General features: G+C 48.2%; 1 protein-coding gene across 3 annotated transcripts; it reads left to right on the top strand.

Moving 5' to 3' along the window:
- Positions 1-17,138: 17,138 nt before the first annotated feature.
- On the top strand, positions 17,139-55,540 carry SLC25A48 (solute carrier family 25 member 48; the record flags this gene model as incomplete). 3 transcript variants are annotated; one of them, XM_079702429.1, is made up of 7 exons in its annotated part: positions 17,139-17,184; positions 21,619-21,662; positions 25,103-25,174; positions 27,156-27,414; positions 42,457-42,714; positions 45,242-45,375; positions 55,418-55,540. In XM_079702429.1, 7 exons carry the CDS (start codon positions 17,139-17,141, stop codon positions 55,538-55,540), a joined length of 936 nt encoding a protein of 311 aa, XP_079558555.1. The 3 variants fall into 3 exon arrangements, with proteins under 3 accessions (XP_079558555.1, XP_079558554.1, XP_079558553.1); XM_079702428.1 differs by having other exon boundaries at positions 42,424-42,714; XM_079702427.1 differs by having other exon boundaries at positions 27,156-27,453; positions 42,424-42,714.
- Between the last annotated feature and the right edge of the window lie 16,184 nt (positions 55,541-71,724).

Genomic DNA, 71,724 nt, shown 5'->3' with positions numbered 1-71,724 from the left:
GCTATACAGGACCCAAATCTACACAACATAATATTCACAATGTCCAGGACATTTCACAATTACCCAGCATACAAAGAACCAGAAAAATGTGGCCAGTTCTCAAGGGAAAAGACAAGAGATGCCAGCTTCAAGGTAACCCATGTGTTGGAATTATCAAAGACTTCAAAGAAGCTTTTATAACCATGCTCCATCAGGTTAAAAAAATTCAGAATGAATAAAAGGGTAGAAGTTCTCAGCAGAGAAACAGAAACTACAAAAAAGAACCAGATGGAAATATTAGAACTGAAAAATACAAAATCTGAAATTAAAAAGTTCGCTGGATGATTTCAACAGCAGACTGGTGATGACCAGAGGAAAAACCTGTAAACTTGAAGAAATCAATAGAGATTACACAATCTGAGGAACAGAGAAAAAAGAAAATTAGAAAAAAAATGAGCAGAGCCCCAGGGATCTGTGGGAAAATATATATTTTAAAAATAACATATGTGTCACTGGAGTCCCAGAGGGAGAGGAGAAGTAAACTGGGAAAAAAATACTTGAAGAATATTTGCCCTAAAGCTTCCCAAATATGGTGAAAGACATAAATTGACATATTCAAGAGGCTCTACCAACTCCCAGAAGGGTAAGGATATGAAAAATAATCTATAGTGACAGCAGGTCATAGTTGCCTGGGGATGGACCTGGAGGGAGGGAGAGATTACAGAAGTGCCGGAGGAAATTTGGGGGGGTTGATAAAAATATTTGTTAACCTGTGGTGATGGCTTCTCAGGTGTGGACATAAGTGAAGACTTATCAAATTGTACACTTTGAATAGATGCAGTTTATAGTACTTTAATGATAATAAAGTTGTTAAAATTGGCAAAAGATTTGGATGCTTGCAAATGAAGATACATAAATTGACAACGTGCACGTGAAAAGATGCTAAGTGTCATTAGTAATTAATGCAAATTAAAACCATAATGACATACCACTATATACCCACTACAATGGCAAAAATTTTTAAATAATGGCAAGAATGTGAAGCAACTAGAATGTTCATACATTGCTGTTGAGAATGTAAAAATGGTACAACCATTTTGGAAACAGTGTGGCAGTGTCTTATTTAGTTAAACATGCACTTACCATGTGATCAAGCTATGCGCATCCAAGGTATTTCCCTAAGAGAAATGAAGACTATGCCCACATAAAGTCCTGTACCTATTCAGAGCATCTTTATAATGGACATGATGGAAACGCCTCTACCCAGATGAGTGGATAAACACACTGTTATGCCATACAATGGTGTACTGCTCATTGATAAAAAGGAGCGAACAGTGCCACAACAGGGATGAATCTTCAAATGTGGAATAAAAAGCTTCACACAAAAGAATGCATATTGTGTGATTCCAAAATGAATCAGTAGCATCAAAAAGCAAATCAGTGGTTGCTTGGGGTTGGGAAGCAGAGAGAGGATTACCTGAAAAGAAGTACTTCTGTATATTAATTCTGGGGTTGTTACATTAGTGTATAGATTGATTGGTATTGGTGAACCGTATACTTTTTAGTGTATGTAAATTAGACCTCGATAAAGTTGATGTTTTAAAAGATGACTGTATAACATGAATTGAAATTATGATAAAACTAAAGAGATCAAAACAATATGGTATTGGTACAAAGAGAGACAAAGAGAGGGACAGAACAATAAATTCGAGAAACTGACTTGTGTTTGAAATAGTTAAGAACTTAGAATGTGGGTTTACTTTGGTATTTCAAATCAGGTTGGGGGAGAAATAAATTATTCATAAATGATGTTGAGTCAACTGACTAACCATTCAAAATATAAAATAAAATTAGAGCCTTATCTATTAGAGCCACATGGATTCGAGGGTTAAGTCTATTAAAAGAGAAAAGCGGGCTTAAACGGCCCAGCAGTCCATGGGTCCCAGGGCAGAGAGATGGGGGAGCCCTGCCTGGGCCCCGGGGGGTCCGCTGGGTCACGCTTTGCCTGGAATCCTGCACTGCGGAAGCCTGAGGTCCTGGAGACGCCCAGGCCTTGTGGCTCCCCCATGGTGGGCTGGGGCTCTCCTGTCTTGAGCCCTCAGGCTAAAGACTAACTGAAGTCCTCTTCTCCAGGCTGTCCTAGTGCTGAGGCTCAACTCTCCAATCTGTAAAATGGCCTAACAGTGATGCACTTTCTGACTTGAAAGTCTGTAGCGAGGACTGCATGTGGGAATCACCCAGTGGGTAGGACGCTTGGGAGGTGACGACAAATGCCAGTCTCTTCCCTCTGAGCAGGAGTACCAGACCTGGGAGAGAAGCCGGGGCTGCTGGCTCCATGGGAGGAAGCAGGCATTCGGCGTAATCAGTCCTTCCACAGCCGTCTCACTTCGTGCTCACTAGTGACCAGGGAAGAACAACACAAGAGGGGCTGCTGAGATGGAGAGCAGAGACCCGGGTCTCGGCTGCATCCCTGAGGGGACTGAGGCCCCCAGGTAAGGAGACGTCCAGACGCCCTGGGCTGCAGAACAGGTCCTTGGGACTCCTCCTCACCTCCTGCCAGAGGCCCTGGGGGACTCCACGAGTCTTGGGGCACAAGTCCCTGAGCAAGCTCACTGGCCCCGTCGTGGAGAACTGATCTGATTCCAGAAGATGTCCACCTTCCCTTTGTCCCCCTGAGTCTCTGGGGGAGAGCTGGATTAAGCTGAATTAAGAGGCAGGTGATGATCCCAGGTGTTGGGCGCTTGGGCAGGAGTCTCCATGGTAACAGAGCCATCTGGCTTTCTTGCCTGGCACCAGGCCTTGTGACTTCACGATGGAATCTTCTCTGACAGGCAGAGGGGGATTTGCTAGGGGGAAGAGGAGGTCAGGAGGAAGGCACCTGCTGAGGAGGCTCTGTCTTTTCAGCCCGACTCTGAAGATGAGACTTGATCTTGTCATGACTCGGGGCTACTGCTGACTCTGGAACGGCCTCTGGAGGCGGTGTCCCAGGGACAGCGCAAGCAGCATTGTGCACGTGCCATTTTGCCGAGCCCCCCTGGGGAACTGGAGGCACACCTGGCCTCCTTCAATCCAGGCCTGGCTGGTGAAGTGGAGCCAGGACCCAGGCGGGAAAGGCTGAGGTTCAGGAGAGCTGCTGGCCCACGGCAGGGAGGTCCACGCTGGGCCAGCGCTACCACATGGCAGGAAGGGTAAGGCCTAGGTGAGCCCAGCCCACAGAGGGGGCTGCCGTCATGGTGATGGGCCTCTCCCCACAAGCTGCTGGCCAGGTGGGGCTGGGAGAGTGCTACCAGTCTTCATCCTTATGCCAGATCCCTTCATCCACGCAACCAGCCATCCAGCCAACCTGCGTGAACTAGTGTCCTAGGGCTGCCGAAACAAGTCACCACAAACTGGGTGGCTTCACACAACGCAGATTTATTCTCTCACAATTCTGATGTCCAGGAGCCAAAATCAAGGTGTGGGCAGGGTTCCTTCTTCGGGGCTCAGAGGGAGAATCTGCTCCTTGCCTCTCTCCTGGCTTCTGATGGTTGCTGGCAATCCTTGGCATTTCTTGGCTTGTGGCAGCGTCTCTTCAGTCTCTGCCTCCATTGTCATGTGACATTCTCCCTGTGTCTGTGTCCAAATTTCCCTCATCTTATAAGGACACCAGTCATTGGATTTAGGGTCCACTCTAATCCAGGATGACCTCATCTTAACTGGGTTCCATCTGCAAAGAGCCTATTTCCAAATAAGGTCTCATTCACAGGTACTAGGGGTTAGGACCTCATTTCTTGTGGGGGACACAGTTCAACCCACGATACCGTGTAAATCACAGTGAGAAGACCACAGGCTTCAGAGCAGGGCAGACTCGGGCTCAAACGCCGGCACTGCTACTAGTCTGTCCTGTCTCTTTGGCACAACAAAGCTGGAAAGGCAAGTCTCTCCTCACAGGCCTCTTTAGGATTCCTGGAGAGAGAGGACTGCACAGCGCAGGGCCCATGGGGTGTCTGGGGAGTGGCAGAAACTCAGCAAAGGTGGCTTGAGCAAGACACATGGAACTCAGAAGAGGGCCTGGTACCCACTCTCCAGGAAGTTGCAGTCAGCAGGACAGCAGGCATTTAGCAATGGTTAAGACTTACGATGGGGACCGTGTACTCAAGCTGCACGCAGGAGTGTGTGCCACCACATGGCCTTTGGTGAGGGAGGGGCGCTCAAGGCCCAGAGTCCCCATCAAGGATCAAGAAGGCCACGGCCAGACCACAATAGGTCCCTCCTATTGGGAGGGTCCTCCAATAGGGGCCCAGAGGCCACACATGGACCCCATGGACCCCACCATGTACCCATGGCCCTGACAGGCAAAGGTGGAGCATGGGCTGGCTTTTCACTGACAGGTGCTCTGGGTCCCTATGTTCCCTCAGGGCCTGGGAAGTAATTCCTCGTTCTCCACCCCACCCTCCCCCCAAGAAATGGCTTCTCCCTCCTGTCGATGTTGAGTCTGGCAAAGACTTTGTTCCTGGCCAAGCCCAGTTCAGTACTCTTTCTTTCTTCCTCTTTCCTTCCCTCCAACCTTCCTTTCATTTCTTCCAATGTTTGGTATCTACTGTATGCCAGGGCTCTTCTAGGCTCCAGGGATACGGAAGACAGATGGGTCTTGCCTTGGTGGACTTTATAAATTGTAGGATGAAAGGCATTAATCAAGTAATCATGCAGACGAATGTTTCACAGAAGAGGAATGGGTGCCTTGAATGAGAGGAATCAGGATGGTGGGAGTCAATGGTAGAGTGATGCAAACAGACCAGGGGAGTACAGGAAGAGACCTTAAGCCAAGAGCTGGAGAAGTTGTCAACTAGGAAGAAGGAGAGGGGAGAGATTCCAAGCAGGAGCATTAGCAAGTGCAAAGGCCCTGTGGCAAGAGGATGCTTGGCAAGTAAGAAGCACCTAGAGAAGGTCTATGTGGCTGGACTGGACAGAGTGAAGGCCATATGAGATGCACTAGAGTCAGCAGACTAGACTGATCATTTGTTGGAAAAACATAGGCTGAGTGCCTACAATGAGCCAGGAACACCAGACAAAGACCACCACACACACGGAGCAGGCAGACCACTGGCTAAGAAAAATGCTTCAGTGCAGAAGTGAAGGGCGAAGTGATCCGGAGTCACGTGGTGGGAGGCAGGGGCTGGGAAGGCTCCCCTGAGCTGAGAGTCTAAGAGAGTCTTTAGAGCACAGGCTCTAAAGCAGGACCTGCTTGGTGTGACTGAGGAAGGGCAAGAAAGCTGTTGTGTCCCGCGGGGACCTTGCAGGTGAGGCTTGTGGGTAAGCCGACCCTGGATGGGAGCCACCCTGGGTTGTAACGAGGACAGCCACATTTGGAAAACCCCTCTGGCCTCCAATGTAGGTAGAAGCTGGAGAGACTGGGGGAGTTGGGTGCAGTGACAGATGGAACTCCCTTCTCTTCCCAGACGTCCCAGAAGAGCTGCGAGGCTGAGCACAGAGTCTTGCCCTCTCAGAGCCTCCTGCAGGAGGACGACCCAGAGCCCCCGTCCCGGCAACTGCAGGCCACCGGTTCAAGGGACAGTGAGCCCTGCAGCAACCTTGACCTCCCCCATGGGCCCCTGGTGGCCTTGGAGTACCTGCCCTTCTTCCGCACCTACGGGCAGCTCCTGGCTGAGGAGGAGCTGGCCCCGTGGCCCGAGGTTTGCAGGGACTGAGGAGGAGACCAGAGTATCAGAGACGAGGACTCAGAACCGCCCAGTGGCTTCTTCCCTCACTACCGCTCCAAGGAGGAGAGTTTTCCCAGCCTGGCCCTTCCTGGCAGGTGGTGTGCAGGCTTCCGTGACCCACCCACCAGGAGGGAGCTGCAGGACGACAGTCAGCGGCAGGTGTTCTGTGAGTTAGGGAGGCCACAGAGGGTGCAGGCAGCAGCACTGGGGGCCCTGGCAGACCTCTGTCCCAGGCCCCCGCACCCCAGGAAGTGACCCTCCCACCCCGGCTGCTCCCACTCATCCGTCCTAGCTGGGAAACCTGCCCAGTGGAGAGCAGCTGCCCCAAAAGTGCCTCCACAAAGCAGAAGGGGCAGGGCTGGCTGGACACCTGAGAGGCGCAGAGACCAGAGACGAGTTTGTAAATAAATCATTCCACTACAAGGGCTGGCGTTGGTGCAGTAATTTGATGCTTTGAAGTAATACCTGTGGCTTCCATGTATTGAGCATTTACTGTGTACTAGGCATCTCACAGAGACCATCTCCATAATCCTTAGGGGCATACACTTGTGTCATCGCCATTCTACAGTTGAAAAAGCAGGCTCAGAGAGGTTAAGTAACATGCCCGAGCTCACACAGCTCACCAACAGAGGAGCTGGGATTCACACCCAGGTCTGTCTGACCGGGGTTGGGGGGGCCTGAGTGCTTGAGCACTTCCCCACATGCCCCTCCTCCGTGAGTCTTCACACGGCAAGGACAGAGCCAGCTGCTGCCTGCCAGGCTCCCTTGGACCCACGCCCAGCTCTCCTTTCCTCACTGCCCCTCTGCCTTTCCTTCCCCAGCTTCCTGCTCTTTGGAGCAGCAGGCAGGACACAGCGACACAGCACACATCTGCCGAGGCCCTGCCTTCTTGGACTCCGTGGACATGCTGTCTGGTGCCCCAACTCCAGGTTCCCCCCACGCACCACAGCAGAGGGCCCTGAGGCTGAAGCACATGGGATGAGGACACATGGGTGTGTCCGCCTACCCCACCCATTCCTGGGACTGAGCACACGGACGTCAGCTTCTGTTTGAAACTGTCCTTGAGTGCCCAGTCATACATGTCATGTCCCACATTCACAGCCAGTCTTTCCCGCGGTGCTGATTCCATGACCCACACACCCCTGATGGCTGATTCCTGTTCCTGCACCAGGGGAATGCCTGCACCTCCTCCCCACTCTTCCTGAGGATGAGGAGGTTGAGGAGGAGGGAAAATAAATCAGTCAGTCACACTTCAAGTACATGGAAGAATTTCTTCTAAAGACATCCACTTTTTGATATTTCCTGCGACTTCCCTTTGGGCTGGGGGACTTGGGGTTGGGAGTGTGATGGACGAAATCTAGGTGCCCTTGCTGGAAGACTCCATGGCTTTGCTCTTGGAGTGGGGGAATTGGCCTGGTCCCTTGTGTGTTCCTCAGGGCCGAGTCTGGGCTGGGTCTGTGCTGGCTGGCATCCTTGAGCCCTCACTGCCCTCAAACAGTTGCGAGGTGTCTGGGTGTGAGTTAGAAACCAGGGGGGCCACTCGTTCTTTGTGCTCTCTGAGCTGGGTCCCAGGTACGGCTCCCTCGGTCCGTGTGTGAGGCTTGTAGAGCACAGGTAGGGCTGGGAGCCCTGCAGCCAAGTGCCAGGGCTGAAGAGACCCTGGAGCTTTTCAAGACTGAGAGCTCTCTTGAGGGAGTGGTTTGCAGGAAGGGTCTGGAGCAGAGAGATCCCGGGTAAGGGGATGGGCTTATCTCCAGAGCAATTTGCTTCTCATCCATCCAGCTGGAACTGGCCGGGAGCTGCTCTGTGCTGACACAGACGTGAGCACACATGAGGACGCAGAGGCCGGAACAATGGTGAGAGTTAACTTTTGTTGAGGGTTTACTGTGCACCAACCACAGTGCTGAGCACTGCACATGACTTAACACACTGATTTTGACTTTGGTTAGGTACAGTTAGCAGCCCCATTTTACAGAGGAGGATGTCCAGGCACAGGGAGATTAAATGGCCAACCAAAGAATACAGAGCTGGAAAGCTTTAGAGCTCGGATCTAAACACTATCTAGCTCTGGAGTCCATGCTCTTAACTATTATGCTTGTATTAGATGTCTATTTCCATGTAATAAATTATCTCAAAACTTGGGGGCTTAACATAACAATAAACACAATTTCTCACAGCATTAAGGTTCAGGAATCTGGGAGCAGCTTGGCTGGGTGATTGTGTCTTGAGATCGCTCGTGAAGCTGCAGTTAAGGTGTTGGCCAGGGCTGCAGTCATCTGAAGGCTTGACTGGGCCTGGAGGATCTGCTTCCTCCCTCACACGGCTGGCAAATTGGTGCCGGTTCCTGGCAGGAGGCCTCAGCTCCTCACTTCGTGGGCCCCTCCACAAGGCTGCTTGAGCAGCCGCACAACATGGTAACTGGCTTCCCCAGAGCAAGTGATCCCAGAGACCAAGACAGAAGCTGTAATGCCTGTTAACAACTGAGCCTCAGAAGTCACATATTTTTGCCTCTGCCATATTCTGTTGGCCACACAGGTGAGCTCTAATTCAGTATAGAAAGAGACCTGACAAGGGCATGAATGGTGAGAAGCATTGGGGACCATCCTGGAAGATGGACTACCATATGCTCCAATATAAGGTATAGTGCCAAATTCTGGGGATTCGTGGGGAGAGAGGGCTCATTCACCAAAGCAGGCCCTAGAGTTGGGGTGCAGCATCAGAGGGAAGTGGCATGAACACTGTACTTGGGAGGGGTGTGCTAAGATAACAGGGCTGTATCCCCAGAACCCAGCATTATGCCTAGTTCATGGGAGATACTCAAGCATTCATTGTTGGGTGAATGGATGAGGCATCAATAAAGGCAGAAAAGGGGGCACATTCTGGTTTTATGGGGCCTGAACTTAGGGGAGGAGTGGAGGAAGGGGGATGGAAGCCACCTTGGTCATTCTGAGGCACCTTCGGAGGCTGCATGCAAGAGGAAAAAGGTGGAGCTCCTCCGGAGAAGGTGGAGAGGGGGCTGGAAGAAGTGACAGGCAGGGGCAGAGCCGGAGCTCGGCTGCTTTGCTGGGAGATCCGGCTGCAGCAGAACCATGTAAGGCATGAGGCAGTGGGCAATTTCCCTTCTGCACGCCCCTCCCCAAGTGGACTTGTACCTCATTTAAGGCTGGTTCTCCTCAGCCTTCTCCCTGGCTACAGATTTGTCACTTAGGAAACCTCTATTCTGGAGAAAATTGAATCCACATGGTTTTGAGATTTTGTTCTTTTAAGTTTTTTCTTTGTACTTGCATCAAAAATGAGATGTCCTTGGAGTCCTCTAAATCTCCCCTCTCTTAAAAACAGGAAGTTGCTCTTTGCCATGTTCACACTGACCCTGGAACAGAGAGCAATGGTTTTGGGTGGGTTCCAAGCTGAGAGTTTTGTCACCCCGTCTCTTTCTTTGAGGTGTGGGTTCTTAAGTCTGGCCTTTCTTTTAATAGATGGAGAAACTGAGGTCGGGAAGGAAGAGTGCATCCAGAGACGCACAGCAAGTGGGAAGACCTGTGCTATCTCTGCAGATGGAACATGTTGCTGGTTCTCGTGCCCACGCCCCACCCTCACCCAGAGGCTGATGAGTGTGCTGTGCGTGTGCTGGGGTGAGAGGAGCGAAGGGACACCACAGCCCTTCTGAGAGGCTGGACCAGCACAGGCCTCAGCCTCCCCAGGCAAGCCCGCCAGGTTCCCACAGAGAGCAAGGCTGGTGTGCAAGGAGCCCAGGCCCGCCTCAGGGTGGGCCAGGGAGGTCTGTCCAGGTGAGACACAGCTAGCCCCCAGATGGGTCCTCCGTCCACTCACAGGGGCGGCAGGAGGCCTGCGGACCGCCGATAGACAGCAGATGCCACCGCCCACAGAGTCACCTGGCTAGCCAGGGTCCTGGAGGTCAGACTCCAAGCCTTCAGCCTCCTCTCCCACAGCAGGCGAGCTCTTTTGGCGCCCGTGCTCTCTCCTGCCTGGGGTCACTCAGCTCTGCCCTCTGCCTGTGATGTGATGGATGCCGTCTCTACAGGCTCTGCAGGCCAAAATCCAGATCGTCTTTTTAGGACCAGCTCCTTCCTGAGACTTCGGAGTCTGGCTCCTCTTCTTTTCAGCTCAGGCATGAGATGAGGTTTCCTGGTCTCCCTCGGGGACCCGCCGCTGAAGTTTGAGCCGGCCGGTGGAGGAGACTCGCCACACGGCGGCAGGGATGGGGCCACCATTCCCAACACAGACTCCTCTCTCACCATCCGAGTCACCAGCTCTCTGCACCCCAGGTGGTTCAGCACACAGCAGTGCTCAGCAGAGGCCGCTGGATGTGACCTCAAGAGCTGCAGTGGAGTGCCTCCGCCATCGCCCACCCCACACCCCTCTTCTCCTGCGGAAATCCCTCAATCCCAGGTTTCCTGGTCCCTGACTTGCCCGGCCTCCACTTGTCCTCAGCACAAGCCCGCTTACGCCCATCAGCTGAGAAGAAAAGGGCAGGCTTGCCTTGTTCTCAGATGTGCACAGAGCCGTCTCAGCCCACAGGACCTTGGCAGGGAGGCAAGGACTGAGGGCAGCCCAGGGCGCTCCCCTCGATTCCTGAGACATCTGCTCCAGCCGCCCTAAGAATGTGAGCGTAGTTGGCAAAGGTTAATACCATCTCCCCGATGGTGGAGGAGCTGAGTCAGAGAAGTTAGGACATTTATGCACAGGGGCCAGGGCTTTGGGGAAGGTCACCTCCACTTTCTGAGGCTTGACCAGGAGGCAGCACCTTGGTCATGAGCTGGGTCCTGGAGTCAAACAAAAAGTGTGAATCGTTAATCCTCCACTCACGGAGGTTTTGTGCGGTTTTGGAGAAATTGCTTAACTAACCTGAGCTTCATTCTTCTCACCTGAAAAGTGGGGAATTGCCTCACAGAATTCGATGAGCTAGTGTAGGAAGAACATAGAGCACTGGCCCCGCTTGGAGCCCTGAGGTGGAAAAGAACCTGGTAAATCTGAGGCCTGGATGAGTCAAGGCAGGTTAAGAGATGGAGGTGTCACCTCTCCTTACTGGGGGCTCTCCCTCCAAGTACAGAGTCAGCTTCCAGGAAGCCTCAGATGGGTCCTCATCAAGCCCCTCAGAGGTCCGCTCTGGCACCCTCAGACTCCTCCTGAGCCTCCCGTGTCAGCGCCTCTTTCGTTGCCCAAGTGTATACTGGCTCTGAGTCTGCCAGCCCAGTGCCAGGGAAACTGGGCCAGGAACCTCTCCCCCTGCTGCAGCCAAGCCTGTCCTTTCCTCCTGGGAGTTCCAAGTGCTGTGCAGCAGCGCCCTCTGCTGACAGATCTTAAGAAGACACCCACAGCCTGCATCTCCATGGCCCAGAATTTTACGCTTCTCTGGACACTGAGGAGACTTGTCTCTACTCTACAAAAAGCAGAGGGGAAATTGAGCCCTGGACTTGCCCAAGGTGCCCAGTGAGCAGCAGCACCAGAAGCAGAGCCCAGGTAGCCCAGCCTCCCAGCCTCCCAGCAGCTGCTTTGCCCCCTCACTTCACAGCCACTCGCCTCTGTTACTTGACTTGGAGCATCAAATTGAAGGGGCACTGGACCAAATGCAGTCAGAACATGCTCTGAACAGACTCTCTCAAAGAACTGTCAGTAAAAGAAGGACTCCTGCCCCAAATGAGAAACTCCAGTAGCACCTTCAAAATCACTCATCAGAGTCAGGGAAGGGACCCCAGAGCTCCCATTGTCTGAGTCCGGCACAGGAGTGATGCAGCAGGTACAAACACCCAAAGAAGAAAGACAAGACATGCATGTGTCCCACTTCATTCATTCATTTGCACTCAATCATTAGTCATTACCGTTCATCTGCTCTGCAGCAAAGGCTTAGAATGCAGTGGCAGTGGACAAGGCGGACAGCTCCTACCCTCCTGGGCCTCCCAGGCATTGCACAAAGACTGACCAACACAGTGAGGGCTGGAAGGAGAAGCAGGGAGCCTTGAGAGGGGCAATGAGAGAGCCCTCTCTGCAGAGGATGTTTCAGCTTAGTCCTGAGGGAGGTAGAGCTGGCCTTGAGGATGGCAAGAGGAGGGAGCTGCAAGCAGAGGGAGCGATTAGTGCAAAGGCCCTGAGCTGGAAAAGCATCTGGAACTTTTGAGGGCCTGCAAGGAGCCAGGCTTCTGTGACACGCCAAGAAAGACCCTGGTCTCTTCTGCTCTGCCTGCCTTGTATCTGGACTCCCTCTTTGACTGCCAGCAGTCAGCAGGCCCTTCAGACTTGGTCTCCATGGCCTCCCTCTTTTTTTTTTTTTTTTTTTTTTTTGGCGGTACGTGGGCCTCTCACTGTTGTGGCCTCTCCCATTGCGGAGCACAGGCTCTGGTCACGCAGGCTCAGCGGCCGTGGCTCACGGGCCCAGCCACTCCACGGCACATGGGATTCTCCCGGACCGGGGCACGAACCCGTGTCCCCTGCATCGGCAGGCGGACTCTCAACCACTGTGCCACCAGGGAAGCCCATGGCCTCACTTTTTAAGGCCCGCTGAGCAGTGATGTCCACCAGGCCTCTGCCAGGCTCTGCAGGTCCAGAAGAGAATAAGGCAGTGCCCTCTTCTCAGCGTGTCCACAGTCCTGACGGGAAGACAGACTATAATCCATAGAGTGTGACGGCAGTGCTATGCATATGCCTGGAATGTTCTGGAAATACAGTTGAAAGATAGCAGATCCAGCATGGAGTGGGCCATGAGTGCTTCAAGGAAGGCCTATCAGGAGAAGCTGTCTGAGCTGAGTTTCAAAGGAGTAAGGTAAGGTGTGAGGGTTAGCTATAGAAGAAGTGGGGAAAAGGGGGTTCCCAGCAAGGGAACATGTGGGCGGGCACACATGTGAAAAGCATGTGGGGCGTGCAGGACATATTACTCAGCTGGGGCTTTGGCCTGAGGGGAGGGCTGGGGTGGTAGGAGGTGAGAAGTGGAAAGGCAGCCGGACCCAGGCCCACAGATCCTCACATGCCAAGCTAAGGAAGTGGAACTAGACTCAAGGCCATGGGGAGTCATTGCAGGTCTGTCAGCCGGAGAGCAGGAGCAGATTCAAGGTCTCAGAAGCTCAATGTGGCAGCTGCTGGAGGGACAGAGGATTGGGGCAGAGGGACCCAGGGGCTTCTGTCCACCATGATCCAGGCAGGCAGAGGCACAGGGCTGGGCTGAGCCACACTGGGAGACGTCAGAGAGGGATGGATGTTGGGGCCAGGGAGGAGATGGACCCTGGACTTCACGGCTGATGGGATGAGGCCTTGGGGGAGAGAGCAGAATCGAGGGTGATGCCCAGCGTCTGGTTTGGGTGGCCAGCTGGGTGGGGCGCTGGAAGGATAGTTAGAGAGTTAGTTAAACAGAGAGTGCATCAAAGGATGTGCTGAGTTAGAGATGACATGGGGCCATCCAAGTAGAGGAGTTGAGGAGAGGAGAGACAGGTAGGAGATGAGGTGTCGAGGTTGTGATCTGAGAGGTGATGGGTATGGCTGGGAGAGGGTCCAGATGAGGGCCCTGAGAGTCTAAACGGAACGAGGGGCAGGAAGTGAGTACCGTGGACAGAGAGAAGGAGAGAGAGCGCAGTAGTCAGGGAGAAAGGCCACGCCACCGGGTGAGAGCAAGCTTCCAGAAGACAGAGGAGATCAGGGAGCAGGGCAGGGTCTCTGCCACGGGGTGTCAGGCGGGAGCACCTGGCCCAGGTGTAACAGATGGGGGACCTGGGCTTGGCCAAGGAGGTGGAGCCATGGGGCTGGAGAGACTCAGGGTGCAGCCAGGAGGCTGCAGGCCTGGAGAGGGGTGGGGGCGGGGGGGAGTGGGGGGCCTTCCCTGACTGCTGACTGACACTGGACTCCCCTCAGTGCTCTCACAGCCGCCCGCATGTGGCGTCTCAGGCAAACGGTCCCCTCTCTGCCAGAGCCCTTCCCAAGAGCAGAGACTGACACAGACTAGGTGCTTGGGAAACTGTTTACCTGAAAGGGCAAATGAGAAATGGGAAATGCGCCACTCATTATCAAAGACTGTCAGCATCGCCCATCTGCTGATCCCCACTGTGGTGGAAGATGCTCTGGGGGTTACCTTTGGGGAAGGAGCTGAAGAAGAAAGGAAATTGGGTTTCTTTCTGACCCTAGCAACCCAGGGAGTTGATCTCTCTGTGCCTCAGTTGCCTTACCTGCTCTCTCCCAAGGGCAGAATACAAGTGTGCACAGCAGCACTACAAATGCTGCTCCAAAGCAGGGAAGCCAGGAACAAGTAGTGGCTCAGAGTCCTCCCCAGAGCCAGCATTCTGCTGGGTCTAGGATTCTCTGGCCAGGCCGTTGGCTGCCACGAGACCTGGGTCCTCCCCCTACCTCCCTCGTCGGTGTGCCTGCTGGGCAGATCTGTGGTCCACATTTGGGAATGGAGCACAGAGGTGCCTTCTGGAAAGGAGCCCACACCCTCCGCTCTGCTGCAGCTCATTAGCAGTTCAAGCAGCTGCTTTCTGGGCTCGGGAGGCTGTCCCAGGGCTCCGGAGCCTCTGCCTGCCAACTCAAGGCTTTCTTACTTGGTGCCAACACAGGACTGAGGGAACGACAATCCGCCTGGAACCCTTTGGGTGGTCCTCCAAAAGAGCAGGCAGGCCTTGGTGAACTGGCAGGCTCTCCACCTGTGGACTGGCTTCAAGGTGAGTTCACACAATGACCACTCTTTGGAGACCTTTCATTTCTCATAACTGTCTTGGCACACGTCCCAAGCATGGCAGGGCACAGCATGGTGAGGGGGGAAAGGTGCTACTGGTAGCCCCACTCCTCTCAGCCCTTTTTGGATCAAGCCTCAGTGGCAAACTTTGTCTTGCTTTGGAAGAAGGAGCCCTGGGCAGCTGCCACACCATGATGGTCTTGATGATGTGACATAAATGTGCCAGTGGGAGAGGCCCAGCAGAGGCCCCTTCCTTCAGACATTACCCCTCACCATGTTTTGCAATCCCATGTGCTAAGGCTGAGTCCCTGCTGGAAACTAGCAGGACACTGAGGTACACCAGTCCTCCTCCTTCTTGGAGGGAGGCCAGGGAGCTCTCTCTGGACCAAAAGCACCTCCACGTAGCCAGGTCACATATCCCAGCAAGCATGGACCTTCAGCTGGGACCTGGCTGGGTGCAGGGCTGCCTACAGAAAGGGCGTCTGAGAGAGAGGTGACCACCCCTCTGCTTTCCGGGCTGGTTCAGGCTGAGCCTGGGCCTTGAGGGAGCTGGGCCCCTGCAGAGTCAGACATGACCCTGGCCCTCCAGGTGTTGCTTGCTCTGGGGCCAGGGCCTGGGACGTGGCTGGAATGGCAATAAGCATCACTGCCTGGGGGTGGGGCAGGGAAGAGAGAGCCCGTGGCTGATGGGGGTCAGCACAGGCTCAGGGAGACATGAGCACACCATGAAGCACCATTTCAGGACATGGGGCGGGATAGGAAAGTGGAGGGTGGGGTGAGAAGTGTGTGGAGAGAGGTCAAGAGCAAGGCTGTCCCTAGAATTCCTCCACCAGCTCACAGCTGGGGGGTATGAGACCCCCTGACTGGTTAGGGCCTCATTAAACCTCCCTGAGTCTCCTACGAGCCACCTCATCTCTATTTCACAGGTGTACACAGTTAGGGTTCTACCAGAGAAACAGAACCAGAGGGAGATTCTATGGTACATAATTGTAGGGTCCGGCTGGGCCAGTGTGAAATCTGGAGGGCAGGCTGGCAGGCTGGAAATGCTCATTCCACAGGTGACATTTCTTTCTCAGGGAAACCTCCATTTTGCTCTAAAGGCTTTCAGCTGACTGGATGAAGCTCACCCAGATTATCAAGGATAAGCTCCCAGACTTAAAATCAGTTGGTCGTCACCTCCACAGAATCCCTTCCCGGCAACACCTAGATGAGTGTTTGATCAGATCACTGGGTACTGTCACGCAGCCAAGTTGACACATAAAAGTGACCATTTCCGGGATGACCCCCAGTGCCTGCTCACAGCTACTGTGAGGGGGAGTGAGGAAGTAAGACTGTGCACAGACTCTGGCTTGAAAACATCCTCAGGGCAAGGCAGCTATGGCTCCCTGTGATTGTCTGGAGCATGCGGGTAGTGCGTTTGCAGGCTGGTCAGACGTGTCTGAGCCAAGGAGGCTGAGCTAGGTTTGGGTCTGCTTGTCTGCAGTGGGTGGGGACTGGCTCAGAGAGCCCTGGGAGCTTTGTGGGTGGGGCATCAGCGGCTTTGGGGAGCTTCAAGGCAGGCACTTCCAGAGGCACAGTGTGCTGCCTGGCCACCCAGACCTCATGTCCAGGCAGCTCTCAGAGGAAATTTCCAGGCTAGCCTCATCCCTCCTGAAAGCCTAGCCAGGGGCAGGCTGAGAGTTTTCAGGGCTCTGGAAATTCCCACCTGGCCAGGGTGCTCTCAGCAGGGGGCTGTGTGCCCTCAGCTGGGATGCTGCAGGACCTTCAAGTCTGGGTGGGGGTCTCCCCTGGACTCTCCACCGTGGCAGCCAGATCTTCTGGGAAAAAGCTCAAATCTGTCCTCACACAGCTAAACCTATAACTCAGGTGCGACAACTTTCATCTCCTAATCTGGACCAGTTTTCTAAAAGATTAAAATCTATGTGTCATACAATCATTTCCCTAGGAATGGGAATAATAATAACACCCATCTCACAGGGCTGCTGTGAGGAGTAAGCCCAGGTACCCGATTTCAGTGCCCAGGAAATGTTGAACATTATTAAGAGAGAGTACTTACTTAGCGCTGATTTGGAGCCTGCCCCTGGGCCAGGTGCTTTCCACATGTTATTTCAGTAATTCAGGAATAGATAGAGTTTTGAAACCTGGGGGCTAGAGAAAGGTGCGGAGTGCAGGCGGGAGAAGAGCCCCTGACCACTAAAGTTGTTATGGAAAATTGTGTGGCCTTTGTATTTTATAGCGAAACTGTCCATGGCTTTCAATCAGCTCAAAGAATTGAGAACTTCTGGTTTAGTTGATAGTTGGACATTCAATTATAATTATTTCAGCTTAAAAGAAGATGTGTCCACCCAGCTAAATAATCCTATCACAGAGAGACCTTGGTGTTTGTAATCAAATACTCCTGGACCTTGGATAAAGCCTTCCTCTGTACCTCTTGTCATGAACTTTGAAAAATGTCCCTGAAATCATTTCCAGTGTCTCGGAGCAGATGTGAAGAACTACCATAACTACCGGTGGACATTCCCTCGCCCGGCCCGCGCGCTGCGCCTTTAAGGTCTACTGGGGGCGTGATGTCAGCTGCCCGCGGGCACTTGGAGCGAGAGCCGAGCGGGCTGCGCGCTTCGGCGATTCCGAGCCATTCCGAACCCGTTGTGGAGAAGGACCTGCCTGCCGGGAGCTCCGCGTCCCTGACTTCGCCCGCCCGGCGCGCTCGCCTGTGGGCCATGACCAGCAGACCCTGAACGGGCACCGACCCGGCTCCGGGAACGCGAGGCTCCGCGGCCCCGGCCATGGGCAACTTCCAGCTGGAAGACTTCGTGGCGGGCTGGATCGGAGGTGAGCGCATCCCCGGATGGGAGGGACCCCCCAGAGGTGAGTGCGCTGACGGGACAGCCCGGCCCGAGAGGAAGAGAGCGAGCCAGCGGGAGTTGCGCAGGCGGAGTTTCCACGCCGTGCCGTGCCGGGTCAGGGAGATCCGCGCCCGGGCGCTGCCCACATGCGCCCTGGGTGCGCGCTGCCCGCCGCCCGGCTGGTCTTGCCGCTCCTCGCCTGCTGCCGCGACCCCGGGGGAGATTCATCCCGAGCCTGCGATTTGCCTCAAAGTTTGGGTCCGCGGAACTTGATCCTGTAATGATTAAACCGCTGGTCAAAGCGTATAGCCAATGGAACGTCCCGGCGCGTACACACCCTTCGGCGCCCTGGTGCGCACCTGAGTCTGGGGACTCTGGGCTCACAGGAACTCGTGTGTGAGGGTGGCGTTTGACCGCCGCCCGCCCCCGCGCGCGGGATGCGGAGCCCGGCCTGGCGGTCAGGCCGACCCTTGTGGCGTCCGGCTGCGGGGAGCGGAGCGCAGAGCTGGGAGCCCAGCACCGCTGCCAGATAGGAGGAAACCTTCACGTTTTCAGCCACAGCCAACTGTCACACCTCTCCTCGGGCACTGTTGGGCCCGCCGGTCCCTTCCTACCACTCTTGGAGCCGCTTTCTGCTGAGCCTGGGGTGTGTTTGCTTGGGCAATAGTCGCATCCATTGCCTTGCTTCTCCATTCTTCTCTTTCCAATAGGTCTATCCCTCCTCTTTGCTCAGCTATTGGGGGCGGGGCGGGGGTGAGGGACTTTGCTTATTGTCAGATATAGCCTTTCTTTTGGCTCCATCTAAGAGGACCATCAGAAAAGAGCTGTTGGCGAATGCAGTCCCTCCCCAGTGTAAAATCCTGAGACGCTCAGGTAGAGGCTATGGCTAGCGTGTTTGTGCCCCACCAAGTGTTCTTGTATGGAGATCAGGAGATTTGTAGGAAAGGAAAGAAAAACAAAAAAAGCAACTAACCAGCTAGGATCCCGGGTGGTTCCCCTTCTGGTGGCACCCTCCCACCTCCTAGCAGGAGTCCATGTCTGTCCCCCACAGGTGACAGGTGGCTGCAGGGCCCCTGCTTCTCACCCTCCCAAGCAAAGGTGATTCCTCTCACTGGGGACAGTTCCGTTGCACAGGCTCCCTTGGGTAGGGCTGAGACCTGCCTCTCCTAACTTTGCCAGGCAGGGGACTGTGCCCAGGGACCTACCAGGCACATCCAGACCCTCTCTGGACAACCTTTCAGCCGTTCAGAGGGAGAGGCTTTCCTCGGCTGCCCTTTAAATAGTCAAACCAACTTCAGTAGGGCTGCCAGGGGCTTGGTTTGAGAAATGTCCTGGAGGGTAACACTGTCAGAGTAGCTCAAAATCTCTGATGTCACAGAGACCCTCCCCAACTCACACAGCAAGTAGTGGGTTGGCCTTTATTCTGAGATTGCCCTTACTTTGTTGATGTCAACATGGTTTTGTTTGTTTTTGTTTTTGCTTCCATGAAATGAACATGAATGTAGTAGCAGTGAATACTTCATAAGTGTCAGGTGCTGTTTAAATGCTACATGGATACTTTTAAAGCAACTTTATTGAGGTTATTTTACATATCATAAAAACCACTCATTTCAAGTGTACAATTTAGTGATTTTTAGTAATTTTACCAAGTGGTGCAACCATTACCATAAACTAGTTTTAGAACGTTTCATCCCCCAGTAAGATCCCTCATGCCCATTTACAATTAAACCCCATCCCCTCCCTCTGTCTCTGGGCAACCACTTTCAGGCTCTATAAATTAGTGTTTTCTGGACACTTTATATAAACAGAATCATACAATATGTGGTCTCATGTCTACGTATATTTCTTTATAGCTCTAATAGGTAGCTACTATCATTACATCCCCATTTGACAGATGAGGAAATGGATACTCAGAGAAATTCAATGACTTGCCCAAAACCATACATCTAGGATGAACACTAGGATTCCAACCCAGACAGTCTGGTACCAGGGCCATTTTAAGCCCTGTACTCATCTATAGCTGTTTTCTCTTTCAGTGACCTGTCATGATAAACTTTCACCATTACATCCTTCACATTTTGCTTGAAGTTTTACTGGTCTGTAATATCCCAAGGTCTGGAAACCACTGACCTGATAATTCTGTTTCTTATCTTGTATCCCTGCTTTCAGATGGGTGGACTAATGAGTGTGCAGGGAGATAATGGCCCAAGGCTGGGTCTGGGGCTGCTGTCCTGGGCTGAGGGATACAGCCAGAGCCTGAGGACCAGAGCTCCTTCCTTCCCCTGAAGGGAGGGGTTCCTGCAGAGTGAATGGCCCGGCTTTCCGCTGCCCACCATCTTTCTGCCTCTGCCCCGTTCTGTGGGAAGGAGGGGTTGAGAGGGGCCTGGAGTTTCTAGACCAAGGGAACATTTGTTCTGGAATAGCTGGTTTCTCTGCCCTGTAGATATCTAATATTCCAGGACCCCTGATCTGCCCTACCTGGTGCAGTCACTCCTGCTAGCAGAGACACTTCTTTCCTCATCAGCACGATGGGGAATTGGTCTCAGAAGGATGGCTCCTGTTTCAATCTCACAATCACTGCCTTCTGCAGTATGGCCTCAGGGCGGTCTTGCTTGCCTCCAAAATCATTCTGGCCTTGTGAATGTGTGTGTGGATGGGCATTTTTCATTGAAAAGATCCAGAGTATCCAACACCTTTTCAAAGAGGCCTTCTTAAAAAAAAAAAATCAATGGGGATGGCAGCTACTTTTGAGCATCCTGTAAGTGCCAAGCTCTGCTGGTACTTTACATTTTTTACTTCATTTCATTCTTAAAATGGAACCGTGAGGTAGGTGCTAATATTATTCCCACTACACATGCTAAAAGGGAGGTGTCGAAAAGCTAAATAACCTGCAGGTACCTGAAAAGTTTCTGGGTTTTCTCTTCATACCCTCCCTCTTTTTTTGAGGTGAAATTCACATAACATAAAATTAATCATTTGAAAGTATACAATTCAGTGACATTTAGTACATTCACGGTGTTGTGCAACCATCTATCTAGTTCCAAAACATTTTTCTCATGCCCAAAGAAGTTTCTGGACCCATTAAGCAGGCACTCCCATTTCCCCTCCTCCAAACCCTGGCGATCACTAATCTGCTTTCTGTCTCTATGGATTTACCTATTCTGGATAATCCATATAAATGGAATCATACAGTATGTGACCTTTTTTGTCTGGCCTCTTTCGCTTTGCATAATGTTTTCCACGTTCATCCACACTGTAGCATGTATCAGTACTTCATTCCTATTTATGTCTAGTAATATTCCATTGTATGGATATACCACATTTTATTTAGCCATTCATCCAGCAGTGGACATTGGGTTGTTTTTACCTTTTGGCTTTTTTGCATAGTGCTGCTATAAACATGTGTGTATATGTACTTGTTTGAGTGCCTGTTTTCAGTTCTTTTAGGTATATTTCTAACAGTGGAATCCCTGGGTTATAGGGTAATCCTATGTTTAACTTTGTAATAAGCCAAACTGTTTTCTACAGCAGCTGCACCATTTTACATTTCCACCAGCAATATATACGAGTTCCAATTTCTCTATATCATCACGAATACTTGTTATTTTCCTTTTCTTTTTTTTTTTTTATTATAGCCATCCTAGTGGGTGTGAAGCAGAATCTCACTGTGCTTTTGACTTGCATTTCCCTAATGACCAATGATGTTGAGCATCTTTTCATGTACTTGGCCGTTTGTATATCTTCTTTGGAAAAATGTCTATTCAAGTCCTTTGCCCTTAAAAAAATTTTTTTTTCTTTTTAGTTGTTAGAGTTCTTTACATATTCTGGATATTTGACCCTTATCAAACGTTTGATTTGCAAATATTCCCCCCCCCCGTTTCTGTAGGTTTCTTTACTTTCTTGAGAGTGTTCTTTTATGCACAAATGTTTTTAATTTTTATGACATCCAATTTATCCAATTTTTCTTTTGTTGCTTGTACTTTTGTTGTCATATATAAGAATCTGTTGCAAATCTACATTCGTGGAGATTTCCCCCTATATTTTAGCATATGATTTCTATAGTTGCAGTGCTTGCATTTAGGTCTTTGGTTTCTTTTAACTTTTGTATAGAGTATGAGGTAGAGGTCTTTTTATTCTTTTGCATGTGGGTACCCAGTTATCCCAGCACCTTTACCTCCCTTTTTTTAGGGTACTTGTTTCTTGAGGCAGGGCCCAGGTTTTACTCCATTTTCTTTGCCTTCCTCCATGCGTGAGCCTGTGCCTACCACACTGGGTGGGAGGGGGTGTCCCCTCTGGTGACTGGGCATTGATTGAATAAGTGAATGTAAGTGTCTGAGTCCTCCATTCTGTCCTAAGAGCCAGCCAGTACAAGCGAGGAGTCCAGGGACTGAGTAACCAGGAAGTCCTCTTTGATCCACAGGTGCAGCGAGCGTCATTGTTGGCCACCCTCTGGACACAGTCAAGGTACGGTAGCCATGTTGCCATTACCTTTTGGAAAGGGGCCTGGAGTGAGTCTGACTCCGGGAATGTGCCTGCTGTTTCTGACCCCCAGAAAGCCACCAGCGCAAGGCAGGCTCTCTGTGCCAGTCCACGGGGGCAGAGCGCTAGGAGGCCCGATTGGAATGCTCCCCCCTCCTTGCTGGGCAGTGATTTTGTTTTTGTGAAGCTCCATTTCTGCCTCCAGGCTCTCATGAGCTGCAGGGGAGGGGTGGGGCACTGTGAGTGCTCTCCTGCAAGCCTCTATGGAGCAAAGGAACCAGAATCTGGGCCCATAATCTAAGGTTGGGCCATTGGAAAAGATACTCCGGGCACAGAGAACAACATGGGCAAAGACAGTGAGGTGGGGACACCGCCAGGGGGCCATGCTTCGGAAGGGCCAACATGGCCACTTATGCTGATGCATCATGTTTCTGAAAGCAGCTACGGATCAGAATCCAGGACCGGTGGGTCGGCACTCAATCCTTGGAGGTCTTGAGCTTCAGGTTAAGACTCTAGACTTAGGCTGGGAATGGGAAGCCATTATAACTTGATGGAGCCAGCAAAGCCACCTGGCATCAGGATCATCCACACTTCTTGTTCTACACATGTGGAAACTGGCCCAGAAAGGGGAAGGGTGTCACCTCAGGTCATACAACAAATCGAAGCATTGAGGAGTGAGATGTTACAAAGGGACATTCTTTGGGTCCACCCCTACCCCTGCCACCTGTCCCCATGGTGAGCCACACTCACAGCTGTACCCTGAGAACGTGGCCACAAATAGTGCCTCCTCACCCTGACTTCCACATTTGTATCTAACGCTCTGCCAGGATCATGCACAAAGAGGACCTCCCAGGCCCTTCTCCAGTGGTCACTGTGGTCCCATTTCTCCCCATCTTCCTCCCTGCGTGGCCGTGGGCCCCTCCTCAGTCAGAGCCCAGGCCTGCTCTCTTCTTGATGGGGAGGTCAGCCTATGTGTCTAAATAGTTAAAGGTACTTCCTGACCCCTCATACCCCTCACATAAGCCCAGCCTTTTGCTCATACATCAAATGCACCTTGGATGCTTTCTCTGTGGAGGCACTGTGGGGCTGGCAGGGCAGCAGTGGTGGACAAAGCAAGTCCAGTCCTTGCCCCGGCAGGCCTAACAGCCACATTTCTGACCCAGGCAACCAGTGTCTCTCCCTAGTAGAGCATCCTTCCCTCACCTGCAGCTTGGTTAGGGGAGGGTAGAGCTTGTTGGAACCCCCATCCTCATCCCCTGCCCCTGGCACAGGCAAGCCTGGCCACTCTTTGCCTGGCCACATGTCATCTGTAAAGACCAGGATTCTCCTCCTTTTCTCCACTCTGCCCCCTGAGCCTCTGCAGGGAACCTTTCCTGATACATAAAATCTTGTCTCTGTTCAGCCTGAGAACCTCTCTGCTGAGGGTCCCAGCCTAAAGATGCTGGCTTACATGGCTGGCCTCTGGGTCCAGCCCAGAGCTGTGGCCTGGGGCCCTTGTTTCTCTCCAGAACATCCTCCTTCATTCTGGCTGGCATTTTCTCTAGAGTTCCTGTTCACCGAGAAAGGTCTGGGCAAGAGCCTCAGAGTCAGAATAACCTGGAGTCCAGTTCCAGCCTCCCACATACTCTCCTGTGCCTAGGGCACAGCACTTAACCTCCCCAAGCCTCGGTTTCCTCGTCTGTAAAATGGGCAAAGAGCACCTCCCCGGTGGGGCTGTCATGAGGATTGTCAAGTGGCAGTGCGGATAGAGCAGTGAGCGATCCCCTCCTGTCCTGAAGAATACACACATTGGAGTGTGGGGAGGCAGATGAGTGACTTGTTCCTGGTTCCCAGGCTCACCCCTGGGAGAGCCAAGCTAGAAGGATCCGGGCTGCTGACCTGGGCCAGAGACTCATTCCCTGCCCGCAGCTGCCTCACCACAGGTGGGAGAGCTAGCACTGGCTACTTGGTGGCAGTAGAGCTGGGGTCAGGATTCACTGCTGGCTCCTGGCACAGCTGGTGCATTTAAAGTTTATGTCTTATGCAATGTGACCAGGGTTTTCTACTCAGGGCTCAGCTCTCTATAGCCCAGCTAGAGCACTGTAAGAGAATAAATTTGCATTGTTTTAAGCCACTGAATTTATCATAATTTGTTACAGCAGCAATAGGAAACACATACAGGGAATCAGCTTTCTTCATCTGTGAAGTGGGGACAGTATCCATGCCTCAGAGCATTTGTGGGACTCTGTGAGATAAGTTCCATAGGATTTCCAGTGTTTTCCCAAGTACGCAGTTAGTGCATACTAAGTGCTAGCTCCTGTTGCAATTGGAGGCCTTAGAGGCTTGAGCTGTGCTGCTGGCCTCGGTGGCAGCTTCCTCAAGAGCTGACAGACTTTTGCTCTGGTCTAGACCCAGAGTGAAGTGTGCACTGGGCTCTTCTGTGGCTTTTCTCAGACCCTCTGCCTGTCTACGGATGCCCCCAGTCACCAGAGCCAGCCTCCATTAGAGGATGCCACAGTTTCACCCTCCGGCCGCTCGGTTAGCTAGTGCAAAGGGCTGAGTGCCACAGCCACGCTCGGCTCCGGGGACGAGAAGGAAATACAAGATGGCCCTGCCCCAGAGGGGGGGCCCAAATAAACCCTAAGTAAACAAACAGATCACATCATTGCAGCATTTAAGCTCAGACCCAAAAGATGAGCAGAAGCTGGAGAAAGAGTCTTCCAGGGGAAGAAAGCAGGTGGAACGTTCTGGAAGTGAGAAACAACTGATGCTCCAGGGTCCAGGAGTATGCCATGTGGCAGGCACAATGGTTGTGGAGGAAATGACATGCGGGTGGTGAAAGCCACGCTTCTGGGTGCTGGTAAAGGGTGGAATTTATTCTGAGTTTGGTGGGAGGCCACTGGAGAGCTTGAGTGACAAACATTCATCATTGTTTGGAAAAGATTAGTCTGACTGTTGTGTAGACACAGGCAGAGGAGTTGGGGTGGGGGAAGCAGGAGGCCAGCGAGGGGCCCAGCCCATCATCAGGGTGAGAGATGCAGGGGTTCTGGAGATGAGAAGAGCAGGTTGCTCCTGGGAGTATTTAGGAGGGCAGAGTGATGGACAGCAGGTGGGCCAGAGCCATGGGTTAGCTTTTTGTACTCAAGATGCAGCAGCATCATATGTCCCCACACAAGCATTGTTTTTGCACAAAAAACTGCCCTTTGTTCTTCTCTCAGACCAAGGGGACTCCTGCTGCATTTAGCAAGGTGAGAACGGGACTTGGTGCAGGTAGAGGATGCAAGGCCAGCCAGGCCGGGACTGAAGTCCAGGCCTCCTTCCTGACGGGGTCACTGGGGCCCGGGCTTCCCTTCTCTGGGCTTCAGTGCTGGGAGCCCAGAGCCGTGAGGGAGGTGGGGATGTAACCTGTCTCTGGCTGGCCCTCACGCCCTTGCCTTTCTCCGCAGGCTCGCCTGCAGGCCGGCACTGGCTACGGGAGCACCCTTAGCTGCATCCGCACTGTGTACAGGAGGGAGAGTGTAAGTGCTCCCGGGGTGGTGTCTCCTCCTGGGGACCGAGGTCACAGCCCCTCACAGCCGCATGCCCAGCAGGAGGCCTGTTTATTCCTCTCATCACCTTTGGCTCAATTTTCTCTCTTCATCTCACACCACTCCTCAAATATTATGTGCTACCTAAACTTAACCCTGCCCCCAAGTGGGATGTTATTGAGGGAAAAAACTGGTTTGGTGTCACCTCTCTGGAGAAATTCGGAGGCATTTAGAACCACAATGTGGAAAATTCCTACAAAAACAGGAGGACCTGCCAGGTTTTCAAAACCAAATGTGTGGCGGTAAACCATGTGTTCACAGGCTCCTTTATCCCAGCATGGGGTGGAGGGTGCAGGGAGCAGGCTCTTCTGATCCCAGACACCCTGAACGGGCTTGTACCCCAGGTCACTCCAGACCATGTACCCAGGGGTTTTCTCTGCAAAGGGGAAATTCTGAATAACATTTTGTAGAAGAAGCATCAGGTGACCTTCTTGAGAATGAGTATGTGCTTTTGGAAGACTTTCCAAGGCTCCTCCTTGGGGAATTTATAATAAATTTTAAAATTTAGAATGAAATGACCTGTTGGTTTAAAGAAATAGTCAGGTGTAAGCCGTGTGGCAGCCCTGGGCTTTTCCTTGAGTCACTGGAAACGTGGCCCCGTAATTGACTGCCGTCCCCGCCAGGCTCCATCCTAGGAAGTGCCCTGGAGCTCGGGAGCCTCCTGCCTGCACCTGGCGGTTCTTCTCTTCAGTCAAAATATGTCTTGTGTCCTGGTGTTGTTCTGAATCTCTTGATCGTTTGCTTTAAAATCAGGGTGAGCACTGTAAACCCAGCACTCGTTGTTCTGGGGTAATGTCCGATTCCTGCGTCCCCTGAATGGCAGCTGTTGAGCCTCCTTTTTGGCACATGTTCTCCGCAGTGTCTGCCAGCCAGCATCTCCACTCTGGGGTTTCCGTGGGGACTGTAGGAGTTCCTCTGAGACACAGCAGCTCAGAGCTAAGTGATGTCTCAAGTTATCTGAGGGACCTTGTTGTAGAGAAAGAGGCTGAAGCATGGTGCATGCGTGCATATGTGTTTGCGTGCACATGCGTGTGTGGACGCCTGTGTGAGGAGGTGTCCTGCCCCTTGCAAATAAGGGGCATGCATTCAGGTCAGGATTAGTGGGTTTGAGTACAGCCTGGAGTTTTTACAATGGCTTCCTGGTGCTTTTTCATCTTTGGTGCCATGTGTGCTGCACTGACTCCTCGAAGAGCCTGTGGAATTTTCCAGTTTCAGTGGAGCATCTGTGGTGTTTGCTGAGAACGCAGTGTGTATGGACAGAAGCCTCTTCGTGCTGTTCATCCAGGGACTCCTCCTCTGGCTTTTTTCCAATAGACTCCCATGCTCGGGGCACCCAGCTACATGCTGGCCCAGGTGCCCCTGGGATGCTGTGGGACCCTTCTTACCCCATCACTACAGGCTTAGCACATTATATTTTAATTGTCTGTCAGTTTATCTGGGTCCCCCCTTCCCTGCCCCCAGACTGTGAGCTCAGTGAGGGCGGAGAGAGTGTCTTTCTTGTTGTCCTCCAGGGCCTGGCACATGCCCAGAGAATGCTTTTGTTGGAGTGACACATGAGGAAAGAGTGTGTGGTGCTTGGTGAGCCCACTACCCACTGGGGCTCCATGGGCTGCCCTTGGCCGCAGCCCAAGAACACTGCCACTCCAGTGACAAACGCAGGTTCCAGGCCCAGCACATCACGGCTCAGGACCCAAAGCTTCATGCAGAAGCCGGTTCCTCCTCGGATTAAGGATGCTCTCGCCCTCCCCTGTCTCTCCTCTCACATCAGCATCCTCTTTTATTCTTTCCACCAACGTACTGGTTTGCTTCTCCTATGGTGTCTCCCCCGCCAGCCCGCAGGCTCCAGGAGGGCAAGGTCTCTACCAAGGGCAGCATAGGCCCTCATGCTTCCTCCACCTGGGTCTCTCCACAGGTGTTTGGCTTCTTCAAGGGCATGGCCTTCCCCCTCACCAGCATCGCTGTCTACAACTCAGTGGTGTTTGGGGTCTTCAGCAACACACAGAGGTTCCTCAGCCACCACCGGTGCCAGGAGCCCGAGGCCGGCTCACCCCGCGTGCTATCTGACCTGCTCCTGGCCAGCATGGTGGCTGGCGTGGTCTCTGTAGGGCTGGGTGCGCCCGTGGACCTCATCAAGATCCGGCTGCAGATGCAAACACAGCCATTTCGGGAAGGTAAGCGGCCAGGGGAGGTGGCCTGGTGTCTGGGGACCTGTGACCGTTTCCTGGTTTCCCAGGTCTGGGATTTGGTTAATAATCTTTTTATGGAGCAGGGCATCTATGTTGAATCATTTTATCTATAGTGGTAACTCTCACTGGTTAAGGATTTTCTACGCGCCCGGTGCTTGCAAAGAGCCCCGCCTGGGTTCTCTTAATTCGTCTTCAGCACAATTCTCTGAGGCAGGTGCTGTGATTTTTTCCATTTTACAGGTGAGAAAACTGAAGTTCCCAGAGGTTAAGATGCTTATTCAAGGACACACAATTAATGACTGGGCACAATTAATGACTTCCACATAACTTGCAGCCCCCCAGGGTGAAATGAAAATGCGATCTCTTGATCACAAATTAGTAAGAATTTTAAAAGGGCAACAGCAGAGCATTGTCAAGTGAGGGGCCCTGTGTGACTGCCCAGGTCTCAGACCCACACCTGCCCCCCACACGCCAGGGAGTGCAGCCAGGGAGGCCTCAAGCTGGACTGGCTGCAGGGCCATGAAGCGGGCCGCCCCTCCCACACCCTTGATGTTCCATTAGAGCTTCGTTTCTTGTGTGCTACGTAGCTACTCCTGCACCGCGAGCTGGAGCTGTCATCTCCTCCCTGCTGGGAAAGAGGTTTCTGACTCTTCTCTGGAGCAGTTTTGATGAAGGAGGATGGAAAGAATGGGAAGGCACTTGCTGTGCAGAGTAGAAAGTGCCAGCTCCAGAGGAAGGATGAGCTGGGGGTCTTAGACAAATTTCAATACCTTGGGGTTTGGTCCTTGGCTCTCATTTTACTCTGTCTCCTCAGGGAAGATATTATCCCTTCCTGGGCCTCAGTCTCTTTTCTGTATAGTGGAAGGATTACATCCCAGGTCCTTCCTGTCACCTCAGATATATATCTGACAGATCTCATGGGTAAGACCCCTCTCCTTGGCAGCCTTCTGAATGGCCTCCATGTGAACCCTCTGCCCACAGAGGCAAGGGGTCGGCTCTGCCCCATGGCTGAAGCCCCAAAAGCTCACTTAGGACATCCCAGGCCAGTGCCTCTCCTGCGCGCAACCCAGGTTCCTCGATTCAGCCTGCACTCCCTGCTCAGCCGGGGAGGTGTCTAGGGCAGGTCTGCACGCACTCTGAGCACAATGCTGATGCTCCTCACAGGGGTCCCTGCTACCCCAAGAACATGAGTCACACCTGCTGGATGCTCATGGTCCCTGTCAGCATGCGGGGGGATGCAAGGCAACAAACGGGTTGGCTCACCCAGAGGGTCACAGAGCATGCTCCCATGGGGGCCGCCCAGGGAGATACGGGGCAGGCAGATCCTCACCTCCATCTACCTGACATACTGAATCGTGTCTTGGTACAGCTCAGTTTGACCAAAGGGTCACACCTCTGAGAAGAGTTTGAAGCTCGCTGATCTGGTCCTATCCCAGAGGCAAAAGCAAAGATGTAGAGAAATGAAGGGCATCGTGGACAGGCCTAGAACCCAGGAGTCCTGGCCCCCAGGCTGGTTTTTTGCGCTATCCTGTCTACTTCCAAAAAGCTGTGTTAGTCTAGGGTGCAGAGAAAATCTCTCCATAAGCCTTAAAGCTCTTTGAGGTCCAGATGTTGCAAGAGTCTCGGTGATGAGGCTCCTGGGGGCAGCCCCACCTCCTTCACAACCAGGGCACCTTGTCCATGGAAGGGGAAGAGAGAGGAGTAGGCATGCTTGTGTACGTGTGAGGGGGCCCTCAGCCAGCCTAGACACCAAGGAAGGTGTTTCTCAATAAATGCCGGGACATTTGGAGGCAAGTTAATTGGTAAACTTTCTTCATAGTGTTTGCTTCCATTCTCTGTTCTGTCCTCGCCTACCTACACTTTCCCTGCAGAGGGTTCTAGAATGCTGGCTGACTTGGCAGGCTAAGGCCTGAGCTACAGGGGTCCTGAGGCCAGGCTAGAAGCCTCCGGAGACTGGAGGAAGGATAAGAGCAGAACAGCCAGACGCAAGAAAGCCCCCAACGCTGGGTGTGCAGGAGCCTCACGTTAAGGGAGCTGAGCAGCCTCCATTAGCAGCTACCAAAGTTGCTAAGTGTTCATCGTGTCCTGACACTGTGTTAAGCGCCGTATGTGCATCATCTCATTTAATATCCACCCGACAGTGGGAGGTCAGCATGACTGTTAGCCCTGTTCATTTACCCAACACACAATAGTTATGTACCTGCTGTGTGCCAGGCACAGGGCTAGGTGCTGGGGACACAGCGATGAACAAAAGACTCCATCCCTCTTGTAGCGCTCTGTCCAGCAGACGGGCAGACAGGAATTGGGCCACTCCAAATAGGGTGGGTAGCAGGGAGTGGGTTGGGCTCTCAGCCAGGCTGGGGGTCAGGAAGGGCTCTGGGGCAGGTGGTGGGAGGGGTGAAAAGAGAGCGTAGAGGTCAGGACTGTACACCTGGTTAGGGCAGCACCGAGGGCCACCCATGCCTGCTCTCCTGGGCCATGGGAGCCTGAGGCACAGCCCACCTGGGCTGGGACTCTCTAGAACTGCCCGTCCAGGAAGTCGGGACCCTTCTGGAGCCTTATTTCCTGGATAAGCCCTCTGAGCAGGGAGAACGTGGGGATGGTGTACCCTCCCTGTCCTCCTCCAGCATCTCAGGGCGGGAGGCGGTTCCTTGACCCTACTCCTGTACAGACGGGACCATGGCCTCAGGCTGTAAGTTCATCCGCATGGCGCCAGAAGGAAACCGGTTCTTAAGTAAACCGCTTGAGGCAGCAACAGAAAACGAAAATGTGTTTGTTCTGTCTTCCCCAGTGTGCCAGGAAGCTGATCTTTGGGGAGCTCAGGGAAGGCTCTTAATAAGAGACCAAGGGAGGTCCTGCACACAGATTTTTCTCAGCCCTGCAGAGCTCGAAGTCATTAGCGCCTGATCCCAGGGGCTTAGCTGGCAGTGCGGACACAAAACGGTTGACCTGAGTGGGCAGAGGGAAGGTAGAAACCAAGACTGGAGGGTCCGTCTCAGCTGTGCCCCTAGAGCCTCTGATCTGGACTAACCCAGCATAGTCACAGCCATGGGGGCCGAGCAGCCAGTATTTACTTAGCCCTCACCATGTGTCAGGCACTGTGCAAAGAACTTAGTGTGTGTTTAATCTTCACAACAACCCAATTCCTAGACATTTACAAAGGGGAGACTGAGGCACAGAGAGATTCCATCACCCGCCTGAGGTCACTGCCCTAGTGGAAAGTGGAGCTGGGATACAGACCCAGGCAACTGACTCAAGAGCCCACTGATGCTGTTTCTGCCTCTGCCCCAGGGTTTTGTAGAAGCTGAGGCTACAACAACTTTGGTAATATCTGGGCCTTTGCACAAAATCATCATGTACGAAACCAGTTGCAAACTTTGAGGGAGGAAAGGGGACTTGGAGCATGTCTCCAAAATGACATTGTTCAAGTAGTGGGCATAGCTTGTGGGCTCCGAGGGATGGGTCTGAATTCTGTGGCTTTGGGCAGCTCCGCTCTGCATGGCCCACTCTTCCTTACCTTCTCTGTCCCCCCAGATGCATGGGGAAAGGGCTTTGGCGACTACAGGTGCTGGTCAGGATCAACTATTGGGGATAAAGCATGGGAGGCAGGCAGTGGGTCACCAGGCAGTACTTTCTGCCAGGAATTTCTCCAGAAGATGAGGAAGCATGTAGTTACCTTTCACTTGTTTCTCGGGAACCCTCTAGGCCAGAGATAGAAAACTCAAAGACTCACTGGGACCAGGGAGGTAACATAAGTAAGCACAGGTACCTGGAAAATGTACCCTTTTCCATTTTTTGGACACCTACAGCCCTCCTAACCTGTGTTTCGTTTTTCCTCTTTTTATTGAAACACAGAACATACTTCACTTTCCATATCACTCTGCTGTTAGATACACAGCAGTTCAAGCACATGTGTCAGCCTTGGTGCTGGGAAGGCAGTCGGGAGTGGTACGCACAGTTGCAAGCTGCCCAGATCCTGTGGGAGGGGTGGCTGCAACCCTGCTCCGGCTGACTGTTGCCACATGGCCTGGATCTTCTGCTTTTTAAGAGAAGGCAGAAAGCTAGATTTTCCCAGGGTCTTCCAACTGGAAATTGTCAGATAATTCAAGTCAAAACAAAACCAAACACAAACCAACGTAACACCATGCAACCCAAAGCATTGTGTGGGCTGGACAGTGTGGGGCTGTGGTTGGCTGCGAGCTTGTGGTCTGTGGTCTGTGCTCTGAGTCAGGCCCGCTTTCCCTGATAACTGGGCTGAGATGGGTAATTGCAGGCTACCCTGTGCAGGGCTTGTGGGTTTGCTCATGGTTTGTGGCTTTACCCCAGAATTTCCAGTCCACTTCCCGGGTGGTGACAATGGGCTATGAGAGACTACGCCACGTTGGAGACGTGCAAATATAAAGCCATTGAGTTCATCCTGACTGTCTGAATGTGGAGGGAGAAAGCGCCCATCCACCCAAATACAGTCACCGTTAACACATTAATATGTTTCCTTTTCCTGTTCTATATGCATGGATTAAATGTTTTAAGAGGTTGTACTTATATAGACAGTTTCACATCCTGTTCTTAATTCAATGTAAAACAGAAGCATCTTCCATGTTACTAAAATAGAATTATAAAATTAAAATAGATGGATAATATTTAAAATAGATGTACAATATTCCATCAAATAAACACACGCACACACACACACATTTTGAGAGGGATGATACAGTGTAGTAAGAATTCAGTTTCTGGAGTTAGGCCACCTGCTTCTAATCTTACCTCTACCTGTTGTTGCCAAGCCTCAGTTTACTCATCTGCATAAGAGGTGTAACAGGAGTGGCTCCTTCGTAACTGGGATGGGATAGGATAACATGTAACACAGGAAGATCTTAGCACAATGTCTGGTACATTGAAAACACGAAATAAATGTTAGCTATGCAATTAAACTTATTATTTAGAAGCCTTCCTACTAGTGAACATTTAGGCTGTTTACAGTTTTTCCTCTTCTAAAAATAGTGATGTGATCAGCAAATTTGTCCATAAAGAGTTGCCTTCATTTACAGTCATTTCTCTAAATGTGTGGGCTCTTTGATTTGTGACTGGGTCAAAGAGTACAGTCATTTTTAAGATTCTTGGTACGTATTGTGAAATTTGTTATACAGAGGGGTTTTACCAAATTACATAGGCAGTTGCTAAAGTTTAAAGGGAGTGTCCGTTTGGCGCTGCCTACCAGTACATGCTAGACTGCAGTTATCCTCATGAAAACTCTTCCAACTTCACGGAGGTTTTCTCCTGGGGCCTCTGTCACTTGGCCTGAATTAATTCAGATCTGGCCTTGACAGTAAGGTGCCTGTGAAGGTGCCGTTTTCAAGTGATCATTACCCTTTGCCCAGGCATGAGCCTCACTAGGCACCCTGCTGGGCCCGAGCTGGAATTCAGGGGTGAGGTCCCTCTGCTGCCTGGGCCAAGTCACATCCTGGAGCCCGGTGGCCAATGACACTCACTCCTCCCCCATCTGGGAGCTTTCAGGTCTGTGTTTTCATTAAGAGCCTAATTAATGTGCAGATCACAAAGCCCTCAACACCACAGGAGGCCAGAGTTTGGGGAATCAGAGGAGGACTCAGCATTAACTCTGTGCTGACCATCATAGTAATTTCACCAGGCCCAGTTGGAGGCAAAGGGCTGAGGGTTACACTTGATTGAATTCACTCTTTGATTCATTCATTCACTAGCGTTTCCCGAGGCCCTGCTCTGAGCCAAGCAGAGTAGGTAAATCAGGTATCAGACACGCACAGCCCCTGCCTTCATGGAGCACTCAGTCTGGTGGGGAATCAGGTGTGCACCAGAATGAGAAGGGCCCCAGGAAGGCTCTGGAACCTCAGAATCTGACTCTGCAGACCGGGAAGGCTCCAGAGAGGAAGTGGCTATTGATTGGGTGTTTGAATACTGGCTAGGATTTGGAGGTGGGGATGTAGGGAGGGAGAGGTGTTTCAGACTGAGAAACGATGTAAGGGAAGAGTCAGTGGCAGGGGACTTCCCTGGTGGTCCAGTGGTTAAGACTTCACCTTCCAGTGCAGGGGGGGGGCAGGTTCGATCCCTGGTCAGGGAGCTAAGATCCCACGTGTCTTGCAACCAAAAAGCCAAAACATAAAACAGAAGCAATATTGTAACAAATTCAATAAAGGCTTTAAAACTGGTCCACATTCGAAGTGACAGAGTGGCATGGACTTATATATACTACCAAATGTAAAATAGATAGCTAGTGGGAAGCAGCCGCATAGCACAGGGAGATAAGCTCGGTGCTTTGTGACCACCTAGAGGGGTGGGATAGGGAGGGAGGGAGAGAGATGCAGGAGAGAGAAGATATGGGGATATATGTATATGTATAGATGATTCACTTTGTTATAAAGCAGAAACTAACACACCATTGTAAAGCAGTTATACTGCAATAAAGATGCTAAAAAAAATAGTCCACATTAAAAAAAAATCTTAAAAAAAAAAGAGTCAGTGGCAGGAAAGGCAAGCATGTGGCAGGATGAGGGGGGAGGGGTGGAAGATGCAGGGTCAGTTGTGAAGAGCTTGGAGTATGGGTTTCCTTTCTATTCTGCAGGCAGTGGAGCGTCTTGGACAGCAGCATGACCTGAGCAGAGCTGTGTGGTAGGAAGTGAACCTGGCCTTCAGAAGGGATGGAAGGGGGTGGGAATAGTAGAGGTGAGGAGGCTGATTTGGAGGCTGCTCCACAGACCCGGCGAGAGGCTGGGAATGCCGGACCCAGGGCCGTGGGCTTTGGGAGTAGAGGGGAGCGGCAGATGGAAAAGGTATTGATGATGTAGGACCAACAGGCCAAGCAGGAGAGAGGAAAGAAAGTGTCGAAAATGACCCAGGATTTCAAAGTTGGTTGGCGATGAGGGAGGTGGTACCTCCCACTCAGGGAATTAACCAGCAGATGAAGCATGCAAGACAGAGCTTGGCGTGGAGTGGATGAGCACACATACTCATCGTTGCTGCTGCTGGTTTGGACCCTGGCTGGAGGGGTAGGCTCGAGTGAGAACTGTGGGGACTTGACCTTGGTTCCTGTTGAGGGAGGGACTGCAAATGGAATGTCAGGGCTGGAGGTCTAGACGGGTGTGACAGACATAGAAGTGATAGCTGAAGTCATGGCGTTAGATGCAAATGCCAAGGTGAGCTGCAATAAGACCAGGGTAGACATCAATGAGAAAACGCTGTAAAGGAAGTTTGTAAAGGAGCTATACTGATGCTAATAGCTGTAGTTAACAAGTATTGCACCCCAGCCGTGTGCTCTGTGCTAACACAAATCCCGTCGTGATTCACTCACCACAGCAACTCTGTGAAATTTGCACTGTCATTCTCCATTTGACAGGTGGGGAAACTGAGGCTGGGCTTAAGTGACTTGTCCTGGCTCCCTGGGCTGTTCCACCCCGGGCCATACAGCTCCACACCCTGGGAACACAGTCCTGAGAGACTCGTGTCACCAACGTGGAGAAGGAGAGGGAAGAAGGGAGAGTTGCTGAAGTCAGGGTGACAGTGGGGACGGAGACCAATGGGTAAAGAAGGAAAAAGACTTTCTTTTCCAAGTTGGGAGGGGAGAAGGAAAGAGACAATTGTGAGAGAATTTTGAGGCAAGAGGAAGGAAGTTGAGGAAGCCTGACTCTACCATACTTAAGATAATCTGATGGAATGAAAGGGACAGAGTGTGGCCAGGATTCGAGGAGGAGAAGGTCCTAATATCTGGACATGCCGAGAGGGGACAAGCTGGACTGGATGGTAGCAGTGGGAGTGCCAGCTGAGGGGTGATCTGGGCAAGTAAGATCATCAGCCACACACCTGAACACAAAGGCCGTCTGAGCTCAAGAATCTGCATGATGACAAAATGGGGCGAAACCATTTCTCCCTGGATCTTCTGAAATGTCTGGCTGTGAAGGTCAACAACTGTGCCTCAGAGGCCCTGACTACATCAGTTTGTCTCTTTGGCAACACAGTTTTATTGCTCCCATAAAGATGTGTGGCTGCCAAGAAGCATACTTATCTCCAGGCAGGTTAGCCTTTTGATACAGTGGACTTTCTAAGAATTTCCTAGTTCAGGGCAGGAATTATTGATGCTAAGCTCCGTAAAGAGATACACATTGCTCCATTCAGTTCCTAAAGAAGAAAGCCTCTGGGAAGGCAGGAACCCTTGGAATGTGATAAGGGGCACAAAAACCTGGAAACTAGCCAGGACCATACAGTCGGTGCCTTCTTCTCAAGTAGGCTGTGTGCCAGTAGGAAGTGAGGGCTGGAGCAATGGCAGCCCAAAAGCGGAGGGAGGAGGTTTGTGAAGAGGCCAGGCATATAGCCATGCAGTTCAAGAGGCGCCCTTGAGTTCTGGACACTGTGACTGAGTATGTTTCAAACTGTGGTCCCACATAGCTTGCCAAGATTAATGAAGGTGTACACAACCTAACGCACCATTGTGTAAGTTACATACAGTGGGGACACATCCATTTGTTCTTTCAATCAATTGACAAGGGCAAATATTGTCCTGATTTCTAGACTTGACACTAGTGTTGGTAGTTCTCAGAGCTGGATCGATATCTACAGTCTTTCCACAGTAGGCTTGGCAGGTCATGGCAGGTGACAGCAGGGCATGGCTGCCTGAGATTAGCAGGTCCAGCACTTCGGGAATCTGAAGTCACATCAGGGCAAGGTAATAAAGACAGGAATGATAACTATTTGCCTCAAGTAAAGTACATTTGCACAACACACATTTTAGCAAAGTACATTTGCCAACATTCTCAATTAATTTTCACAAAAGCCAAATGATGTGGACAGGCCACTGATTCTTCCCCTTTTGTGTATGATGAGGAAACTGCAGCCCAGTGTGGTCGAGTCCTTTGCACCAGGTTGTACAGTAAATAGCAGCTGAGCAACAGAGCAAATCCCAGCTGCTCCTAATCCAGGGCTCTTTCTACTAAACCATCTGCCTATCATGGACTCTTTAGATCATGAGAAAACTGCTGGACTCTTTAGAAACAGGAACTGGGCCAGAGCTTCCCAGTTGGTAATACCCTGGGGAAGTGAACTGAGGGATCCCTCAGCTTGTTCAAACCCAAACCACAGAGGTTATACCCAGCCTGTTTGTTGGAAGATGTCCATCCACATTACTGGATGCTTCCATAGCATCTTCGACAACTGTGGCAGTTTATGATTTGGAAGTTTCTTTTAGCATCTATAGTCTCTGGCACAAGGACCAGACAGGGCTGGGCTTGGAGGAATGCCGAACACAGGAGGTGAAAGCTTTGGGAGGCCCCGGTGCTAGAGCTGCCGATCAGATGCTCAAGTGTTAACTGAATGGATGTTGAGACACAGAAGGACCACAGTGTCAGGCACAGGGCCACAGTGCCTGGGACAGGCCACAGTGTGTGATTCCTATCATCAGGAAACTCATTGAACCGGTTAAGGCAAAACAACATGCTCAGAAAACAGCAGCAGCCAGGACAGACCATGATAGGGGGTACAGCCTTGGCATGGACTAGAGGTCCCAGCTTTTTCTACGAGTACCTTTTAAATATATAAAATGGAGACCAACCCAGAGAACAGCTGTTTACTTTGTGTCCACAGATTAAGAAAACACATATGACAAGAAGCTACCATGGATCATCAGTGTATTTATGTAATTGTTATTGTGTTCCCACAATAGCACCTACACATATGATAAAAATGGCCAGACATGTATGTGAGATATTTTAGGAATTCTGTCAATCTATAATGCTTGTGGATTGGTGGGTCCCTTGAAATAACCCCATGCTGCCCCCTTCCATTTGAGAGCCTGCTGGCCCAGAGGCATTCGAGCACAGAACACTTGGTGAGCCTACACATTGCTAACTGGGGACCAGCAGGGCTTCATCAGTGGGTGGCAGACTTGTTAAGGATTTTCTGGAGAAAGTGACCTGTTGAGAAATGATGTTGTATTTCCACCCCACCCTAACATAGGCACACAGAGGAGGACTGGTGGCACTCTCCCTTCCAGAGAGGCTCCTGAGGCCTGGGCCCTCCTTACCTCAGTGGATCAGTGACCAGTCACTGTGTTTCAGCTGACTTTCCTGTTTCCAAGGTCACGACCCACTGAAGAAATTGAACAGCATTGCCTGAAAAAGGAAAGAAGTGAAACTTGTTCGTGTTTGTGTCTGGGAAGGGTACAGTGGGATGCAGTGGCAGGACCCGAGAAGAGGGGCACTAGTGGCTGATCTGTGGGGACCTCAGCCTGCATCCGAGCCAGTGAAGCCTCTCTGAGGTAGGAGGACCCCCCCAAGGAGTGGCTGCATGTGTACCTGTTAGAACTGGCCAAACCTGGACACCTGTACTCTCTGCAGAGCTCCCTGCAGAGGCACCTGCCTACCGAGGGACCTCCTGGCCCAGGCAGGAGCCAGCAAGCAAGGCACCAGACACTGCTGCTGAGCGGTGGAGTCAGACAGCCACAGTGTGTGCTGTGGGGACTGAGCTGGACCAGGCAGGGGAGCCCGGAGGAGGGGTCCTTTTAGAACTGTGTAGGCCTTCCTAAGCTCCTAGGTGAAGGTTAGGAGCAGGGTGGGGGGCAATTTTATCAACTTTGAACATCCTGCTCGTCTTGGTGTAGGGTGCTTGAGTTGACCCTAAATGAATTTGGGAAAACAAAGAAAACCACAGGCATCCTGAGTGTAACTCTACCTACCGTAGTAAAAGACTCTTGATTTAGAGAGTACAGCAAAAAATGGCCTTAATGGCAAAGTGCTCATGATAAGAAATAATCAAAATTTGATTCATCATCTTATCCTCATTTTAGAACAAAAAATTCTCATTAGAGAAACTAAATACATTTCATTCTAGAAGGAAATATACCTAATGTGAACCCTTCACTTGCATGTGTGCACCCCAAGCCAAAGCCCTGAAGGTTCCAGAACAACAGGCTGAGGGGCAGTGGTTCAATGTGAGGAGGGTGCCTACTTCCTTCCTTGGGTTCCTTGCACAAAGACAAGTCCACATGTATCAGTTACACATATTTCCAAGAGCTGCTTGCCAGCAACCTCCCAAGTCAGTTGTTAAGGGTCACCAAAATTTGTTTTACACAAACTAAATTTGGTCCACTGCTAGATTTACCAGAAGCTCTGATTTGGCGCTTTTCTAAGTCTAGCTGCCAAGGCTCCTGGGCAACTCCTTCCCCAGCTGAGCCACAGAGCATCTTGTGGTCTGAGCAATTGATCAGAATCCCAGCAGTCTTCTGCCTTGTGGTCCCTTATGAATTGTCCATACCACTATTGCTAAAGTAGGTGGGCCCATAACTACTGTCACCCAAAAGAGATTTGCTTCTCATTGAGTGACACGTCATTGATGTCACAGAATCCTTTTGTCTTGAAAAGCAGGAGAGGCTAGGTAGGCTTCTTTGCTCTGCCTGAGTGACCAAGTCTAAGACGTCATTTTCTCAATAGGATATGGTGTCTGGTGCATGCCATGGTCAGAACTCACCAACTGTGCACTTACAAGCTACACCTTTTATGGAATGTAAATTATACCTCAGTTAAAAAACAAACTAATAAAAACAGGCAGAGGAGGCCAGAGGAGAAGACAAGGGCTATTAAGAGTGATTGGTCTTCATGGGAAAAAAGGTGAGACTTAAGAACAGGAAGAAGTCCAGCCAAGAATGCATCATCTCAATGTAATAACAAGGACACATCAAACAAATATCAGATAAGGAAAGTTCTGTTAACAAGAAAGGGGGTGGTGTAGTCTTGAAAAATGGCAGTGTCATTAAAAAAAACAAAGAAAGACTGTGGAAATGCTCCAAATGAAAGGAAGCTAAAGAGACATGACAACTAAATATAATACATGATAGACTGGATCCTGTCCTGGGGGTTGGGGAGGAACACTCTAAATGTCAGCATGAGATCACAGGAAGGTATGAGCATAGACAGTACATTAGATACAAGTATTGTCCATGTAGATTATGAACCAGGCTGTTGTCCCACAGTATGTAGAATGGTATCCCGAGTCTTAGGAAACACAGACTGAAGTATTTAGGGGCAAAGGACCATTTTGTATGTAACTCTCCCTGAAATGGGTCAGAGAATAAAATTATGTATGCATGTGTGTGCAAAAGAATTTCCTTATTGTTTATTTTGGGAGAAAAAAATGAAAGTACAGATTTGGTTCTGGTTTGGGTCTTGATGTCAAGGCCGGTTCTCATTTGGCCAAGTGTTTTTCCAATTTTATCAGATTCTCTCCTTCTATCAGTAACTCCTGAAAGCCACATTGTACCCACAGCTGATTCATGAAAACACTGACTCCAAGTCAGGTCACTGTTACCTGGAGATGAACATGGCCCAGGCAAAGTTTAGGCCCTGGGACAAAGGCATCTGTTCAGTTTAATTGCACACACATGTTTGAGTGAAAAGTAGGGGGCGGAGTGGGAGAAGAGGGGGAGGGAGGGAGAGAGCATACAAACCATAAAACAAATAAGGTAAAATGTTAACAATAGGTGAATCTGGGTAAAGGTGTTCTGTGTACAGTTTTCCTTTTTTGTACTTTTTTTTTTGCAAATTTGAAATTATTTCCAAATAAAAAGTTTCTTTAAAAAAATTGGGGTTGAGGGAGGTGGAAGGAGTTCCAAGGGCTCCACAGTATCAACTTGTGTCCAGAAGGCCTTGGCCACCAGCTCAGACTCGTGTCAGTATTCCAGGTCACCATGACAATTCTATTGCTGTAATAATTGTAAATGGATAATTTTCAAGCAGTAGAAGCTAGATCGCTTATGTTACAACCCTAGGAGAATGTGAGAGAATTTCCTTATTGCTTATCCTGAAAAGAAAAGGAAAAAAGTACAGGTTTTTTGTTGACAAAGTCAGTTGGAGGTTGGACAAGTTTTTTTACATCTGTCCCCCAAACAAGCAGAATGTTATCAGGACATTCTCTTTCAATCAGTAACTTCTGAAAGCTACATCATACCCACAGTTGATTCATGAAAACCTTGACTCCTGGGACAGATCACTGTTACTTTGACATGAGCATGGCCCAGGCAAAGTTAATATGTTGGGACAATTAACATCTATGTGGGCTAACGTCAAAATTTCCCAGGATGACCCTGGTTGTATCATAGTGGATTTGGGAGAGAAAGGGGTGTTCAGTGATCTCTCAGTGGATTCTCAAACACCACAGTGTCTGATCTTGCTCTGAGCTCAGAGGGCCCTGTGCCCCTAAAAGTGGCCACCATCCCTGCTCACTCCCTGCTATAGACTATAGAATGAGACTCAGCCTCCTGCCCACGTTGTAGTTGGCCTAATGCACGTGGCCAGGATGCCTCTGTTCCCCCAACATAGAAAGAAAATACAGGATTAGTTTGTTCAAGCATACTTTCCAGGCAAATAGGAACCTCCCCTTGGACCTCGTCTACTTCCGGGTTGAGTGAAAAGGACAGGTTGTACTTACTCCTAAATCTCTGGTTTGGACTGTGGCATCATGAAGCTGAGTATTTTTTCCTAACCTTCATTTGATAAAGATGGGGCTATGTAGGGGGCTTGGATGTTCACCTGTATAACAAAAGTGATCTGTCTCTTAGCCAGCATGTGTAAAACCCCATTGAGAGGGTGCTTACAGGAATTAAACCCAGGTGGCAAAACACGCATGTGGTCACAGGCAAGCTTCATTCTGTTTCTGTCCTGGCCATGTCATGTTAGTTCTTCAAGAAGGGAAAGTTGAACATGAGTCTGCTGTATCTGCACTGGGACTAGGAGGTCTCTCTGGCCATGAGTCAAAGCTGTGCTGAAAGGTCCATAGCAAAGTAGACAGGCATGAGGCAGGGAGATGGAAGAAGCCCGATGGAAGAATTAGAGGAACAGACAGAGTCACTACTTGCTGGCTACATACATCCTGTAAAGAAGCTACTGATATAACAACTGATAATCTGCCAGCAGAGACCCCAGAGGTCAGCTAAGGAGACAGCACCCTATGCCCCTGGGCTTTGAGGGGCCAGTGGCACCAGTACTGCCCTACAGCTGTTTCAGGGCACAGCCTGGCCAGGGCTGGAGAGAGTCAGTGAGAACACGTCCAGCCCTCCAGCCAGTGCATCCTGCACCCAACTCACACCAGTCAACTTGGTCTCAGTAATAATCTGGTGATAACATTGCACCCCTACAGTGTTCCTAGCACCATGCTGAGCTCTTTATAAGTATTACCTTGTTTATACTCACAACAGCCTGTTCTCTTTTTTATTTAAAAAATACAATTTTCCAACTTTATTGAGATACAGTTGACATATAGCCTTGTGTAAGTTTAGGGTGTACAATGTGATGATTTGGTACATGTATGTATAGTGAAATGATTACCAAGATAAGGTCAGTTTACACATCCATCACCTCATATAGTTACCATTTTGTGTGTGTATGTGGTGAGAATGTTTAAGATCTGCTCTCTTAGCAACTTTCAAGTATACAATACAGTATTGGCCTGTCCCCTTTTCAAAGGTAAGGAAACAAAGGCTAAAAAGGTGCTTACCAAGGTCAGAAAGTTGGTAAGCAGGGCCAGGATTTGGAACCAGGACAGTCTGGGTCCAAATCTCATACACTTTTTACCACACTATGCACGAGTACACACACACACACAGACACACACACACACACACACACACACACACACACACAGTGTGTTGGATTTTCCAGCCTCTGCTTCAAGAAGGAGCTTGGTATGCCTCAGCATATTTGATCCAAGGCATTGTGCAGTCACATCTACTCAAAAAGACATAGTGATGGTTGACCGAGAACCTCTGGGCATTCTAAGGCGACAGGTGCTTTATCACCTGGCTGGGATTTTGTCCAGTCTGGCTGCACATGCTGGCAGGAGCTCCCTGTTGGGACTTCAAAATCCCCGTTTGAGTTGCCAAGACGGTCAGAAGTTTTGGTAAAAATCAATTGGTGACGCGAGTGGGAACTGTCAATGGGCTGGGCTGACTCCAATGCCAGACAATGGTCATTCTCTTGCCCCCAGGTCACTTGCCATCTTTTTGCCCTGTCTTTGCAGCCAACCTTGGTTTGAAGCCCAGGGTGGCAGCTCTTGGGGAGCAGCCAGCCTACCAGGGGCCTGTGCATTGCATCATAACCATCGTGCGGACTGAAGGCCTGGCAGGGCTGTACCGGGGCGCCAGTGCCATGCTGCTGCGGGACGTCCCGGGCTACTGCCTCTACTTCATCCCTTATGTGTTCCTGAGTGACTGGATTACGCCCGAGGCCCACACAGGCCCCAGCCCCTGTGCTGTGTGGCTGGCAGGCGGCATGGCAGGTAAGGGCGGCATGGCTGATTCCTGCCCCCATGCTGACCACGGCAGCAAGACAGCTGGGGAGCCTACCATGCCCTTCTCAGCCCTGGGGAAGGGCAGGGTTCATCCAGCCACTCATCCAACAATTCTAAGTACCTGCTATGGCCAGACCTCACCAGGCAGACGAAGGGCTAGGAATGGGGCATGGTCCCCCCTCTTTCTCACATCCCCTTCTCTCTGAGTCCCTATTTGGACTCTTACAGCTTTCAGCTGGAAGGTATATTTTGAGCACTTACTCTGTGTCAGGTACCACTGAGCTTTGAAAAGAAAATCTGTTATCATGGCTCACCTTTTTTGAATACTGGCACCCTGCAAACCTTTCCAATGTGAGATTTTCATTAGCCCCAGAAGGTAGGAATCAGTCTCCCCATTTTTCATGTGAGAAAACAGGTTCAGTGTGACCAACTCAAGGTCACACAGCTAATGTAGATAGTATAGTAGGGACTCTGCAGTCGGAAAGATCCAAGTTCAAATCCACACTTAGTCATTTTGTGACCATGGACTGGTTACTTAACCTCCTTACTCAGAACCCACGCTGCATCCCCATTTCACTTTGGGTAAAAGTCAATGACCTTGCAATGGTTTCAAGACCATCAGCATTCCAGCTGCCTGTTACCCTTCCGCACTCATTTTTTTGCTACCGTCCCCTTACTTTGCTCTGCTCCAGCCACACTGGTCTCTTTCCTGCAACTTGACCATGCCTGGCTCTCTCCCCACCACAGGGCCTTTGCACTTGCTATTCCCACTGCTTGGATTTAGCAATGCATAGGTCACCAGGGACTTTGACAAGACCCATTTTGATGAAGAGAAAGGTATGAAAACCTGATTGAAGTGGGATCAAGAGAGAATGGGATGAAAGAAATTGGAGAACCCAAGTACAAACAACACTTCTGAGAGATTTGAATGTTCTGTATGGGGACAGAGAGAAACACAGCTATAATCAGAGAGGGGTACAGAAGTCAAGAGAGGATTGCTTCTCAAGAAGGCGGGTAACTGATGGGAACATACTGTATAGCACAGGGAACTCTATCTAATGCACGGTGGTAACCTAAATGGGAGGGAAGTCCAAAAGGGAGGAGATGTCTGTATGTGTATGGCTGATTTATTTTGTTCTGCAGTGGAGGCTAACACAACATTGTAAAGCAACCAAACTCCAGTAAAAATTTTTTAAAAAGTCAGGTAACATGGTATGTTTGATGCTGATGGGAAAGATCCACTGGACAGAAGAAAATTGTCATTCCTCCTCCTCCTCCTCATCTAATCAGCTGTGCTTGAAACTTAGGAAACACATAACAGAGCCCACATCTTAGCCACCAGACCCCAGTGTTCCCGTTTCCTGCCTTGTGCCTGAGGCCTGGCCTGTGCCAGCTCCCAGTAAGTGCTCAATAAGTACTTCTTGACTGAGAAGGCAAACAGGCCCCAGCTTCTCTCATTTCTGGTGAGAGCAGATGCGTGTGGCCTGGCAGTCAAACCTGGTTTTGTAATACCCTCGCCCATGGGCTGAGAACAGGGGAGTGTGCCAGGGCAGCACCTGGGCTGACTCCAGGGAAAGCGGCCCCATTTATCCTGGAAGAAGGCAGGAGGGAGGAGAGGTCCAGAGGTCTCCCAGAGGACCAAGGGCAGGAGGCTGGGATGGGAAGGGGGCTGGGGACAGGCTAAGGCCTCTTTTGGGAGCCGCTGGGCAGCAGTTACAAAATGTTGCAAACCAGCTGCCTTGGACTTTGGCATCGGTTTGTTTTTCTCTCCCCATCAAAGAATGTGCCAATTTCTCTGTTTATACAATAACCTGGCGTTGTTTTCTTAGAGTCCCTTAAAGTCACAAAGTACTCAAACCAGGACACCTGAACTTATCCAATGAAGATGACCCAGTGGCACATGGTCCTAAGGCTTCTATTCCACATCACTGGAAAAGATAAGAGCTTTTAAAAGACCTGCCCCTGCTCTTCTCTGCAATCCCTCAGCTGACCCTTCATTGGCAAGCAGGCTATCTGAAAGTGTTTGTTTAGCATCTTCTTCATGTTCAGAGTAAATCCTGCCTCTGGGGAGCTGCCAGCCTTCAGCCTCAGGCCTCACCCTGATCTCCCTCCCCTGTGCCCGGAAAGTACTATGGGGCCTGTTCCTGTTCCTCCAATAAAAGCTGCTAATAAAGCTTTCTGCTTAGGAAGCACTAGCGATGGACCTGGAACTGTGCTAAATGCTTCACATGCATCAGGTTATTTGTCCTCATAGCAACCCCATGAAGATAGGTACTGCTGGCCCATTTTACAGAAGACAAACCCAAGGCCTAGAGGTGGCAGGAGACTTCTGCAAAGTCCCACAGCAAGTGGTGAGGGAGAATCAAGAACCCCCTTCATAGGTCCTGACCTTGAGCTCTTTCCACGTCCCCCAGCAGCATATTAAGCCTCTGAATGGTGGAAATCTGCAGGGAGCCGGGTCCCCTCCAGACCCCAACCAGCCAGCCCCTGATACCTAATTTGTCTCTCTCAACAGGAGCAATTTCTTGGGGGACAGCAACTCCTATGGATGTCGTGAAGAGTCGACTGCAAGCTGACGGGGTTTATGTAAACAAATACAAAGGTGTCCTGGACTGTATCTCCCAGAGTTACCAGAAGGAAGGTCTTAAAGTAAGCCCCACAGCAGTCATGCAGGGTCACTGTCAGTCCCTGGAAGGTAGGGTCAGAGATTTTGGAAGATGTGAGACTACAGAGAAGGGACTCAGGAAACCGAGGTGCTGGCAGTTAAATTATGAAGCACTTGTTTCATCCAGTCCTAGCCCCGGCCTGGAGGAAGAAGTGGGTGTGCACCCAGCTGATGGGTTCAGAGAGGACCGGTAACCTACGTGAGGTCACACAGCTGGTATGTGGCAGAGCCGGGATCTGGACCCACATCTGTGTTTACCAAAGCTGGCCTCCTCATCCAGAAAGGCTAGGAGCTCCCTCCTCACTCCCTGCTCAGCACCTCAGCCTCACCCCTTCTATAAGTGGGAATTCCCAGAACCACCTCAATCATCACATCTTGCAGGTTCCAATTCCCTGATCTCTCTTCTGCTTTCCACCCCACACAAGTCCAGACCCCATCACCTCTGGTCTTGGCTACTGAGGCAGCCTCTAGCCTGACCTTGTCTTCCTTCTCCTGAACCTAAAGGGCTTATCCTAAACCCAAGCCTCTACTTGCCTCTAAACGATCTCAGAATGAAGATCAGGTTTCCACATGTAGTGTCCAAAGTTATAAACATCCCCATCTATCTTGCCTCCCACTATACCCCCTAGTACCCTCATGCTTGCTCTTCCTCAAATGGGCCCCTGGCTTTCTTTCTTTTTTTTTTTTTTTTTTTTTGCGGTATGCGGCCATGGCTCACGAGCCCAGCCGCTCTGCGGCATGTGGGATCTTCCCGGACCAGGGCACGGACCCATGTCCCCTGCATCGGCAGGCGGACTCTCAACCACTGCGCCACCAGGGAAGCCCCCCCTGGCTTTCCTGGCATGCCTCTTAGAGTCAGCAGACTTGTGTGCAAAGCCAGGCCTGGCTACTTGTGAACTGGGGGAATCCAGGCAAGCTTCCCCTCTCTGGGCCTCAATTTCTCCAATGATAATCACCCCTACCATGAACAGCAGAGATATTTTGTAGGTTAAATTAAATTAGGCATATAAAAAGTGCTCAGTTTAATGTATAACACATAGAGAACATTTAGAAAGGGTCATCTGTTTAGCATTAGCATTAGTATTAGTAGTTTTACTAGTGTTAATGTTACTACTGACCTCTGGGCCTCATCTCACGTGACTGCCTCATCCCAAGCCCTCCAGTCCTTACTAACTGCCACTCCAGTGTGTCCAAACTTCTGTTTTTTTGCTCCAGTGGAGTGCCAGAGCTTCTCCTCTGGAAACCTGGACTTCCCCTCTCATCTGTGTGTGACCTCCCAAGTCAGTGTTCTCCAGCTGCTCCTGGACTACAGCCAAGAGTGGCTGGAGCCAATTCACAGGCTACTGCAGGTTTCGCTGCCAGTACTGAGGTCTGTCTGCCTATTAGCTGATGCACAGGTGGGCAAGACTCCTCTTGGGTCCCTTGGTGTATGGTGCTAGATCCCACAACTCCCACAGAGGCACTTTTGTTCATGGATGGATGCTGAATTTTTGTTGTTGAAGTGAGGACAAAATAAGGGACATTTTGGGCTGCCATGATGCTAGTGTCACTCTCCCCATGTATTTACCTTTTGTGAGATTTTTACAATATCTCTTCATACAGCTTCAAGTTACTGTCTAGTGATTTTATTTCAGCCTGCAGGGCTCTCTTGAGCATTTCTTACAGGGTAGATCTAATGGTAATGAACTCCTTCAGCTTTTGTTTATCTGGGAATGTCTTGATTTCTCTCTCACTCTTGAAGGATAGTTTTTCTGGATATAGAATCCTTTGTTGACAGTTTTGTTTTTTTTCTTTCAGCACTTTGGATATATTCACCCATTGCCTCCTGGCTGTTAAAGTTTCTGATGAGTAATCTGCTGAAAGTCTTATAGAGGATACTTTTTATCTGCTTTCAAGATTCTCTCTTTGTCTTTCAAAAGTTTATTATAATGTGTCTTCTTGTAGGTCTCTTTAAGTTCATCTTACTTGGAGTTCATTGAGCTTCTTTGATGTTTATATTCATGTCTTTCATCATGTTTGGGAAGTTTTTGGCCCTATTACTTCAAATATTCTCTGCCTCTCTCTCTCTCTCTCTCTCTCTCTCTCTCTCTCTCTCTCTCTCTCTTCTCCTTGGACTCTCACAATGAATATGTTGCTCTGTTTGATAGTTTCCCACAAGTCCCTTAGGCTCTGTTTACTTTTCTTCAATGTTTTTTCTTTCTGTCTCTCAGACTCAATAATTTCTCTTGTCCTATCTTTAAGTTTGCTGATTCTTTCCTCTGCCTGTTCAAATAAACCTTTGAATCATTCTAGTGAATTTTTCATTTCAGTTATTCATTCATTCATTCAGTGCTTTTCAGCTCCAGAATTTGTTTGCTTTCTTTCTGGGTTTTCTATTTCTTTATTGATATTTCTATTTTGTTCACATATCATCTTCTTGACTCTCTTCACATCTTTCTTTAGTTCTTCAAGCATCTTCAAGAAGGATATCTTAAAGTCTTTGTCAAGTAGATATGCTATCAGGTCTTTTTCAGGGACATTTTATTTTGATTTTTTTTCTTTAAGTGGACCATACTTTCTTGTTTCTTATATGCCTTGTGATTTTTTATTGAAAACTAGACATTTGAATCTAATAATGTGGTAACTCTAGAAATCCAATTCTCCCTCTTCCCCAGGGTGTAGTGGGTTTTGTTATTGTTTTTGATTGTTGTAGACTATCTCTGTGCCAATGATCAACCAGAGGTGTAAACTTAAGGTTTTCTCAGTGTTTTTCTGAGCCTGTGCCTTTCCCTGGGCATACGCAGTCACTTTCTAATTTTCCTCATACATGCAGTTGCTTTTGAATGTCCTAGTCTTTAATGTCTGGCTCCCAAAAGAGGAAAAATAGAGAAATGAAAGGAAGGGAAAGGGGCACCATCCCTTTAAATTCCCTGGAAGTCACTTCAGCCAGTGAACAAGGGGGTTGCAAGATGGAGGGGGAGGTTAAACAAGAATGACTGCCCTCCTCTTTGTACCTCATGATCAGAAACAGCAATCAGTGACCAGAACAGAGATGTCCAGTATTTGGAGGACAAGGTTCTCATTGCACACCCTGGTTCCCACAGGCTGTGTGCAGGTTACTCCAAGAACATGTGCATAGATGCCTGCCAAAGGGCTTGGGATGGGGGGGTGGGTAGCTGCTACTGTGCTAAATGCTGACGTTGACTGAAATTAACCGCTGCCCAAACTCTCCCCTGGAAGTTGGAAGCCTTCAGTAAACTCCAGAGTTCTAAAGTAGTTACATCAGACAAATTCTATCTGTGTAATAGTTATCTAGGTGAGGAGACAGAGTCCTGGTATTTTCTACTCTGCCATGTTCCTAGAATTCTCACCTCAGTTGTTTTTTTTTTCTTTTCCAGTTTTATTGAGATATAATGGACATACAGCACTGTAGATGTTTAAGGTGTACAACATAATGATTTGACTTACATATATCATGAAATGATGACCACAATAAGTTTAGTGAACATCTATCATCTCATATAGATACAACTTAAAGAAATAGAAAAATACTTTTTTCCTTGTGATGAGAACTCAGGATCTACTCTCTTAACCACTTTCATACACAATGTACAGCAGTGTTCATTATATTTATCATGTTGTACATTACATGTTGTACATCCCCTCCCACCACCCCTCACTTCTGGTAACCACAAATCTGATCTCTTTTTCTCTATTTGTTTGTTTTAAAAGTATAATTGACCTACAACACTTTGTTAGTTCCTGGTACACAGCATAGTGATTTGACGTTCCTATGCATTTCAAAATGATCACCATGATAAGTCTAGTTACCCGCCTGTCATCATACAAAGATATTACATAATTATTGACTATATTCCTCACACAGTACATTTCATACCCATTACTCACTTAGTTTGTAACTGCAAGTTTGTACCTGTTAATTTCCCTCACCTATTTCTCTCCTCCTCAACATCCTTCCCCTTTGGCAACAACCTGTTTGTTCTCTGTATCTATCACTCTGTTTCTGGTTAGTTATGTTTGTTCATTTGTTTTGATTTTTAGACTCCACACATAAGTGAAATCATACAGTATATGTCTTTCTCTGACTTATTTCACTTAGCATAATACCTTCTAGGTCCATCCATGTTTTCACAAATGTCAATATTTAATTCAGTCTTGGCTATTGTAAATAATGCTGCAATGAACATAGGAGTGCATGTATCTTTTCTAATTAGTGTCTTTATTTTCTTTAGGTAAATACCCAGGAGTGGAATTGCTGGATTGTATGGTAGTTCTATTTTTAATTTTTTTTGAGGAACCTCCATACTATTTTCCATAGTGCTGCACCAATTTACATTCCCACCAACAGTGTGCAAGGGTTCCCTTTTCTCCACATCCTCACCAACACATGTTATTTCTTGTCTTTTTGATAACAGCCATTCTGACTGGTGTGAGGTGCTATCTCATTGTGGTTTTGATTTGCATTTCCCTGATGATTAGTGATTTTGAGCATCTTTTCATGAGCATGTTGGCCATCTGTGTGTCTTCTTTGGAAAAATGTCTTTGCAGGTCCTCTGCCCAGTTTTTAATTGGGTTGTTTGGTTTTGTGATGTTGAGTTATATGAGTTCTTCGTATATTTTGGATATTAACCCCTTATCAGATATATCATTTGCAAATATCTTCTGTCATTCAGTAGGCAGCGTTTTCATTTTGCTGGTAGTTTCCTTCACGGTGAAAAAGCTTTTTAGTTTGATATAGTCCCATTTGTTTATTTTTGCTTTTGTTTCCCTTACCTGAGGAGACTGATCTCAAAAAATATTGCTAAGATTGATGTCAAAGAATGTATAGCCTATGTTTTCTTCTAGAAGTTTTATGGTTTCAGGTCTTACGTTTAAGTCTTTAATCCACTTTGCACTTATATAGGGTGCGAGAAAGTAGTTCAGTTTTTCCAACACCATTATTGAAGAGGCTTTATTTTCCCCATTGTATATTCTTGCCTCCTTTGTCATAGATCAATTGCCCATATAAGCATGGGTTCACCTCTGCGTCCTCTATTCTGTTCCATTGATCTATGTGTCTGTTTTTGTGCCAGTATCATACTGTTTTGATTACTGTAGCTTTGTAGTATAGTTTGAAATCAGGGAGCATGGTACCTCTAGCTTTGTTCTTTGTTCTTAAGATTGTTTTGGCTATTCAGGGTCTTTTGTTTTTCCATCCAAATTTTAGAATTATTTGTTCTAGTTCCATGAAAAATGCCATTGATATTTTGATAGGGGTTGCATTTCATCTGTAGATTGCCTTGGGGAGTATGGTCTTTTTAATAATATTAATTCTTGCAATCCATGAGCATGGTATATCTTTCCAACTGTTTGTGTCATCTTCAGTGTCTTTCATTGATGTCTTATAGTTTACCAAGTACCTTTTACCTCCTTAGTTAGATTTATTCCTAGGTATTTTTTATGCAGTTGTAAGTGGGACAGTTTTCTTAATTTCTCTTTCTTATAGTTCATTGTTAGCAACAAATTTCTGTGTATTAATTTTGTATCCTGAAACTTTACTAAATTCATTGAAGAGTTCTGGTAGTTTTTTGGGGGCATCTTTAGGATTTCCTATGTATAGTATCATGTCATCTGCAAACAGTGACAGTTTTACTTCTTCTTTTCCAATTCAGATTCCTTTTATTTCTTTTTCTTCTCTGATTGCTGTGGCTAGGACTCCCAATACTATGCTAAATAAAAGTGGCAAGAGTGGATACCCTCGTCTTCTTCCTGATCTTAGAGGAAATGCTTTCAGCTTTTCACCATTGATTAAGAAGTTATCTGTGGGCTTGTCACATATGGCCTTTATTATTTTTATCATAAATAGATGTTGAATCAATTGTCATTTGTATTTTTTTAGCAGAAGCACAGTTTGTGATTCAACCAACAAATACAGAGTGACACATAAGAGAGATTCAAAAGAGATGCTCAGTTTTTATTTGAGATTTTTTTTCTATTTCCCCAAATATTAATGTACCATTTTTCCAAAAAGTCCTGTAGAAGCAAAATATATTGCTGATATTATTTCCTCCAAAAATTTACTGTGTTCTGTTAAAATCAAAGTCCTAGAAAACAACTGAGGTCAGATGATTGATTTCTTAACCTCAAAGGTGTCTGACCCACAGTTTATATTCAGAGACAGGTTTTAAGCAGAGATAGCAATATTCAACTTGATTAACCGCATCATTGACTGAAATTATTTTTTATTAGTTGCTTAAAAGATTTGTAGTATGTGGGGTTTTCCTGGTGGCGCAGTGGTTGAGAGTCCGCCTGCCGATGCAGGGGACACGGATTCGTGCCCCGGTCTGGGAAGATCCCACATGCCACGGAGCGGCTAGGCCCGTGAGCCATGGCTGCTGAGCCTGCGCGTCTGGAGCCTGTGCTCTGCAACAGGAGAGGCCACAACAGTGAGAGGCAAGCGTACCACAAAAAAAAAAAAAAAAAAAAAAAAAAAAAAAAATTGTAGTATGTGAACATAGGAAGCTTCAAAAGGTATAAGAGGATATACTGTCTAAACGTCCTCCTGTGACCCCCTGCTAGTCTTCTCTCAAAGGCAATCACTGTTATAAGTTTCTTGTGATATATTTTCAAAATATTCACAGCCTATGCAAGCATATGTGTGTGTATGTATATTTATGTATGTTTGTATATGTGTTTGCATATAAACATACATAGTAACATGATTAAAAAAATAATCTTATACAGCTCTGGAAAGTTGGGTGGTCTCACAGTGAGATCCCCAGCAGCGGCAGGTGGAGCATCTTTTCCCAAGGCCGAGGGATGGATCCAATCCTAGTGAGCTTGAGTGCTGGCTTTGTGGCGTACGCATTCCCAAACAGTTTTACTGCAGCTCACTGAGGCTGCAACCTATTCTCACTTCCCTATGGGAGAAGAACTCAGTGACAGTAAAGAACTGGAAAGGAGTGAAATAACGGCAATGGTACCCAATTTTAGTAACCCCTTGTAACTCAGTGATTACCAGTAAAGCAGTCTTTATGGTAGGGGAACTAGTAAGTCCATGGACTTCTGGGGCATTCCCAAGTCAGAACAGTAGAAAGGTGGGGTAGTTTTGGATCCATTCTCTGCCTGCTGAGAGGATTGTCCTAAACCACATGGGCCATGGCTCACACATGGAGAGCTGTCATCTGCAATAAGGAGGCTGGAGGAGTGACTTGATGTCCTCTAGCTCCACAGAGTTGACTGTTGTGAGGGGGTTTGTGACAGTGGGATGAGACTGGATGACTCTAAGGAGAGATGGAGGGGACCATTTGTAAGTAGGCACCAGTGTTGGTTACTCTTTGTTCTGCCACTTGGGGGATCTGAAGGCCTCCCTCCACTCCAGGAATCCCCCACTACCACAACTACCACCAGGATGCTTTCAGCCCAGAGACCATTCTTTTTTCACATCAAGGAGTTTGTTCATTCATTCATTCATTCATTCACTCATTCATTTATCTGCCTGTCCATCCATCCATTGATTCATTTAATAAGATTTATAGAGGATCCTCTAGCAAGCACCATGCAGATGCTAGGGATTCAGATGTGAGCCACACACACAGCCCTGCTGCCACTACTCTGACTGGGACTATTAATGAAGGGATAGACAAGTCATAGGTGATTGGAGGATGGTGTGAGAAGTGCTGTGATGGCAGAGATACTAAGGGCACAGAAGACAGCGGGCCATAATCCTACTTGGGGTGGCCATGGCAGGGCTACCAGAGGGTATAGCCAAGTCTGGGGAGGATTCCAGCAGAGGGGACCAGAAGAGGCTCAGTGGTGAGAGAGAGCTGGCCTATTAGGAGAAATGAATGGCAGGCCAATATACTGCCCACAGTGTCAAGTGTAAGAGGCAGCTCCGAGAAGTGCAAGGAGAGAGCATGTGGGTCCTGGAAGGCCAGGGAAGGGTATGGACTTGACTTTGGGAAGTGGGGAGCCATTGAGGATTCATGAGGAAAGACTGTCTACTGTTTTTGTGTTCCCAAAGCCAAGGTGATAGCCAGTAGCTCTGCACTATTTTTGCCATCTTTGGGCCTCACAGCAGAGCAGGCCATAGCTAGGGGTAAGTAGGCACCAGTGTTAGTTACTGTTTGGTTCTGCCACTTGGGGGATCTGAAGGCCTCCCTCCACTCCAGGAATCCGCCACTACCACAACCACCACCAGGATCCTTTCAGCCCAGAGACCATTCTTTTTTCACATCAAGGAGTTCGTTCGTTCATGCATTCATGAACTCTGGCTGCCTGAAGTGGCCCACGGCTCCTGCACGGCCCAGTGCCATGGGAGAGGAGGATCACATTTCAAGCTGCATCCTGCCTGGCTTGCCTCGCCTTGCAGAGCCAAACCCCGGTGCACACGGGAGCCTCTGTGTGCACCCGGCATGGAATTTTCCTCTCAGAGGCTGACCCAGTTCCTTGCTCCTATTCAGTCACCCTGGCTGAGCCTGTGGAATTCCATAAAGGTTAGACATTAGAGAGGAGTACTAATGTTACAAGGAGGCTTCTTGCCCCCTACCTGAATTGCTCCAGGGTTTGGCTGGGCCACTTGCTCACCTCTGGGGATCTTAAGCTCCCTTCCCTGGGGCCAAGCCTCCCTCACCCCCCAAGGTACACTGAGGCCCTTCTCCCTCCTTCCTGACAAAGCTGCACATCCCAGGCTGCCACGAGTGCCATGGTGCAGGTGCCTCTCCTGAAGGGATGTCTGTCACCTGATGTCCTGGCCCATGACAGTGGCCTGCACCTACCCTGACATCACAGTGTCCAACAACTAAGAAAATTGGGGACATGTAAGGGATTTCTACCTTCTGAAAATTACAGTACCAGGTCTAGTCCATAAACAGTAAATTATACAGGCATCAATAAACAAGTTTACATCTTATACCTGACAGTTCTCAGGTCATTCACACTTGGGTAGTGATTTGCCTTCAGACATGTGATCTCTTCCCAGAGAAGACATTTAATGACATTCCACCTCTCATTCCACCCCTCACCAAGGCCTTTATTTATTCTCATCATGTTCTAGGTTATACTGTAGTTACTCCTGAATGGGGCTTATCTTCCCTAGTAGGTTATCAACTTCCCAAGGGCTGGAACCACATCACAGAGATCAGTGTCTACCCAGCACCACGCAGGAAGATTCAGAGTGGAAGGAAAGCATCTTACCATATTCATACCTAGGGGTGAAGACAAATACAGTCTTCTTGTATTAAAGGCCGGGTTTAGGCCACTGGTACTACTCAGCGCTCATACTCATGACCAAAGTGGAGTGCTACTCTGTATGAAGTGGTGACTACTGACAATAAGGATGGTGGTGTGATTGTCAACAGTTAAGGAGTGCTTTACTGCTGGACAGGCACTGTGAAAATGCCTTTAAGAGCAACGTCTCATCTATTCCCTCAAAAACTGTAGGAGGTCAATAGTATTATTACCCCCATTTGACAGTTGGGAAAATTGACTTCTAGAGACTTTGCTATTTTCCCAAGTAACACAGCTACTAACTGGCAAACTGTACCTGGACTCCAGGTGTGTCATCTTGAGCAGGGCCTGAGTTCCCCCTACCCTGCCCCTTTGGGGACGTCCTGTGAAGCACCTGTCACAGTTGTTGGTCATGGCCGGGTGCTCTACCACTGCAAAGCGTGTGGAGCTCTGACTTGCAGAGTCCCGAGAACCGAGCATGTGTGCGCATGCTCACGAGAGAGCGGAACAATTAAGCGAGTGTTTGTGGTGTTCGCTGGACTCACCTGTTGGTTCATAGTATGTAGCGCATGCGTACCGGGCCTGCGAAGGAACGCGCCTTCAGAAGTGATGTGGCTGAGGGCGGGGGCATGGCTGGGGTGTGTGTGTGCTGGGCGGGGGAGGGTCTCCACCTTCCCGGTCCTTTGGGCTCTGTAGGGTCCAGCCTGGGACAGGGGGCTGCGTGGGTGGGCAGCAGCGCCGGCCCTGGCTCTGCCCTCGGTGGCAGCCCTGCGGAAGGTGCAGGTCAGTGCCCTGTGATAATGCCGCCTCCTGCCAAAGGTGTTTTTCAGAGGCATCACGGTCAATGCCGTGCGGGGCTTCCCCATGAGCGCGGCCATGTTCCTTGGGTACGAGCTCTCGCTGCAGGCCATCCGCGGGGACCACGTGGCGACCAGCCCCTGAGCGCAAGGTCAGTGCACCTCCTTCCCAGCCACTTGTGCCCTCCTGGAGCTTAAAACTTTCCTCTTTGAGGTGAAAATGGTGTGGCCTTCTGAAATATCCCTCTGTCATTTGTTTCCTGTTTAATCTGTGTTAATTCTGGGCTAGAATTACCACCCTTCTTGTCATCAAAAAGCCCTTCTGAAATGCCCACCTGTGGCTGATGGTGAGCTGGACGCTCAGTAACTGAGGTCGGCACAGAACTTACCTGTTTATAGTGAGCTCACCTATCTGTTTCCCATTCAGTAGCTTCAACAGCCCTTGGAGAGACGCGTGTTTAGCTTCACTGTACAATTTAAATAACCCAGGCTCAAGACTGAGGACTTGAACCAGGGTGCCCACTGCCTGTTACACAGGCAGCATCTCCCCACCTCCCTACTGAACTCAGTCTAGGTCTGAGGACAGGCTCCCAGAGCTCTAGAGGACAGCCTCTGCTATACCATCCCTGCCTCCCTCACCCTCTCCTTTTCCTGTTCTCATTGTAGAAAGGCCACTGCAGCCAAAGGGATCTAAAAACAGAAATCTGAACAAGTGACTCCCTTGCTCCAGTGTCCTCAATGGCTTCCCATTGCCCTCTAGGTTATGTGTCGGTCCTTAACAGCCTCGTTCTCACCAGCATCTTAAACATACCATCCTCACTCTAGCCTCTGGGTCTTTGTGCATGCCGCCCTTGCCTGACACCCTCTTCTCAGGCCTTCCTCTTGTTTTTGGCCTCACCAACTCCTCTTTGTTGTCCAAGCCTTGGTGTAGAGGTCTCCTCCTCAAGGAAGCCTGCCCTGATGTCTCAGCCAGGAGGATGTGTGCCTGCCGTAGGCTCTGCTGTGTCCCTACCACATGCCCTTGCGTTATAACTGCCTGCCAACTTTCCTCACACCCCAGCCAGCACGAAGGTTCCAGGAGAGCTGTAACTATGTTTTCACCTCTGTATCACTAGTGCTTCTCACGAAGCCTGAAACACAAATGGCCACTCAGAAACACCGTTGAGTAGATGGATGATCAACTTCCAATATCCCCTCAATTCCTCCCCTTCTTTTCCTCCCTTGTTTCTCCTTCTCTAGCCCCAAACTAGTTGTTTGCAGAGCTCAGAAGGCAAAGTGGGATGAGTCACTGAATTTTCTAGAAAACAAGACACCATTTTGCTTCAGTCGTGGTGACTGCACATTCTCTCAAAAAGGATTGTCTTCATTAGGAAGGTCTAGCCAACCTCCCTGTTGACTGCCCTGGGGCATCAGAGTCTGGCTAGGATGCATGGATGGGGCCAGACCCTAGAGCCAAGGGAAGGGCAGGATGGATCAGGCTCATGAGAATGAGCTGAGGCCCAGCCCTGGACGCTGGCTTTAAATCACATGCTTTAGCTTTTCACTAAAGCACCTATATCCACAGCTTTCTGGCATTTTGCCCTCTCTTACTAAAGGAAAAGGGCAGCAACACATTTTGCATAATTAAATATCCTGGGTAAAGAGTCACTGAACTTGGGTTATGTCCAAGACAGGGAAGAGAAGTCTGGTTCTTAAAGCTGTGCTCAGATACTGGCCACATCCCCCTTTTAACAGATGAAAGTGACTTTAAAAAAATCCTATCATAAAATCAATGCATTTTTATTGTAGGAAAAAATAGAAAATACAAATAAACAGAAAGAACAAAATAAAAATACCTGTAATCTCATGACCTTGTTAATATTCTTCCAACTTTTTTATCCCCCAAATGGGATCCAACTTTACTCAGTATTTTATAACTCACTCCTCCCATTTACTAGTTCAGGACCATTTTTCCATGTCATTAAATCTTCAGCTGCAAAGCGGGTTTAATGCTAAGGCTTCACAGATCCCAGAGTCGCTGGACGCTTGCCTGAGCCATGGCAGCCTGCCACTTGTGGCCACCCTGGTGATTGGCTGCTTCAGGAGGAAAGAAGGCGTTGCTAGCAAGCCCGATCCTGATTGTCCTGGATTTGGCCTTTCAGAGCAGTGCCCCAACTGGAAGCTTTTCCTTCTGAAAGTGCTCTGATAGGACAAGGGGCACAGATGTCTGTGTGCCTTTTCTTTGCTGGGGTGGCAAGGGGGCTGGTGCCTCTCAGGTGGAGGAGGGTGTTCCCAGTGACTCTTCTGGAGCCTCATCTTGAACAAGCCTCACCCAAGGAGTTCAACTTCCTGCTCTAATCCAAGAACACCAAAGCCCTTTAATGAGTCCTGGATCTGAATTTATCAAGTCGGGCTGAGATCTCAGGCGGGTCATGCCCCAGGCAGCAGTAAAACCCACTCTTTGAAGACAAGGCAGCCAGTGCCTGCCTAGTAATCTAGACTGAGGACAGTGGGATGAGGTAGGTAGAGAATTAGGGAGCCTAAAAAGTGGTGGGATGCTGTCTATCCCGATTCCTGGGCACAGGTGGTGGGAACGGCATGGAATTGTTTCCAGGTGCCTGCAGGGAATAGAGTCCAGCCCCAAGCAGCTCCAGCCCCCTTCCAACCACTGGATACAGAGCCCTCCCCCCGCCCCTAGCCCCGCCCCCCCCGCTCCCATGAAGTCCTGGAAAGAAAGAGCACTTCCCTCTCACTCATCCACTCAGTTATCTCGCTCCCAGATCACACATATGAGTGACCCAAGGATCATTTGAAACCCAGTAAATACCGCACAAGGTGGTGGTTTTGTGATGTGGTTAGTCTTGTCTGTTCACATGGAGAAACCAGGACCAGACTGTACGAGGAAGATGACTTTTGGTGGTAGAAGTGGGGTCCCAACCACTGCTCAGCAGTCAGCGCTTGTGAATCCAAGCACTGACCTGAATTCTCAGGTCCGAGGCCTGTGAATCCAACTGCACCATCCCTACTGGCCCACCAGCATCCCCTGCCCGCAGAACTTTCCTGGAATGCTGCTGGTCCACCCTCTGCTGTGATATTCAAACTTCATTGGCCCACTTTCAACTTCAGGAAAATTTATTTTCAAGGCAGGAAGATACATGTTTTCCTACAATATCTTTTATCAAACTTTTACAGATAACCCCAGACAACCTCATAGCCTTTCCCCAGTCTGTTCTCATGGCGATACTTTGCCCAGTGTTGCTTCACAAAAACAGTTTTCAGATGGATTGACTCCTGGATCTCGCTGACTGATAACCCCAGTTAGATGAAAGTCTTACCTTTCCTCTTTCTTCCCAGAGCCAGCATCACCTGACCAGGGCCTCATTCTGCTACAGCTGATGCTGATGGCGGCGTCTCTAGAACCTGCGGTAACGAATTTACTGAAGAGAAAGAACGCCTCCCCGCCGACCCTCAGCCAACCGGTCTCACCTCTGGGATCCCTGCTTTCCCAGTTGAAAACACTCTTGCTCACCTCTGGGCTGGGACCGCTGAGCTGCTGCCTTGGAAGGACCTTTGATTCATGATCATCTATTTCAGATCCTCACTGGCACCTGATATCAAGCAGGATCAAATAGACCCTGCCCCCAAGACTGCTGTAAACTCACTGGGAATTCACAGAGGAGCTGGAGTTGTCTCGAAGTTCCCAAATAAAAACATTTCTGTATCAGATGCTTCCGCCTGGCTTCCAAGAGACTGGCCACCCTCATTATTCCCTCTGCTTAGACCCCTGTGGATGTCACCGGCCCAGAGAGGAGCCTGCTCGACACAGGTGAGGAGAGGAACTCAGATGGCAAGCTCGCTCCTTTTTCCCCAGCTGCCTCAGGTGGGCAGGGCAGCGGGGAAGCCTTGTAGCAGGTTTCTTTTCCCCGGACAGTGGCACGCGTAGCTGCGGCATCTCCGGGATGGCAGCATTGAGCACAGGTCAGGTGGGCATTCTCTGGGCCTTATTTTCACATGGAGGACAAAACAGAACAAAATGAACTCTTTGTCCACAGTCTGATTTCCATTATGATGTAATCTAAATTTTACTTCTCCCTGGGACCACGTGGGGAGGCCACTGCTCTTTTGCTGTTATGCGTCCATGATGTCACTGCCACTTCCACGCCCCCAAGAGCGTCCCTAATCAGTCATACAGCCCCTTCCTCGTGAGCTGAATGCAGCTCCCGAATCCTTCTCAACACAGTGCCCTGGGAAGCCACCACCAGCCAGCGTGATGCATCTCTTCCTGGCTTAAATCCTGGTGGGGAAAATATCCTTAGATTCCCCACCACCACCCCTTTTTCCCCTTGAAAGGGTCTTCCTTGATTTTTCCACTGCCTCCCATCCCCCTTGAGTGATTTGGAGAATGTCTCTGAAAATCCCCTCCCCCGGCAGACCCAGCACCAACACAAAGCATGGCTCTGGCACCAAGTTGAAAGTGTTCAGTCTCCTCAACTTATGCTGTTACCGTAGCAAAGGGTTCCCTGCTTGAAATAAAACCCTCAGTATGGTCTCCTTGATTTTTCTCCTTTACTACCCCTGGCACTGCGGGGTCCCTGGGCAGCTCTATAGGCTGTGGTCTAAACTCTTCATCCCTCCAGCAGCAGGATGTTTGCTCATTCCTTCAGTCATCAAACGTTTTTGAGCATTTACTACATGAAGACGCTGTCCTTGGTGTCGGGGACAACCATGAAGGGCCCCTGTGGTACTTCCATTCTGGCATATTAGAGACGGTTCTGTTTACATGAGAGATGGGTCTGCATGCATCGCTGGGCCTGGCAGGCACTATGGATGCTGGTGAAGAGAAGCTGACTAGCATCTGGTTCATTCCCAGGGGAACCTGAGGTGTTTTGTATAACACAACCCAGAACATGTTTCTTAAGTCCTCCTCAGCTAGACCATTTCCTGGCGCTGCTGCTGGTTGCCAGTTTGTTCAGAAGAGTCTTGTATTCACGAGGCCAGGTGGGGTCTTCTGCTGGGTGCTCCTGATGAGCTGAGATCCACAACAACCTTCTTCAGGTGTCAGAACCTGTCCCAGGTTCTTTTGATCATCTTGGTTCCTCTGCGTGATTGAAGGAGGTAAGTTAACATGGAAATATGATGCTGGCCATATATTAAGTGCAAAAATGAAGTGCAAGGGTAAAATGTGTGATGTTACTCCTTTAAAAATATACATGTTGGGGCTTCCCTGGTGGCGCAGTGGTTAAGAATCCGCCTGCAGGGGACACGGGTTCGAGCCCGGTCCAGGAAGATCCCACATGCCGTGGAGCAACTAAGCCTGTGCGCCACAACTACTGAGCCTGCATGCCACAACTACTGAGCCCGTGAGCCACAACTACTGAAGCCCGCGTGCCTAGAGCCCATGCTCTGCAACAAGAGAAGGCACCGTGAAACCCACACACTGCAACAAAGGGTAGCCCCCTCTCGCCGCAACTAAAGAAAGCCCGTGCGCAGCAACACAACACAGCCGAAAATAAAAATAAATTAATTTTAAATACATATATATGTTATATAAATATATTCTAATTATGCATAATTATATAGATATTGAAAAGAATCTGGAAGGATACACACCAAACTTAATAGTGGCTATTTTGGGAATATGGAATTGGGGGAAGGCTTTCAATTTCTACTTTGATGATGATGGTGATTTCTCTGTGCACCAATATAGTGTTTTAATCTTTTACAGCGAGGATATATTGATTTTATAATTTTTAAAAATAAAGCCACATCTATTTGCAGAGCTGGGTTCCATGCTGGGCACTTATTTCTCAGGCTCCCGCTGGCTCAGCTGCACAGGCCAACTTCAGGTTCTAAGTAACAGTCCTTCCTCTGCCTGCCCTGCCCACCCCCGTGCCAGTATACACAGCCTGCAGCACACTTTCTGCACATACACACACACACAGGAACACCTGAACAGCAAAAGGATGGGCCTCAACCTTAATGAATTTTAATGAAGGCACTCAACCCCAACCTAGACAAACCTCATGTGTAGCCAGTACTGGGAGGGGTCAACGAGCAATGGCCCCAATTCCTGTTAGATTCTCCTGGAGGAGATAATCTTGTGGAATAATTGGGACCAACAGTTTGGGGGTTTTCCTTAGTCCACACGTCATACACTCAACCCAAAAGGTGTGTGTTGAATCTGACTACCAGTTGCTTGTGCTAGGCATGCTGGGTTACCATGGCAGGGATCCTGCCCTCTGGAAGCTTAGTACAGGCTAATCTGTGTCATCATCAGGAATATGTTTATAAATGGAATTCCTTTTTTTTTTTTTTTTTTTCTGGCTGAGCCTTGCGACATGTGGGATCTTAGTTCCCCGACCAGGGATCAAACCCATGCCCCCTGCATTGGGACTGCAGAGTCTTAACCACTGGACTGCCAGGGAAGTCCCAGAATTCCATTTTTCAGAGAGGGTGAAGACAGAACAGAATTTCACGCTAAGCACCAGGTTTGGTGCCTCTATCCTGGTCTTGAAGAGCTTCAGATTTGCCCTTTTGCCTTCCTGGGGGTGGCAAAAAGAATACCAATAACCATTATTCTACAGCAGAGGTTCTCCACAGCAGTCCTTTCACTCTGTAAAATTACGGAGGGCCACAAGGAATTTTTGTTTATGTAGATTATAACATTTACAGAAATTAAAACAATTTTCACAATGTTGTGTTAGTTTCAGGTGTACAGCAAAGTGAATCCGTTATATGAATACATATATCCACTCTTTTAGATTCTTTTTCCATATTGGTCATTACAGAGTATTGAGTTCCCTGTGCTATACAGTAGGTCCTTATTAGTTACCAATTTTATATATAGTAGTGTGTAGATGTCAATCCCTATCTCCCAATTTATTCCTCCCCCCTTCCCCCCGGTAACCATAAGTTTGTTTTCTACATCTGTAACTCTATTTCTCTTTTGTAAATAAGTTCATTTGTACTTTCTTTTTAGATTCCACATATAAGTGATATCATATGATATTTGTCTTTCTCTGTCTGACTTATCAGTACTTCACTCAGTATTACAATCTCTAGGTCCATCCATGTTGCTGCAGATGGCATTATTTCATTCTTTTTTGTGACTGAGTAATATTCCAGTGTATGTATGTACCACATCTTCTTTATGCACTCCTCTGTCAATGGACATTTAGATTGCTTCCATGTCTTGGCTATTGTAAACAGCACTGCAGTTGGGATGCATGTATCCTTTTGAACCATGGTTTTTTTCCAGATATATGCCCAGGAGTGGGATTACTGGATCATATGGTAGCTCTATTTTTAGTTTTTTTGTTTTTTTTTTTTTTTTTTGCGGTAAGCGGGCCTCTCACTGTTGTGGCCTCCCCCCCTTGCGGAGCACAGGCTCCAGACACGCAGGCTCAACGGCCATGGCTCACGGGCCCAGCCGCTCCGCGGCATGTGGGATCTTCCCAGACCGGGGCACGAACCCGTGTCCCCTGCATCGGCAGGCAGACTCTCAACCACTGCGCCACCAGGGAAGCCCCTATTTTTAGTTTTTAAAGGAACCTCCTTGCTGTTCTCCGTAGTGGCTGTACCAATTTACATTCCCACCAACGATGCAGAAGGGTCCCCTTTTCTCCACACCCTCTCCAGCATTTGTTTGTAGACTTTTTGAAGATGGCCATTCTGACTGGTGTGAGGTGATACCTCATTGTAGTTTTGATTTGCATTTCTCTGATAATTAGTGATGTTGAGCATCTTTTGGCCATCTGTAAAAACTGAGAATTTTTAAAGTATTTGTTTAAAGTATAATAAGCCCATTACATTTTAGCACACATATTTTAATGAAAACAGTTATTCTTTCCAAACAAAAATAAATAATGGGAAAAGTTGCACTGTTTTACAGTTTTGCAAATCTCCTAATGTTTGGCTTAAACAGAGGACAGTTGGATTCCCATATTTGCTTCTGCTTTCGGTCGGTTGCGATATCCCTTGCCATGTAGTTTTCTGAAAACTCCATGGTACACTTGTGATAATATGAGAGTTAAAAAGGCAGATAATATCTTGGTGTCATATGAAAATAGTTTTGAGCACGGGTCTCCCTTTGAGAACTCCTGCTCTACAAAACAAAATCAGTCACCCAAAAGCGCTCTTGGCTGATGAACTGTAGAATTGCCACTAGGTGGCAGCAGAGGTCAACTAAATGCACCGCAGGTCGGGGCTTCTGCTACCTCGTGACATTGGTTTCAGTGGTTAGAGCATCTGGGCCCCATGACACTTCTCTTCCTGTTTTTTTGGGTTTCATCATCTCCGTTGTTGTCATTGTTCTTTTACTTCTCTGTGGTGGAACTAACTTCAGACCAGGGAGACCTTGCCTTGGGTTCCAGCTCCAGGTCTGTAATCAGCTACCTGCATGAACTTGGCAAGATTTGGCCCTCCTGGACCTCAGTTTCCTCATCTGTAAAGTGGCCACACTGGGTGGACCACCCTTACCTATCTTCCAGGGATTCAGTAAGACTCTATTGCTAAAGTGGTTTTCTAAACTGTGAAGTGCTAAACATAGGGGTCAGAGGAACGTGGTGGAGGTTGGGTACTCTGTGATTTTTCCTGTTTCAGTTTCAGGCTGTCTTCCTCTCTCTGAGTCTGGGTTGTTGGCATTTTTCATGGGGTGACACAGAGTGGCTGCATCAGTGGTCCCTAAGCCTTGTCTCTGCCTCTAAAACTCTGACTTCTACAGATGCTTGGCTCCTAGGCCTCTGGACCCCCAAGTAGACCTCCGATATGCATGCTTTGGGGGAGTGGATGCAGATGCTGATGTGACCTTTCTGATGCCCAGGATATCTGTCGAGTCACTGATTGAAGTCCTCCAGGGTTCTGACTCCCAGTGCCTCTCTCTGACAGGCTGATATCAATGAAGTTTCACGGAAACATTTGGTCAAGCAGAGGAGTCCAGCCCGTGAGCACCTGGGAGCCAGAAAAACCATCCAGAGAATGTCTGCTTTTTCCGGCTGCTGGTGGAGAGTGGGGAGAGACCAGCGTGCACTGGGCCCAGTCACCCTCACCAGTCATAGGACCCACCCCTAACTGCCTTGTGCTGGGTGTTGCTCCCCTCCACACCTGTAGATTATGAAGACACCACTGTGTCTTACTCACAACTGTGCTTAGCCCAGCACCTGGCACTCCTTGCGTGCTTTACTGGTGTTTGTTGATTGACTCAGCCACATCCTCAAGTGTACAAAAAGTAGAAGAAGCTTGCTTTTTTTTTTTTAATTTAGTTTTTTTCAAGCTTCCATTCTACCTGGTGGCAGAAAAAGTAATTTTGCCATTTCAGATGTAAAACTCAGAAATTCCAAGTTAAGTACAGCCAGTTCAGGATTTTCTCCTTCTTCTCCCTCTCCTGGGGTGACTTTAGATTCTCAGGGTTTGGGGCATAGGGAGAGGCTCCTTGCTCTTGGGAGATGCTCCATCCTATGCTAGCATTCTTCCTGTCTAGTCCTGGGGCATGGCCTTCCCTCCATGGTGGCTTCTGTGGAAGCATCTTCATTCCCATCTGGTCCTGGCCACATGGTTCCTGCCTGCTATATCTGCCAACCCCGAGGCCCCTCTGGCCTTACCGTGCTCCATGACACATCCATGCCCCTCTCTGTCCTATGGGAAAAGCCTTGCCTTCCACACTGGAACTACTCAAGGGCCTGCATCAGGCCCACCTTCCTGGGACTCCCTATGCCACGCCATGTAATGGGTGGCAGGAGACAATTTCTTTCCCGATTGTCATCTCCCAGGGCACACAGGACATGTGGCTCAGGAGCCCTCCCTTCTCAGGTCCTCAAGCCTCCCTGGAGTTCTGCCACCACCACTCCAAGCTCAGCTGGGGGAGAGGCACTCACCAGTGTCTGCTATCATCTTCTCTAACTTCTCTTCCACGGTCCATACGCTATTACTTCTTCCCCCTAGAGCTAGGAGCTCTACCTTTGGAAATTCAAAAGCCAAGAATTTACATCTATATTAATAAGTAAAGGACAGTCACCTCAGTCAATGCAGAAAAAGCATTTGACAAACTCCAGTACTTGTTCATGATAAAAACACTCAGTGAACTGAGAACAAAAGAGAGCTTCCTCAACCTGATACAGGGCATGTACAAAAAGTCCACAGCCAACATCAAACTTATAGTGAAAGGACAGGTGCTTTCCTACTAAGATCAGGAACAAGACTCTGGCCACTTCTATCGAACATTGCATTGGATGTTATAGCCAGGGTAATTAGGCAAGAAAATGAAATATAAGGCATCCACATTGGAAAGGAGAGCTAAGCTACCTCTATTTACAGATGATATGATCTGGTATATAGAAAATCCTAAGGAATCCACTAAAACCTATTAGAACAAATAAACAAGTTCAGCAAGGTTTCAGGATATAAAATCAACCTACAAAAATCAATTGTATTTCTATATTTTAGCAATGAACATACCAGAAATGAAATTAAGAAAACAATTCTGTTTACAATAGTATTTGAATAATGAAGTATTTAGGCACATTTTAATAAAAGAAGTACAGGATTTTTACACTAAAAACTACAAAACCTTACTGAAAGAAACTTTAAAAGATATAAATAAATAGATACTCCTATGTCATGGATCAGAAGACTAAATATTGTTAAGATAGCAGTACTTCCCAAACTGACATACAGATTTAATGCAATCTCTCTCAAAATCCCAGATAGCTTTAAAAAAAAAAAAAAAACTGAAGCACTAATCTTAAAACTCATATGGAAATTCAAAGGACCCAGAGTAGCCAAAACAATTTTGATATGGAAGAGTCAAGTTGGAGGACTCACTCTTGCCTATGACAAGGTTACAGTGATCAAGACAGCATGGTGCTGGCATAAGGATAGACCCGTAGAGCAATGGGATAAAACTGAGAGTCCAGAAATAAACCCTTATATTCATGGTCAATTGGTTTTTGATGTAGGTGCCAAGATAATTCAATGGAGAAAGAATACTCTTTTCAACAAATGGTGTTGGGACTACTGAGTATCCACATGCCAGAAGAGTGAAGTTGGAACCTTATCTCACACCATATATGAAAATTAACCCAAGATGGATCATAGACCTAGATGTAAGAGGTAAAACTATGAAACTCATAGAAGAAAACATACAAATAAATCTTGTGACCTTGGGTTAGGCAAAGATTTCTTAGAATACCCAAAGTGTAAGTGACAAAATAGAAAATAGACAAATTGGACGATAACTTAAAACTTTTGTGCTACCAATACCACGTAGAAAAGGAAAAAGACAACCCAAAAATGGGAGAAAATATTTACAAATCTTATATCAAATAAGGGACTTTTATCCAGAAGTACAAAGAACTCTTACAACTCAACTATACAAAGACAAATAACTGAATTTAAAAATGGGCAAAGGCAGGGCAGACAGCAGAAGCAAGAAGAATTACAATCCTGCAGCCTGTGGAACAAAAACCACATTCACAGAAAGAGAGACAAGATGAAAAGGCAGAGGGCTATGTACCAGATGAAAGAACAAGATAAAACCCCAGAAAAACAACAAAATGAAGTGGAGATAGGCAACCTTCCAGAAAAAGAATTCAGGATAATGATAGTGAAGATGATCCAGGACCTCGGAAAAAGAATGGAGGCAAAGATCGAGAAGATGCAAGAAATGTTTAGCAAAGACCTAGAAGAATTAAAGAACAAACAAACAGAGATGAACAATACAATAACTGAAATGAAAACTACACTAGAAGGAATCAATAGCAGAATAACTGAGGCAGAAGAACGGATAAGTGACCTGGAAGACAGAATGGTGGAATTCACTGCTGTGGTGCAGAATAAGGAAAAAAGAATGAAAAGAAATGAAGGCAGCCTAAGAGACCTCTGGGACAACATTAAATGCAGTAACATTCGCATTATAGGGGTCCCAGAAGGAGAACAGAGAGAGAAAGGACCCGAGAAAATATTTGAAGAGATTATAGTTGAAAACTTCCCTAACATGGGAAAGGAAATAGCCACCCAAGTCCAGGAAGCACAGAGAGTCCCACACAGGATAAACCCAAGGAGAAACACGCCGAGGCACATAGTAATCAAATAGGCAAAAATTAAAGACAAAGAAAAATTATTAAAAGCAGCAAGGGAAAAATGACAAATAACATACAAGAGAGCTCCCATAAGGTTAACAGCTGATTTCTCAGCAGAAACTCTACAAGCCAGAAAGGAGTGGCATGATATACTTAAAGTGATGAAAGGGAAGAACCTACAACCAAGATTACTCTACCCGGCAAGGATCTCATTCAGATTCAATGGAGAAATCAAAAGCTTTACAGACAAGCAAAAGCTAAGAGAATTAGGCACCACCAAACCAGCTGTACAACAAATGCTAAAGGAACTTCTCTAAGTGGGAAACACAAGAGAAGAAAAGAACCTACAAAAACAAACCCAAAACAATTAAGAAAATGGTCATAGGAACATACACATAGATAATTACCTTAAATATGAATGGATTAAATGCTCCAACCAAAAGACACAGGCTTGCTGAATGGATACAAAAAGAAGACCCATATATATGGTGTCTACAAGAGACCCACTACAGACCTAGGGACACATACAGACTGAAAGTGAGGGGATGGAAAAAGATATTCCATGCAAATGGAAATCGAAAGAAAGCTGGAGTAGCAATACTCATATCAGATAAAATAGACTTTAAAATAAAGAATGTGGGCTTCCCTGGTGGCGCAGTGGTTGAGAGTCCGCCTGCCGATGCAGGGGACACGGGTTCGTGCCCCGGTCTGGGAGGATCCCACGTGCCGCGGAGCGGCTGGGCCCGTGAGCCATGGCCGCTGAGCCTGTGCTCCGGAGCCTGTGCTCCGCAAGGGGAGAGGCCACAACAGTGAGAGGCCCGCCTACCGCAAAAAAAAAATAAAATAAAATAAAATAAAGAATGTTACAAGAGACAAGGAAGGACACTACATAATATCAAGGAACCAATCCAAGAAGAAGATATAACAATTATAAATATATATGCACCCAGTATAGGAGCACCTCAATACATAAGGCAACTGCTAACAGCTATAAAAGAGGAAATCGACAGTAACACAATAATAGTGGGGGACTTTAACACCTCACCTACACCAATGGACAGATCATCCAAAATGAAAATAAATAAGGAAACAGAAGCTTTAAATGACACAATAGACCAGATAGATTTAATTGATATTTATAGGACATTCCCTCCAAAAACAGCAGATTACACTTTCTTCTCAAGTGCTCATGGAACATTCTCCAGGATAGATCACATCTTGGGTCACAAATCAAGCCTCAGTAAATTTAAGAAAATTGAAATCATATCAAGCATCTTTTCTGACCACAACACTATGAGATTAGAAATGAATTATAGGGAAAAAAACATAAAAAACACAAACACATGGAGGCTAATCAATACGTTACTAAATAACCAAGAGATCACTGAAGAAATCAAAGAGGAAATCAATGAATACCTAGAGACAAATGAAAATGAAAACACGACGATCCAAAATCTATGGGATGCAGCAAAAGCAGTTCTAAGAGGGAAGTTTATAGCTATACAAGCCTACCTCAAGAAACAAGAAAAATCTCAAATAAACAATCTAACCTTACATCTAAAGGAACTAGAGAAAGAAGAACAAAGAAAACTCAAAGTTAGCAGAAGGAAAGAAATCATAAAGATCAGATCAGAAATAAATGAAATAGAAACAAAGAAAACAATAGCAAAGATCAATAAAACTAAAAGCTGGGTCTTTGAGAAGATAAACAAAATTGATAAATAATTAGCCAGACTCATCAAGAAAAAGTGGGAGAGGATTCAAATCAGTAAAATTAGAAATGAAAAAGGAGAAGTTACAACAGACACCGCAGAAATACAAAGCATCCTAAGAGACTACTGCAAGCAACTCTATGCCAATAAAATGGACAACCTGGAAGAAATGGACAAGGTCTTAGAAAGGTATAACCTTCCAAGACTGAACCAGGAAGAAATAGAAAATATGAACAGACCAATCACAAGTAATGAAATTGAAACTGTGATTAAAAAGCTTCCAACAGACAAAAGTCCAGGACCAGATGGCTTCACAGGTGAATTCTATCAAACATTTAGAGAAGAGCTAACACCCATCCTTCTCAAACTCTTCCAAAGAATTGCAGAGGAAGGAACACTCCCAAACTCATTCTATGAGGCCACCATCACCCTGATACCAAAACCATACAAAGATACTACAAAAAAAGAAAATTACAGACCAATATCACAGATGAATATAGATGCAAAATTCCTCAACACACTACTAGCAAACAGAATCCAACAACACATTAAAAGGATCATACACCATGATCAAGTGGGATTTATCCCAGGGATGCAAGGACTCTTCAATATACACAAGTCAATCAATGTGACACACCATATTAACAAATTGAAGAATAAAAACCATATGATCATCTCAATTGATGCAGAAAAAGCTTTTGGCAAAATTCAACACCCATTTATGATAAAAACTCTCCAGAAAGTGGGCATAGAAGGAACCTACCTCAACATAATAAAGGCCATATACAACAAACCCACAGCAAACATTATTCTCAATGGTGAAAAACTGAAAGCATTTCCTCTAAGATCAGGAACAAGATAAGGATGTCCACTCTCACCACTATTATTCAACATAGTTTTGGAAGTCCTAGCCATGGCAATCAGAGAAGAAAAAGAAATAAAAGGAATATAAAGTGGAAAAGAAGGAGTAAAACTGTCACTGTTTGCAGATGACATGATACTATACATAGAGAATCCTAAAGATGCCACCAGAAAACTACTAGAGCTAATCAATTTGGCAAAGTTTCAGGATACAAAATTAATGCACAAAAATCTCTTGCATTCCTATACACTAATGATGAAAAATCTGAAAAAGAAATTAAGGAAACACTCCCATTTACCATTGCAACAAAAAGAATAAAATACCTAGGAATAAACCTACCTAGGGAGACAAAAGGCCTGTATGCAGAAAGCTATAAGACACTGATGAGAGAAATTAAAGATGATACCAACAGATGGAGAGATATACCATGTTCCTGGATTGGAAGAATCAATATTGTGAAAATGATGATACTACCCAAAGCAATCTACAGATTCAATGCAATCCCTATCAAATTACCAATGGCATTTTTTACGGAACTAGAACAAAAAATCTTAAAATTTGTATGGAGACACAAAAGATCCCTAATAGCCAAAGCAGTCTTGAGGGGAAAAAATGGAGCCAGAGGAGTCAGACTCCCTGCCTTCAGACTATACTATAAAGGTACAGTAATCAAGACAATAAGGTACTGGCACAAAAACAGAAATATAGATCAATGGAACAAGATAGAAAACCCAGAGATAAACCCACACACCTATGGTCAACTAATCTATGACAAAGGAGGCAAGGATATACAATGGAGAAAAGACAGTCTCTTCAATAAATGGTGCTGGGAAAACTGGACAGCTACATGTAAAAGAATGAAATTAGAACACTCCCTAACACCATACACAAAAATAAACTCAAAATGGATTAGAGACCTAAATGTAAGACTGGACACTATAAAACTCTTAGAGGAAAACATAGGAAGAACACTCTTTGACATAAATCACAGCAAGATCTTTTTTGATCCACCCCCTAGAGTAATGGAAATAAAAACAAAAATAAACAAATGGGACCTAATGAAACTTCAAAGCTTTGCACAGCAAAGGAAACAATAAAGAAGACGAAAAGACAACCCTCAGAATGGGAGAAAATATTTACAAACGAATCAGCAGACAAAGGATTAATCTCCAAAATATATAAACAGCTCATGCAGCTCAATATTAAGAAAACAAACAACCCAATCCAAAAATGGGCAGAAGACCTAAATAGACATTTCTCCAAAGAAGACATACAGATGGCCAAGAAACACATAAAAAGCTGCTCAACATCACTAATTATTAGAGAAATGCAAATCAAAACTACAATGAGGTATCACCTCACACCAGTTAGAATGGGCATCATCAGAAAATCTACAAACAACAAACGCTGGGAAGGGTGTGGAGGAAAGGGAACCCTCTTGCACTGTTGGTGGGAATGTAAATTGATACAGCCACTACGGAGAACAGTATGGAGGTTCCTTAAAAAACTAAAAATAGAATTACCATATGACTCAGCAATCCCACTACTGGGCATATACCCACAGAAAAGCATAATTCAAAAAGACACATGCACCCCAATGTTCATTGCAGCACCATTTACAATAGCCAGGTCATGGAAGCAACCTAAATGCCCATCCACAGACAAATGGATAAAGAAGATGTGGTACATATATACAATGGAA

This window comes from Hyperoodon ampullatus (genome assembly GCF_949752795.1).
Source record: "Hyperoodon ampullatus genome assembly, chromosome: 4".
In the NCBI taxonomy this organism is placed as follows: domain Eukaryota; kingdom Metazoa; phylum Chordata; class Mammalia; order Artiodactyla; family Ziphiidae; genus Hyperoodon; species Hyperoodon ampullatus.
Note: the sequence above shows the minus strand (reverse complement) of the source record. Positions and strands in the feature narration are given on the sequence as shown.